The sequence below is a fragment of the Rutilus rutilus genome (assembly GCF_951802725.1).
Source record: "Rutilus rutilus genome assembly, chromosome: 3".
NCBI classification, from domain to species: Eukaryota; Metazoa; Chordata; class Actinopteri; order Cypriniformes; family Leuciscidae; genus Rutilus; species Rutilus rutilus.
In genome coordinates, this window is record NC_140211.1 from 42,771,730 (window position 1) to 42,843,818 (window position 72,089).

At 38.5% G+C, this 72,089-nt stretch overlaps 1 long non-coding RNA gene across 1 annotated transcript; it reads right to left on the bottom strand.

Moving 5' to 3' along the window:
• Positions 1-13,126: 13,126 nt before the first annotated feature.
• Positions 13,127-14,789, bottom strand: LOC311288138. Its single transcript, XR_014626889.1, has 4 exons — positions 14,609-14,789; positions 14,287-14,458; positions 14,045-14,193; positions 13,127-13,525 (listed from the first exon to the last, which is right to left on the bottom strand). It is a non-coding gene; the product is annotated as an uncharacterized lncRNA (long non-coding RNA).
• Positions 14,790-72,089: the final 57,300 nt, after the last annotated feature.

Consider the following 72,089-nt stretch of genomic DNA (forward strand, 5'->3'; position numbering starts at 1 on the left):
TTATCCTGTAGGCTATATAGCCTATTTAAGTAATTAAATTAATATGAAGGGGCGATTTGTCCAAGAATGGCTTAAATGAACAACTACTTGTCGACTAGAAAAAATTAGTCGGAGACAGCCCTTATTCCACATATTTTCGAACCAGCAGGCCATTCTGGATTGAGCGAGCCACCCTGCGGAATATTCAGAAATGCGCTCTCCGCTCACGAGCTCTGATCAGAACACACCCGAACCTCACTGTCTGCTGAACTTGCGCAGAAACATCAAAATAGACATAACCAGCTTTTTAAAATTGATTTTAAAACTAAACATTTAAACTATTTTAGTACAAATTATGAGCTTATTGACGATTTTTTTATAATTCTTGACAAAATTAGAATATATTACGTTTTTATTTTATTTTTAGTTTTGGGTGCGCCGAAAACTAACGCCGTGCCTGGCCCCCACGGAAGAACATTTTGAAAAATAACCCCTGAAATGGTGACTTCTGGTGAAAATTGTGAAAACTAATTGATACATTTAGATAAATATATTTCATACATATAGCATATTATAACACAACTTATTAGGCCTATATATTATAGAATAGCTATAGGCCTAATCAATATACAAGACTGAACCACATAGATGTTAAATATAAAGGCTATAATTTTTACATTTCCCGCTGTTGTCACTTGTCGTCATCATTGCTACAATACGTGACAAAATGACTGAAACGACCAATTAAAAGGGCATTCTCTGATGATGTTCCAAGATGTTAAAAACGCTATGCGCTGATCACAGACAAACATGGGGAGATAGTATCTACGTACCGCACCGTCTGTTTTTTTTTTTTCTTATCATAGCCTACAAATGTCTTCGTTCGTAGTCTGTCTGACATATATTAGAAGCTATAATGTGTCTGTCATGGATTTGCACTGAATTGATTCTCAAAAATACGGAACAAAGTGCGTTCCGTATCAGTTCAATACGGAACAAGACTTTAGTTTTATGTGTCAAATACAGGACGATTCCGTATTATATGGAACGGTTGGCAACCGCAAATCACCTGACAGTTAAACAAACAAATAATAACTACAGCGTTACAGTATCTAACGTACACTATTATGACAAAATGTTAGGCTAATGATCACAGAACTTGTTAACTTAATCTTAATATTGTTTTTTTACTTTATCACTCCTCGTACCTTTTAATTAGTGTGTTTGTATTGTACTTTATACAGCAAACTCATGAGAACTTCGGGTAAAGTTGTAGTCTATTAAATTAATGGAGCCATGCCCGTAAAGGGATACACCATGCAGTCCCTGCACGTCTTGTTGTCATGTAGGGTGGGGATGGAAAGATTCAATTTAGAGCTAATGTAATGCTATCTCTGTATTACGCATCGGATCATTCTCTTGGATAGTCAACGGTATGCGCTATCAAAACATAGACCTAACACATATCATGGACAATGTAGGCATCTAAGTTAAATTAGGGAACAAATAAGTGGCATTGTAGCCTACAGTTATCGACTGATTTCCCAATTGAAGCCTACTCACTGATAATTGCTTCCCTCATCTTCTTTTTCATGAATCACATGAAATATTATTCCTGGGTCTTTTGACGCTTACCTTCACTTTGCACTACATCAAAAGCGAGCGTTTACATAGAATTCCGCGCTGCGAAATGCTTTGGATTTGCAAACATTCTGTTATGTTATTGTTATGACAAAGGTGGCAGACCACAAAAATCGCGGCATTAGTCAGTTTAAAGTATTGCCATACAGAGAACCAAGCCATAGTGGCCTTGGAATGTGGGATTTTTAAAGGGCAATCACGGCCAGATCATTGGGCAACCAACGACGGCCAAAATAAAACCCCAGCAAATGTACAAAACATGTAGCGGAATGTTAGCTGCTACTTAAGCTTCGGTGCCGTGCGAAAGTTGTTTTCAAAAGTAACGTTAGGCTAACTATGGGCAATGTTTAGCTAACGCTAGCTGGTGGAGATGCACTCCCTCCCCCACAACAGATTAAGGTAGGCTAGTTTAAGACAATAACGCTAAAACAGCTAAAATTAGTAATGCATAATTTAACAAACTTCACTAAGTTGACCGAACCTACCTTGAAAACAAGGATTTTTCAGATTAGGCCTATCACTTGCTTGAAGTTGCTGCCGTTTACGTTTCCTGTGGTGTTTCCTGTGGAACTACCATACTGCAGGCGGGACTTCCTGTTTCATATATATATGCGGACCAATTCCGGACGTCATCACGACGTGCAAACTACTTCTGCTTTAGACCTAGGCTACTAAAGAATCACGTTGAAAAACAATGTTAATATTTAACATTAAAAAATGCATTCACGAAGCTAAGCATGTCAACGATTAATGCCTCAGTCAATCAAACATTTCCCTACATTCATTGTTCATGTCCATTTCCTTCACCTGTCTTAGACGTCCACATGGCGTCACAGTCTGCACCTTCAGGGAACCAAAATCTGACTTCCAAACATGACGTAGAAAAGACCTCATTTGGAGGTAACTTTGCAAACCTAGATCATGTCCATTTCCTGCACCTGTCTTAGACGTCCACATGGCGTCACAGTCTGCACCTTCAGGGAACCAAAATCTGACTTCCAAACATGACGTAGAAAAGACCTCATTTGGAGGTAACTTTGCAAACCTAGATCATGTCCATTTCCTGCACCTGTCTTAGACGTCCACATGGCGTCACAGTCTGCACCTTCAGGGAACCAAAATCTGACTTCCAAACATGACGTAGAAAAGACCTCATTTGGAGGTAACTTTGCAAACCTAGATCATGTCCATTTCCTTCACCTGTCTTAGACGTCCACATGGCGTCACAGTCTGCACCTTCAGGGAACCAAAATCTGACTTCCAAACATGACGTAGAAAAGACCTCATTTGGAGGTAACTTTGCAAACCTAGATCATGTCCATTTCCTTCACCTGTCTTAGACGTTCACATGGCGTCACAGTCTGCACCTTCAGGGAACCAAAATCTGACTTCCAAACATGACGTAGAAAAGACCTCATTTGGAGGTAACTTTGCAAACCTAGATCATGTCCATTTCCTGCACCTGTGTTAGACGTCCACATGGCGTCACAGTCTGCACCTTCAGGGAACCAAAATCTGACTTCCAAACATGACGTAGAAAAGACCTCATTTGAAGGTGACTTGCAAACCTAGATCATGTCCATTTCCTTCACCTGTCTTAGACGTCCACATGGCGTCACAGTCTGCACGTTCAGGGAAACAAAATCTGACTTCCAAACATGACGTAGAAAAGACCTCATTTGGAGGTAACTTTGCAAACCTAGATCATGTCCATTTCCTTCACCTGTCTTAGACGTTCACATGGCGTCACAGTCTGCACCTTCAGGGAACCAAAATCTGACTTCCAAACATGACGTAGAAAAGACCTCATTTGGAGGTAACTTTGCAAACCTAGATCATGTCCATTTCCTGCACCTGTGTTAGACGTCCACATGGCGTCACAGTCTGCACCTTCAGGGAACCAAAATCTGACTTCCAAACATGACGTAGAAAAGACCTCATTTGGAGGTAACTTTGCAAACCTAGATCATGTCCATTTCCTGCACCTGTCTTAGACGTCCACATGGCGTCACAGTCTGCACCTTCAGGGAACCAAAATCTGACTTCCAAACATGACGTAGAAAAGACCTCATTTGGAGGTAACTTTGCAAGCCTAGATCATGTCCATTTCCTGCACCTGTCTTAGACGTCCACATAACATCCAGAAAATTACCTATTCCGGCTTTCAAATATTGAACATTATATTGACGTCCAGGTGGGGTCATGGTTAGATGTCCAAATAGCAGACCTAGATTGCACGTTGCATAAAGGTCAAAAATTGGTCTTGGACCGACGGACGCAATATAGACATGATCTGCCTGTCCAATAGACGTATGATGTTTAGTGGGATCTCCCGTGCTGTTCTCAGGGAGTACTCAATAGATTAAAATCGCTGTTATTTTAGTGTATTACGTGCTGCTCTCACGGCAGGAGTACTCAATAGATTAAAATCGCATTTATTTTTAGTGTATTACGCGCTGCTCTCAGGGCAGGAGTACTCAGATTCAAATCGCTGTTATTTTAGTGTATTACGCGCTGCTCTTAGGGCAGGAGTACTCAATAGATTCAAATCGCTTTTATTTTTAGTTGTATTACGCGCTGCTCTCAGGGCAGGAGTACTCAATAGATTAAAATCGTTGTTATTTTTAGAGTATTACACACTGCTCTCAGGGCAGGAGTACTCAATATTCAAATCGCTGTTATTTTAATGTATTACGCGCTGCTCTTAGGGCAGGAGTCCTCAATATATTCAAATCGCTTTTATTTTTAGTGTATTACGCGCTGCTCTCAGGGCAGGAGTACTCAATAGATTCAAATTGCTGTTATTTTAGTGTATTACACGCTGCTCTCAGGGCAGGAGTACTCAATAGATTCAAATCGCTGTTATTTTTAGTGTATTACGTGCTGCTCTCAGGGCAGGAGTACTCAATAGATTCAAATCGCTGTTATTTTTTGTGTATTATGTGCTGCTCTCAGGGCAGGAGTACTCAATATTCAAATCGCTTTTATTTTCAGTGTATTACGCGCTGCTCTCAGGGCAGGAGTACTCAATAGATTCAAATCGCTGTTATTTTTAGTGTATTATGCGCTGCTCTTAGGGCAGGAGTACTCAATAGATTCACATCGCTTTTATTTTTAGTGTATTACGCGCTGGTCTCAGGGCAGGAGTATTTAATAGATTCACATCGCTTTTATTTTTAGTGTATTACGTGCTGCTCTCAGGGCAGGAGTACTCAATATTCAAATCGCTGCTATTTTAATGTATTACGCGCTGCTCTCAGGGCAGGAGTACTCAATAGATTCAAATCGCTGTTATTTTAGTGTATTACGCGCTGCTCTCAGGGCAGGAGTACTCAATAGATTCAAATCGCTTTTATTTTTAGTGTATTACGCGCTGCTCTCAGGGCAGGAGTACTCAATAGATTCAAATCGCTTTTATTTTTTTAGTGTATTACGCGCTGCTCTCAGGGCAGGAGTACTCAATAGATTCAAATCGCTGTTTTGTTGAGTGTATTACACGCTGCTCTCAGGGCAGGAGTACTCAATAGATTCAAATCGCTGTTATGTTTAGTGTATTACGCGCTGCTCTCAGGGCAGGAGTACTCAATAGATTCAAATCGCTGTTATGTTTAGTGTATTACGCGCTGCTCTCAGGGCAGGAGTACTCAATAGATTCAAATCGCTGTTATTTTAGTGTATTACGCGCTGCTCTCGGGGCAGGAGTACTCAATAGATTCAAACCGCTTATAATTTTAGTGTATTACGCGCTGCTCTCAGGGCAGGAGTACTCAATAGATTCAAACCGCTTATATTTTTAGTGTATTACGCGCTGCTCTCAGGGCAGGAGTACTCAATAGATTCAAATCGCTGTTATGTTTAGTGTATTACGCGCTGCTCTCAGGGCAGGAGTACTCAATAGATTCAAATCGCTGTTATTTTAGTGTATTACGCGCTGCTCTCGGGGCAGGAGTACTCAATAGATTCAAACCGCTTATAATTTTAGTGTATTATGCGCTGCTCTCAGGGCAGGAGTACTCAATAGATTCAAACCTCTTATATTTTTAGTGTATTACGCGCTGTTCTCAGGGCAGGAGTACTCAATAGATTCAAATCGCTGTTATTTTAGTGTATTACGCGCTGCTCTCAGGGCAGGAGTACTCAATAGATTCAAACCGCTTATATTTTTAGTGTATTACGCGCTGCTCTCAGGGCAGGAGTACTCAATAGATTCAAATTTTAGCCTTCCAGGCGCACCAAACTGACTTCAATATGCACTTAACTGTGATAAGCATGTGACAATATAACTGTGTCCTTAGTGCTGTTTTGAGGGCATTATAAATGTATTTACAGATATTTACAAGTAATTCTATTTGTTTACATTGGTACCACTTTACAATAAGGTTTCATTAATGTCCCTTGCACCAAGTTTACTCCACAAAAGAAATAGTCCTGGAAATATTTTAAAATGAAGATGTTCATTGTGCAATATCCAAAGCTGAAGCTTTCAGGTGAAATACATTTTACGTTTTGTTTTTTATGACTATCAGCTTACATTGAAACCAACATCTTTATGTAATTCATTTGCAGGAAGACCTACACTTCTGGAGAATTTAAGGAGGAACTGACGGGAAGCCCATTCAAGTTCAATGGCACCCGTCTAAAAGAAAAATAATAAAGCAAATAAAAAACTCTAAGAATAATGATATGAGCTAGTTAAAAGTACAACAGTTTAATGATAGGCTACATCTTTTTGTAGCTACATGTTTCTACATGTTTCTGTTTTATACATTTAATTCACTGGAAATGTTTTGTAATACTATAAAAAAGGAAAGTCATAATTATGCTTGAATTGATTCTTTTGTTGCAAAATTGGACCAAAAGACAGTTCAATAAAAATATAATTAGTAAACTAGTTATTTACAATCAATGTTTGTTCAGTCATTAAATGAAATCAAAATTCCATACTTTTGTAAGGATGGATTTCCTACAGGGGTTCAGGCTGCAAGACTGCCAAATGATTAAAGAAACGTTATCATTTAGATGGTGGAAAACTGTAGATTTCTTGTCTATTACCACCCACTGCTACTTATATCAACGACGGAAATAAGCGCAGTTACAACAGCTAAATATGTGGCAGAGTGCTGCTATAGAGTGACGATATTGTATTGCAATAGGTAGCACTTCAAAGTCAATAACTAATCAAAACTAGTTAGCACATTATATGTAATTGAAAGGGTCTAATGACACTATATATGGTTACACTTAAAGTTACAAAATAGATGTGATGATAAAAACTTATACCATTAATTGTACCCCCCATTTATCTAAAGCGTTACCTGAGAGATATAAAGAGAGGGAGAGGGTGTAGAAAGAGACAAAGAAAGCTAGCCAGAGAATAAAAGGGACAGAGAAACTGTTATAATCTTTGATGCCTTCCTTGACCATGTGTCTGTAACCCAAATGTGAGACGTTCAAATCGACTAATCAGATAATTACTGTTTCCCCCATTTTAAAAGGTGTGACAATTCGTAGACCCCCGAAGTACACACATTTTGACCTACAGGCCTTGAGCACTATCAGCACCTCTGCCTTTAGGAACTCCAAATGGTACCCTGGGGTAAGAAAGGGGAATTGAAACAGTAAAAAAAAAGAAGACATTTTCAAATATCTTTAATTATTTTCAATCTTACACTTTTCCACACAGACTTAAAATTCCAATCCTCTCTCTAGATTTTTCTAACCATATTAAACATAAATGATTCATACAACATTATATTTGGTATTCAGTACAATCAGTACAAAAGTTTTCTGGAAGTGATAAGCACTAACAGGATGAGAAGAAACCTAAAATGCTTTATAACCTGTGTCGTTTGATGTTGCATGACCACTAAGTTAAATGGTAGTCTGCTCCTTTATCTGTTGCTGGTAGAGGAGCAAATGCACATTAATTTAGTGATATTCAAAAGAGACTCGCTTATGATAAAGACAAACAATCTCTAAATGATCACTAAACTTTTGCCATGAATTCAATCTGCTTTTGATAAATGTATTTTTAGAAAATCTTAATTTTATATTTTAGAAAACAGAATGGTGGGAAAAGTATGGAAACAAAAATATTTGTCCAAACTTGGAAATTACTCAAATCAAATGCCAAAGTTTTCCAAATTGCGTAGGAACCCTGAAATTAAAAGTCTTTGTTTCTCTGCAATACTCAGTCAGTGGAAAAGTAAGTATTTGAACATAGATCCACATTGGGATCTTTTGCAATCACATTTATGCATCACAATGTCAACACTGAGATTGTGTGCTTGTATCAGGTGGAACCAAGCGCTCTCCATCTTTGCATCCAGGCCTTAATCATAGACTGGGTAGCATCAGGCATCTTCAGTGTTGGCTCCTTTGATTCATCCAGTTTCTGCCAGCTCATTCAGGTAACTGAAGAATGAGATAAAAGAACAAGTTAATAATAGACCGAAAAGAAATGGTCTACTTATGTAACAACGAAATGATTAAAAATAATCAAATACCCTTAAAAATGTGTAGGGCTATAGATTTACTAGACTATAAAACCAGCAAAAAAAAAAAAAAGAGTATTTTGTACACTGTATATTTTGGTATTGTGGGACAACTTTGCTTTAGTTTTACAAAAGTGATGCCCTGAAGAATGCACTGGGAGCTGACAGCCATGTTTACAGAATGTTTTTACAGAATTAACAATGATTACTTATAGAGAAAAGATAATTATTCTAGAACTGTATTGAAAATTATTGCAGCACATATTATCAATACTACTGTATTCGTGCAATACAGGAATATTACAGGACCTCATTTCTAGGAAAATGCAAAGCAATTAGAATCTCTTGAGTACTCCTCCCCCGACAGCAGCGCGTAATACACTAAACATAACAGCGATTTGAATCTATTGAGTAGGCTACTCCTGCTCTGAGAGCAGCGTGTAATACACTACAAATATAAGCGATTTTTACCTATTGAGTACTCCTGCCCTGAGAGCAGCGCGTAATACACTAAAATAACAGCGATTTGTACCTATTGAGTACTCCTGCCCTGAGAGCAGCGCGTAATACACTAAAAAATAAAAGCGATTTGTACCTATTGAGTACTCCTGCTCTGAGACCAGCGCGTAATGCACTAAAATAACAGCGATTTGAATCTATTGAGTACTCCTGCCCTGAGAGCAGCGCGTAATGCACTAAAAATAAAAGCGATTTGAATCTATTGAGTACTCCTGCCCTGAGAGCAGCGCGTAATACACTAAAAATAAAAGCGATTTGAATCTATTGAGTACTCCTGCCCTGAGAGCAGCGCGTAATACACTAAAAATAACAGCGATTTTAATCTATTGAGTACTCCTGCCCTGAGAGCAGTGCGTAATACTCTAAAAATAACAGCGATTTTAATCTATTGAGTACTCTTGCCCTGAGAGCAGCGCGTAATACACTAAAATAACAGCGATTTGTATCTATTTAGTACTCCTGCCCTGAGAGCAGCGCATAATACACTAAAAATAACAGCGATTTGAATCTATTGAGTACTCCTGCCCTGAGAGCAGCACGTAATACACTAAACATAACAGCGATTTGAATCTATTGAGTACTCCTGCCCTGAGAGCAGCGCGTAATACACTAAAATAACAGCGATTTGAATCTATTGAGTAATCCTGCCCTGAGAGCAGCGCGTAATACTCTAAAAATAACAGCGATTTTAATCTATTGAGAACTCCTGCCCTAAGAGCAGCGCGTAATACACTAAACATAACAGCGATTTGAATCTATTGAGTAATCCTGCCCTGAGAGCAGCGCGTAATACTCTAAAAATAACAGCGATTTTAATCTATTGAGAACTCCTGCCCTGAGAGCAGCGCGTAATACACTAAAATAACAGCGATTTGAATCTATTGAGTAATCCTGCCCTGAGAGCAGCGCGTAATACACATAACAGCGATTTGATTCTATTGAGTACTCCTGCCCTGAGAGCAGCGCGTAATACACTAAAAATATAAGCGATTTGAATCTATTGAGTACTCCTGCCCTGAGAGCAGCGCGTAATACACTAAAATAACAGCGATTTGAATCTATTGAGTACTCCTGCCCTGAGAGCAGCGCGTAATACACTAAAAATATAAGTGATTTGAATCTATTGAGTACTCCTGCCCTGAGAGCAGCGCGTAATACACTAAAAATATAAGCGATTTGAATCTATTGAGCACTCCTGCCCTGAGAGCAGCGCGTAATACACTAAAAATAAAAGCGATTTTAATCTATTGAGTACTCCTGCCCTGAGAACAGCACTAAGGCGGGAGATATCATTTTGACCGTTAAAATATAATTTCAACAAGCTCTGTTCACGCATATCAATTTAACAGACAGCGAGGTAGCATTGGAAATGTATGTTTTACACCAGTTAACCCATAGTTATCAGATTTGTTGTGGTCAACTGATGAAACAGTCGAATCAAAATGCACATAATACGATATTTAGACGATGATTTTTAGTTCTGTGCATTTTAATGTTCGCTAATTATCTCAGTAAACGTTAGAAGATGTTGAATTTTAACAAAATATAATAATAAATTCACTTACCTTGCAATAAATGCGTTCTCCCACGAACATCTGTCTTGTTTTCCGATTAATCCTCAATCCTTCCACACCTCAAGTTCAAACGTCTTGACCCCGCCCTTGCTTCAGTTTCATTGGTTGAAGCTGTAAACCAATCATTTTCCTTTCTGCCCTCAGAACATGTTTGAGTAAGTAAAACTCCCATCTGCTTTTTTTCCAGTAATGGAGTCTTGCGTGGTGAGCGTGCATACAGGCGGTGGAGTGCATTACTTACTGTTTTCTTTGAGACAACAGTACCTGCTATCTGCAGGTCTTTTTGAAGCTCTCCACAAGTGATCCTTGGCTCTTGGACAACTCTTCTGATTATTCTTTTCACTCCTCTATCAGAAATCTTGCGAGGAGCACTGGTCGAGGCAAATTTATGGTGAAATTATTGTCTTTCCACTTCCGTATTATGGCCACAAAAGTGCTCACTGGACCATTCAGAAGCTTAGAATGGTGCCTATAACCAATGCCATCATTATGTTTTGCAACAATTAGGTTGCGAAGGTCTTGAGACAGCTCTTCGCTTTTACCCATCATGAGATGTGTCTTGTGTGACACCTTGGCAATGAGACCTTTTTGTTGGCCATCATTTGGGACTGAACCAGCTGTTATTAATTTCCACTGACAGGGGGCTGGATTGCTTTTTAATTACTGTAAGTTTTCAGCAGTTGTCTTGGCTTTCCATGCCTTTTTGCGCCTCCCTTTCTTCATGTGTTCAATACTTTTTCCCTGTGTCATTTCACATTATTACACACAACTTAATTTCTGAACTTATTTTTGTTGGTTTCTTTGTATGTATGGCTTACTTGGGTTGTTACCAACATCTGGTGAAAATTTCATGTCAATAGCACCTTTGGAAATATATTTACTGAGAAAAATGATGACGTGTTCAATACTTATTTCCCCCGCTGTATATATATATAAAACAGAAAACACCTGGGGCCTCAGTCATTTATAACCGTTGCGTATGCACAAAACAGGCCCTGAAAGAGCAAACACCACTTCCGTAACCACACCATAAGTTGTGATTTATAAAAACAAACTTGACGGGAAAATTTGTGCACCTGCACGCAAACTCTGACCCATGTGTAAGAAAATTTTGGAGATGGAGCAGTTTGGCGACACCGATGGTGAGCTGGAGTTAAATAAATTTTTGGTCACTTTTAGACAGAACATTAAGAAAATTATACATATACAGAAAGATAATACAAATATAATTTCACTCACCAAGCCTCTCACATGAAGCAAACATCCATCCATTCTTAAATGTCCGCGCCACCGAGCGCATTGGGCCGTTTAGTGAAACTGACGCATATTTATCTAATGGCAGATGAAGGAAAACCGTAAATCTTCATTATGAGTCCTAATCATAAATACAATGCATGTTCACAATAACAGTTTAAATAAATAAAATAATGATTTAAACTACGTGTTACTTCTGATATAAGCATTACATTTCATGAAATCATTACTGAGAAGTTACAACGTTTTTTTTTTTATATTCAATAAATATAAATATTTGTAGTGGATTTGTAGTGCTTTTGAACACTTGCCCTGTGGCGTGTTGTGTTTTAATGTTTTAACTACAGAGAGAATTGCTCATGATAACAGCAGATTGTCTGAGAAAATATTTTCGTGCAAATAATGCACAACAAGGCCTATCTGTTTCCGTTAAAGGGGTCATATAATGCCATTTTTGTACAAGCTAATATGTTTCTTTATGGTCTAAATTAAAAGTTTGTAATATACTTTAATTAAAAATTCTCATTAGTATTGTAAGAAAACACTAATTTTACCTGGTCAAAAACAGCTCTGTTTTCAGCACGCCGTTTCAGTGCATGTGTCTTTAAATGATAATGAGCTTTGCTCACCCCGCCCCTCTGTTCTGTGGGGCGTTCTGAAACAACACACGTGGACCGTTGCCTTGACAACAGTTCAGGTTATATTTTGGAACAAGAATGGCAACGGGAGTTTCTGGTGTATCGTCTTTGCAACCATACCAATTTGAACCTGAGTCGGACTCTGAACAAGATGACGGCCCCGAAGAAGTTCGACCATTACGGCTCGGACGGGACGTTTCTGAATGGTTGGTTAACGTAATGTCATTTTGATCTATTTTTGTATGTACTGGCACGGTAGAATAGTGAGATACAAACGCTATGTGTTTAACTTAACTTATGTAACGTTATAAGTTAGTTCGTTAACAGATTGATGCTGAAAAACTTTTTTTTGTAAATGTTATGCGTAAATGTATTGTGGAACGTTATGTCTGTGTTGACTGTTTCTAGCTGTAGTTGAAAGATCCCTAATAATTTGTTGTAAAGTACGTTTTATTTTTTAAGAAAACATTCAAGTACATATACAGTATTGTAATTACATTGATATTCCTGTTTCAGGTGCCTTTGTGGATTATGTAGGCAAATGCCTACAGAGGCTGAAAATATATGCTGCAGGGAGATACCACAGGTACAGTACTTTTCATAAATTGTATTGCTATTATGCAACAATCTTATAAAAATGTTAGCTCAGTTAACATATTCATAATTCTTAGGTTTTACGAAGATTACAGCAGCTGGAAAATCCTCCTCAATGTATGGTTGATCATCCAGGCCTGGAACCCGTTTGTTTAAATCTGTTTTCGCTTCAGAATGCATTAAACATCTACCGAGCAGACTATGGGCCTTTAGGTTTAAGGGGAATGTCAGGGTAGGTTTTGTTTAGATTCATAAAGTTCACTATGGGTATCAACTGAAGTGTAATTTAATAATCGCATAACATACCATTCACCATGAAGTAACAAATAATCAATAAGACACAAAAATGATTGGACTAACATTTATTGACAGAAAAACTGATAGTTTTACTGAATTCCACTGAGGTATGTGATAAAGTAAGTAACAGCAAAAATAATGGACCAAAAACAAACATCAATAATTGAATGAAATTATAAAAAATTATTTGAAATTTTTTCATTTATTTTCTGAGCCGTTACAGGTTTTTGGCATACCGAAGTTTCGTCAGCTGGTGTTGGGGCATTCTGGGCTCGAGAATCAGGGTTGTGCTGCCCTCCTGTGTGGTTCAACGAATAAGGGCAGAGTTCCCAAACACTCAAGGACAATATGTAGGGTTCAGACCTGCCCTTGATTGAACCTGGACACGTAGCTGTCGATCACTGTCTGTTTGTCTGGTTTGTGAAACTGGGACGTGAGATCCGAGGTACGGAGATCTTTAGGATTTCGTCCATATAAGGAGATGAGTCCACAACCACATCCTCAAAGATCAGTTGTAACAAGTTGTCCACATAGTCTGTTATAAAAAAAAAAAAAAAAAAAAAAATAATTATATATATATATATATATATATGAAGAGTTCAGATGCAAAAGCCTCTAAGTGCCATCTGAAATTTTCTTCTAGAATGATCATTTTTATAAAGCTTGTATATTTAAGTTAAGTAATTTCACTTAAATGACAATTAATAGGTAATCTTCATTGCCATTTAAGTGAAATTACTGACCTTAAATATACGAGCTTGATAAAAATTATCATTCTAGAAGAAAATTTCAGATGGCACTTAGAGGCTTTTGCATCTGAACTCTTCATATATATATATATATATATATATATATATATATATATATAGTTGATATTTTCAGTTTACTCAGAAGTTTTGTTTCTCACTTAGTATAGTGAATACAAGGTTTTGTATATAATAGGCTACTGTCTATATAAAGTAAATAATTATAAAAAAAAATATGTTCATCTTCTGATATTACGTCTGTACAAACAATGACTATTTTGAATTTAAATAAAAGTTTGTACACTCACGGAAGGTTGGTTCTACTTTCACTGGCTTTGCAGAGCATTGTCCTTTCTTGTATTTTGGGAAAACCACTTTAAAAAGTGGCTCTCCAGCTGCTGTCGTGGCTTGGGGACGCTCAGCATTCTCATTAAAATGCAGGGCTGCCAGGTAGAGTCTATAGAGAATAAATAATGGTTAACCATTAGTTAGGGGACACTTGCATGATTGAAAATTTGTATACAGTCCTTTCACAATTATTTTGAGTAACCTGCATAGCATTCCCAGGAAAGAAAAGACAACATTCTTTGGCGCAAATCGCAGAATTACGCTGTGGAACGCCTCCAGGGATGAGGTCTGATGGTGAGGGCTCAGTTTTTCAACATCCTTCAGAATCCTCTTGTTTTTGAGGATTTTCTCTAATCGAGTGAAGGCAGTTGTTTCTGGTGTGAAAATAAAACTTGTTAAAATGTATATTTAAAAATAATTAAAAAATTAAATGAATGTACATAACTTACAAAATTATGTATATCTATATAATATGCAAATAGACACATGAGTTACATTGACACCAGCTAATAGTGTAAACACACCTGCTCTCAACCACTTGCTCTTGTCCGTTGTATTGCGCTGCGGATGTAAACACTGTGGGAAAACGGGATCATCATGTGTGTGTTTGTCTTGGATATGATTAAGAATTGATGTCCACTTTGCCACTCGCTCTGGTCCTGTTGAAGAAGAAGCTGCTGTCCAATATATGTGGTTTTTTATACTGCGATACCACTTCTGCACTTTTTCACAGTCTTTGTTCTGAGCCATCTTCAGCAGTTTCTTTGATACTCCTAATAATATAAACAAACAAACAAACAAACTTTAATTCAGCCATGCATAAAGATACAGTGTGTTTAGTGTACACAATATAATAAAATAGAATTTCTGGTCAAAGGTAGGCTTTTGTATCAATATTTTGTAAAACAATTCTAATGATCTGTTTAAAATATAACCAGTCTGTAAGACTATGACAGTCATTATGCACATAAACAACACATACCCATAAATAAGCTAATACCTTTTTCAATGTGCCATACATCATAATACTGTGTGATGTTGGCCTCCCGCAGGTATTTTTGTATTTGAGGGTGCCGGTCTGTAACAATGCTGTCAAATGTCACACTGTGTGCCCTTAAAAGATCAAGGCTCCTCCTCAGACCCTCTTTCTCCATGTTGTTGCTCCCACCAACTTCATTACTCTGATTACAAAATAATGAGCATACATGACAATTGTTGACAATGCCTGTGATGTTAGCGAATAGCTACACAGTAAAAAGATCATTGTGCATTTTGTCTGTACAATTACTTTATTACATTGCATAAGCATGTTAAACTCACCTGAACTAGTTGCAGATCAATAATAGTGCTGGTCCCTAGGTCCATCACCGAGTAGCTTCCAAACTTAGCTGAATGACCTTTACATAAAAAATTAATGTTCACTTTGTATTACATTCAGTATTTCTTATTATTACTTTCACAGTAATATGTAAACTGACACAGTTGTGCAGCCTTTAGTACCTGGTGAATCTGCCCTCATGTCTCCACCCAGAACAATGTTCTGTTGCTGTTTGAGCTGCTGCAACATCCCATCCTGTGCTGTCCTCCAGCTATGTACAATTGCACTTGCAGGCTGTATGTACCTCCGAGCATGCACTTGAAAGGTGGTGTAGTGAATCATTTTCAGATTCATTGCCTGGAATACCTAAGGTCAGAAAAGAAGATTCCTTCATTTAGCATAACTTCATCAACAGTATGAAAATTTAATTTTGTTACATGTTTATCTTTGTGATATTACTTGCAAATATAAATTATTGGCTACACAGTAAAATCCTCACCATCCTACCTTTTTAACTTTAAAGAAAGAGGCACCATTGGCATACACTGCAACAGAAAGCTGGAGGTTCCCTGCAGGAGTGCTTTGTATAATTGGTTGACTATTCCATTTTCTGAAGTAGTCACATTGTGGGCAGCGTTGTTCCACAGAGAGGAATGTTCCAAAAACTTTCCTCTGTACATTTGTAACCCGATGGCACACAGGGCACTGCTCAAAGAGCTGCATCAGGCAATTTTCATAGACTATGTAAGTAGCTGTCTTGTGAACCGGCTTTGAAGACTCAAATCTAATAGAATAATAACGAATTTTTAAAATTACAAAAATTACTAAAAATGTAATAATATAATTGAAATAATTGCAACATTTAACAAAAAACTTGTCACTTATGTCACATCTGTTGGCTCAGTCAAGGTTGTGACAGAGTCAGCTGGATCATATGTGGAATCCATAGGATCTTCCACTTTCAATGTTGAACTGGCTCCAGAAGGGTCCTCCTCTCCCTCCAGTACCTCCAAGCGAGATCTCTTATTTGGCCTCTTTATTGGTGTCGATGTTAGGAGTGGTATTGACTGGCTAACACCCATATCTGGGTAAAACATTGTTGTCTGTGTGCCTGTTACAAAATAGTTGTCATTTTCATACCGTTAATTAATATAAAGCAATAAATATTAATACAATAACACAAAAAATGAATATATGACTTAACACTATATAAGCAAACCTGTGCTTTTGTAGTGCGGACGTAAAGTTTTCATGGAGAGCTGGGTGCCAACTGTGCACAGTTTCTTTTGGCTGGCCACATCTTGAGTCACCTCCAATTCTTCAGATGTGCTTGCCTATACAAAAGCAAAAATCCTTCATGAAGTGCAAGCGATTTGCAAAGATTAATATACAGTTTAATAAAACGTTATGTAGTACAAGTAAACCAAGTGTAACTTAGTGTTACCACGTTAACTATAACACCTGTGTACACAGTTTCTATAACACATTAACCATAACGCGTTTTTCATTATTATACAGTATAGGATTATGAGTTGTTTTGAGAACGTCGTTACATAGAAACATGCCGTAATGTACCCTACGATGCAGTAATGAGTGTAAACATTAGCCACATTCATCATAAAGTGCAAGTGATTTGCAAATATTAATATACAGGTTAATAAAACGTTATACTTACTTCTTCTGGAATTGCAGCAGGCACACGAATAGTTGGTACAGAATCGTTTTTCAGTAGCAGCCTCTTAGCAAACCCAGCTTTAAACTGACACTCGTTTAAAAAGCAGTCTGGTGAGAAATGATTAGCGCAAACATAATAGCATTTAGATCGACCGGTGGGAATATTCCCTTCCAAAATAAAACTCAGCCACTGCGTCTTCAGCGGGTCGGATTTCGGAACAGTAAAACGACTGCTGTGCTCGTTATTGCAGCTAAGAACTGAACACCACAATCGCTTAGACGCCATTCTCCTCCAGCATATCAACAACGGCGGACTACTATGACGACAGCAGTCACAGCTCGCTCAGGGCGGGTCTTGTGTTGAAACACGGCTGTCAATCACAATCCCGGGAGGGGCTTACGATCTTATGACGTCACAATATCGAACGGCTTGATTTCATAGATGGTCAAACATATAAGGAGATTAAAACAAAACCACTGGATGGATTTTAATCATGATAGGATGGTTGTGTACAGGCACTGCCAACAGACATTTCAGTGCAATCAACTTGTAAAAGTGCATGTACCATTATATGACCCCTTTAAAAATATAAATCAATTAAAAATACTATTTGGCCAGTGGAAAAGATTGAGAAAAACTTTATCTGTAATGTATTTTACACTATTTGATTTATTTATTCAAAAACAAGTCAAGGATAGGCTACTAAATAAATTTTATCAATGTAATGTGACGGCACATCCGTATCTCATTTTCCTAATGTCTTGTACCGTTAAATGTGGTATCACGTCGATGAATATGCATATGCAAATGATATGCAGATGAGGATATGCATAGTAAAACTAGGCGTTGTAAGCTCCATATATGGTTATTTCGGGGAGGTGATGCATGTGCGCACAATATTTCGCTGACTGGGATTTATAAAGTGAATTTTGAATTTTGCCTGGCAAAATATTGTAACCTGCAAGCCAAAAGGGTGGCTCACTCCAGAGCCAAGGCGGATGTCTACAGATGGGTGAGGGTGTTAAAGAACTTTTGGTGGACAGAAAAGACTCTGGACATCTATAGACTGGCGAACCGGGTGACACCAGAGGCTTTTTCAGTGCTACCTACAGTATAGTCCAAACTGTGGATGGGCACACAAAGGATAGGCAGGAGCTGCTGAAGGAGCAACCTAACCCTAAGTCCATTAACGCCCGATATAAAGGAGCACTTCCAAAAACTCCTCAACAGTGACAGCACAACTGAAATAGACATTACCAAACAAGAGTTCCATCAGAGAAGACATGGGGGAAACTATAACAGAGTTTCAAGATGCCATCAGGAGCCTTAAGGCCGCCGGTCCAGATGGGATCCCAGCGGAGTTCTTAAAGGAAGGTGGATCAGAGCTACTGTACCGCACTCATGCCATACTCCTCAAGGTCTGGGAAAAATCGGAGCTCAGGGACGCTCTAATAGTGACCACAACAATAGAACCAACCAATAGAATTGAGAAGGCTGAATGTGGAAATTACAGGGGTATTAGGGAAATGGTTTTAAAACATTTTTTTTAAACATTGAAAAAAAATAGTAAATACATTTTTGGAAATAAAAACTAAGAAAAATAATTAAAATTCATTGCTAATACACTTAACGAGTCACTCTGACCTGTTCTCTTTTATTAAAGCTCTGAGACTGGCAATAAAGCTAAAGACGCATATTTTTCATCAACACTTGACACAGTAATGCTACCACTTACTATATTCTATTCTATTCTATTCTATTCTATTCTATTCTATTCTATTCATCATTTTTATTTATTGAAATACGTATACGGTTCTAGACTAACTGGGACTTGTCACAGCACTTACCCTATTGTTGGTTTGATTGCTTCTATTGTTCTCATTTGTAAGTCGCTTTGGATAAGCATCTGCTAAATGATTAAATGTTAATGTAAAAAAAAACTCTTGCACATTTGAGGTTGACTATTTGTATTATAGCAATGTTCAATCTTATTTATGGGTAATTTCATTGTTTTTACAAAATATCCTTCATAATACATTAAAAAGCTAAAAATGTAGTATCTCCAATTCACCTGACATGTATGTTTTTGGATTGAAGGGGAAACTAGAGCACCTAAGGGAAATGGCCCTGCAACCGCTTTGAGTCCTTGATGTGGACCACAACACATTCCCAATTGTAGACACAAAAGTGTCATGCCTTGTCTCCACATTCACCACAGTATTTGCATTTTAAAAGAAACACTCTCATCAAAGGATGATCCTTCATAGGTAGGGCAATTGAAAACATTACCCTCAGTTTATCCTCTTTAAACAGAGGATACAAAGAACTGCTGAAACCAGTTGATAATCAAAAACAATAATCAAGTTTTTTTTTTTCAACAATGTTTTTTTATTGATTTTCCAATAAAACAAACAATAACCAAATAACAAAGATTATATCACTAAAAGGAAAATAAGTTACAAAAACATTCCAAATATGTTGATCAAAGCAGCAGTAATTAAAATAAAACAAAACAGAACAAAAATATGTCACGCTCAGAATATTAATACATGCACCTTCTTATTTCTTAAGGAAATCAATTAAAGGTGCCCACATCTCTTCAAATTGTTGTGCTTTACCCCTTGTAATGTACATTAACTTCTCTAAAGTAACACACATTGCCATCTCCTTGATCCAAGAGTGTGCAGAGATGGTCCCCCTATAGATAGTCTATTGATAGTCTGCTGACTATAACTTACTTTACAAGTACTTATCTACTTACTCTCATCAGGGTAGTATCTGTAGATTGTCTATTAAATGTTTGTAGCAATCATTACACTGTATGTAACATGTAAACTGCTATTAAATATTCTGTCAGTAAAGTGTTACCAATGTGTTATCAATTTAGGTTGTAGATGTTCAACAGCATATTTGTAGACATGCAACAAATCCTCAACAGGTTCTCAATAGTACTTTAAATAGTCAGCATGTAGATATTAACCAATGTATCAACAGACTTTCAGTTAACATGCAGTTGTCTATAAGTAGCAACACAACATCATTTCAAATGAACCACAAGTATAAATCTGGTTAGGTATACTTGATCTTTTACTTTCGCAAGGATTTTCAGAAGTGCTCTACTAACTGTTTGTTGCATATACATTTTAGGTTGTAGATGTTCAACAGCATATTTGCAGACATGCAACAAATCCTCAACAGGTTCTCAGTACTTTAAAGTACAGCAAAGCCAGAGCTTTTAAGTAGTCAGCATGTAGCTATTAACCAATGTATCAACAGACTTTCAGTTAACATGCAGTTCCCTTTCGTCAGCAGGGAACTCCGACGCCTCGTCGGGGGAGTTCCCCTGACGAATTGGGATCACGCTAGGGAGACCAATTGCCTACGAGTGAATTAAAACGAGCCAATGAAAATTGGCATGCAGGATTTGCATTCCGCAGCCCGCCTACCAGCGCGGGTATAAGAAGGCGGAAGCAACGCATGCATAGTGCTTTTAGCTTCGGAGCCGACCGATTGTGTCCTCTCTGAGTGAATGAGTTTTAAGATTGTATCTATCTTACGCTCTACGAGTCTGCTGTTTCGGGAAGGGATATCTCTGTGTTGGTGAGACGGCGTTTCAGCGACCGTGCGATTTCCTGTCTGCCGGCTGCGTCTACACGCTGTTAATTCAAAAGCTGTTTTCACAGCTGGTAAACGGTTGAGTGCGCACAGCGGGCTTGCAGTTTCCCCGCTGTGTTGCCGCGTTGGGTCCCTGTGTGCTTCAGCACAATAAAGAGAGTACTTTCTTCCTGAAAGAGCAATACGAGTGAAGATTGCGTCCTTTTCAGGATGATGTTTCACTCGTGTGTTTCTGGATGCGATCGTTTCCTGTCCTCATTTGACAGCCGCGATCGCTGTTTCACATGCCTAATCAGTGTGTTGAAGCTGCGTTCGTGGGTGGTTCATGTTCTCTCATGAGTGCATGACCACGTCGGCACGTTGTTCGTCTCTCCTTTTTCGTAAGGGCTTGAGCCGCTCAGCGTGCCGTGTGCCGTCGAGCTGCCGGTTGACAGCGCGGGTTGTCATGGCAACCCAGCGCGCGTCATTCGGCGCTCAAGATGCACGGTCAAGATCAAGACTCGCGTGCCTCTATGAGGTGAGTCCCTTTGCTTATTCCCCGATCTAGTTTCTCTTCTGGTGCACCAGAAGAGGACTACTTTGGCTAATAACATTGGTGATCTGAGGGTTACAGTGAGCACGAACCACTCACTCCTCTAGCGCATCGCAAACATGCTGAGACTGTGTTCGTGGGTGGTTTATGCTTTCTTATGAGAGCATGACCACGTCGGCGCGTTGTTCGCCTTGCCTGAAGGCTTGAGTGGCCAGCCATTGTGTGTCATCGAGGCGATGGCCACGTTCACTGTCTTGCATGTCTGGTTGACGGCCACGATCACTGTTTCACATGCCTAATCAGTGTGTTGAGACTGCGTTCGTGGGTGGTTCATGTTCTCTCATGAGTGCATGACCACGTCGGCACGTTGTTCGTCTCCCCTTTTTCGTAAGGGCTTGAGCCGCTCAGCGTGCCGTGTGCCGTCGAGGCTTTCGGATGGGATTCTGGTCCTTCTCATGAGGGACCAAGCATTTGTGACCCGTCACGGAAACCAGGGACACAAGTCGGCAGCACAACTTTCGAGCAAAATGAGAAAGACGCGGTTTTTTTTCAAAATTGGTGATTTTCGTTTTTTTGCAGAATCTGTTAGTTGAGATCACGAAGAAGCCTCTCCATGTTTGAGATAGCAGTATTGGTGTATTTAAAAGCGTACATTTTGATGTTGAAATCGGCTTGTTTTTCGGAGATTCTAGCACGCAGTAGGGGCGTGTCATTGTCGGTGCGTATTTCCATACTGAATAAGCCGGCGTGGCTACTTATTATGCAGCGCTCTGGCCGGCTCTATCTGATTTCAAAATTCAATGAAGATGGACGCCAATAACATTACGATGTCCAGCAATCGATTTAAATAGTAGGTTACATGGGGTTTAATTTGTCGTTTAATGAGATGTAGCCTAATACATGTTGTCAGTGCCAATACATAGATCCGCCTATATAATTAACGTGTGTATGAATGGTACAGTTGTAGAGCTTTTGCCAGCCGTGTCAGAGGTTGAGAGTTCGAATCCGCCCTTGTATAGGTTTTTTTTTTTTTTTCTCGTATAGTTTTTTTTCTCTCATCAAAACGATTATGTTCATCAGTGGTTGTATATCAAGCAGGGACACGCAAACATTTGAATTATTTAGTTATTTCAACAGAACGAATAGAGAGTATTCGCAACGCAACGGATTGAAGCGCGCGTCGAGTGAAGACAATGCAGTGTGTGCGCGAGCCACACGAGTAAACACTGTATCTGCGCCACTGATCGCAGCGGCAACGAGCACTTTGATCACTTGATTAAAAAAAACACATTTCAGCGCTAGTATCTTATTTAAAAAACGAATGAAATGAATGCTCTGCCAGTTAACTGGAGATGTTTTATTTAGAGAATTTGTAGAATTGGTACATTCAGGGGGGAGGGGGAGACGGGGGAGCTTTACAGGGGGTATGACTTATCTAAATGAGATGTAAATGAGCCCTATTGTCATTCCCAGAAGGGCGAGAACTTGCCAATCTTTAGAAGCAGATTTCTACCATTTCAGTTTTTTTGAGTGCCTACCTTCAAATGGCCACAACTTCTCCAAATATTATCAGATTTCCATGTGTTACACATCGTTGGACAGCTTGAATACTACACTTTCAGAATATGTGAATAACTCAAAATGCCCCAGAACCGACTTGTGTCCCTACTTTCCGTGACTGGTCACATTTCATTCGGGGCCCCAGGGGAGGACAGATGTCGATCGCTACATTGGAGAGAGGGCTGTTATACTCTGAAAATGATGCTGAGTTCCTACTATAATGGTGTGTTCTCATGCTGAAGGTCCAGACTTGACAGCCACACTTTCCTGGGCTATTCTAAAGTGCCTGGATGGGTGTGAAATTTTTTGGCAGTATGGAAGCATTTTGGTGCCAAGATGGCAAGCCAAACATGCCTAAATCTGCAGAAGTTTTTCCTCTCTCACTACCCCTGCACATTCAGTGCACGTGGGTAGTTCTGACTCGGAGTGGAGCTGCGCTTTATGACTGACCGTGATTAGTCACAGCGCTGGCCTTCGGTCAGACGATGTCCACACTGGTGGTCCAGAAGCGCCCCAAAACCAGCCTGCTTGGAGTTCGTTTCCCCTCCAGCAAAAGGAAGGGAAATGACCCTGAGAGGAGCGACCCAGAGTATGTGACGTCTGCTCTTCGGGAGTGCGTGTCATCACCACTCCTTCCCCCGGAGGAGGGCCGGTTGGAGAATTTCGTTTCTGTTCCGCCGCTGGTCATCCAGTCAGTGGTACCCAAAGTTTGAGCAGTCACTCACGGGCCCCAGCGCTCAGATGACAGTGAGGGCTACGGCCTTGTCGCTCTCGTCTCTCGCTGGGCGAGGAGGAAACCAGGACTCGATGCCCGGGCCTCGCTCCTCGTTTCCCCTCACGGTCGAGACTGGCAGTAAAATAAGACCAGTCTCCTCCGTTCGAGAGGGTCAGAATGGCAGTGCGCGCCGCTCCCGAACGGCGCCACTCCCGCTCCCGAACGGCGCCACTCCCGCTCCCCTCTCCCCAGCTCGCAGACAGCAGTGGCGCCACCTCGGTCACGTCACTCCTGTCTGCCGGTGGGCGGGAAGGCTCAGAGACCAGCAGCCGCCCTTGGGCCTCGCTCCTCGTCTCCTCCCCTTCCCTCGCCAGGCGACAGCCCGCAGCAGAACACTCTCGGGTCTTCTCTGCCGTCTGTCCCCCGGTGGAAGCAGGTAGGTGTTGTCCAAGTACACACCCTGACCCCGCTCTCGGCTGCTGCAATGCCACCGGAGCCGTGTCCCTGCCTTCCACCTCGCTGCCCCTCCGCGGGTACGCCGGTGGTGCGGGTGGGCTCGTTGCGGCGGTTTCTCGGAACCTGGTTTGCGCTCCTGCAGCCGTCGCGCTGGCTCATCCGCACCATCCGGCTCGGCTATGCAATTCAGTTTGCACACCGGCCTCCCAAGTTCAGGGGCATCCACTTCACCCGTGTGCGTCCGGTGGATGCTCCTGTCTTGCGGAAAGAGATCGACGCCCTGCTGGCGAAGGACGCGATCGAGCCGGTCCCTCCAGCCGATATGAGGTCAGGGTTCTACAGCCCTTACTTCATTGTACCCAAGAAAGGGGGTGGGTTACGGCCAATCCTGGATCTGCGAGTATTGAATCGGGCCCTGCACAAGCTCCCGTTCAAGATGCTCACGCAGAAACGCATTTTCGAATGCATCCGTCCCCGGGATTGGTTTGCAGCAATCGACCTGAAGGACACGTACTTTGATGTCTCGATTCTCTCCTGACACAGACCATTTCTACGGTTTGCTTTCGAGGGTCGAGCATATCAGTACAAGGTCCTACCCTTCGGGCTGGCCCTGTCGCCCCGTGTCTTCACGAAAGTCGCGGAGGCGGCCATTGTTCCCATGAGAGAACAAGGCGTTTGCATTCTCAACTATCTCGACGACTGGCTCATTCTGTCACACTCGCGAGATGTGTTGTGCGATCACAGGGACATGGTGCTCCCGCACCTCAGTCAGTTGGGGCTTCAGGTCAACTGGGACAAGAGCAAACTCTGCCCCGTGCAGAAGATCTCTTATCTCGGTATGGAACTGGACTTGGTCGCCCAGACTGCGCGCCTCACGGAGGAACGCGTCCAGTCAGTGCTCAACTGCCTCAAGTCTTTTCAAGGCAAGTCAGCGGTCCCACTGAAACAGTTTCAGAGGCTCCTGGGGCATATGGCAGCCGCCATACTAACGCCGCTCGGTCTGTTGCATATGAGACCGCTCCAGCACTGGCTTCACGATCGAGTCTCGAGGTGGGCGTGGCAGAGCGGCACGTTCCGGGTCAAAGTCACCCCGCACTGTCGCCAATCCTTCACCCCTTGGTCGGATCCTGCGTTTCTACGGGCCGGAGTGCCCCTAGTCCAGGTTTCCAGGCATACTGTGGTGTACACAGATGCTTCTGCCAAGGGCTGGGGGGCCACGTACAAAGGGCATGCAGTCTCGGGTCTGTGGACGGGGCCCCAGCTGCATTGGCACATCAACTGCCTAGAGTTGCAAGCAGTACACTTAGCCTTGTGTCGCCTCAAGGGGCTTCTCAAACACAAGCACGTACTGGTCCGTACGGACAGCACTGCGACCGTTGCGTACATCAACCGACAAGGTGGTCTACGCTCCCGTCGTATGTCGCGACTCGCCTCCCACCTCCTCCTATGGAGTCAGAAGCATCTGAGGTCGCTTCGTGCCGTTCATGTCCCCGGGGAGCTCAATCATGTGGCCGACGAGCTTTCACGTCAGCCTCCCCTACCAGGAGAATGGCGACTCCATCCCCAGGTGGTCCAGCTGATTTGGCGAATTTTCGGAGCCGCGCAGGTAGACCTGTTTGCCTCTCCGGACACGACCCATTGCCAGTGGTATTACTCCCTGACCGAAGGAACTCTCGGCATGGATGCCCTGGCACTCAGCTGGCCCCGGGACTTACGCAAATATGCGTTTCCCCCAGTGAGCCTTCTTGCACAGACCCTGTGCAAGGTCAGGGAGGACGAGGAGCAGGTCCTTTTGGTGGCCCCGTATTGGCCAACCCGGACTTGGTTCCCAGAACTCATGCTCCTCGCGACAGCCCCTCTTTGGCCGATTCCTTTGAGGAAGGACCTACTTTCTCAGAGACGGGGCACTCTATGGCACCCGCGTCCAGACCTCTGAAAACTCCATGTCTGGTCCCTGGACGGGACGCGGAGGTTCTAGATGCCCTGCCACAGGCAGTGGTAGACACCATCTCTTCAGCTAGAGCCCCCTCTACGAGGCGCCTCTACGCTCTGAAGTGGAACCTGTTCATCGACTGGTGTTCTTCCCACGGGGAGAACCCACGAACTTGCCCGATCAGAATCGTGCTCTCCTTCCTACAAGAGGGGTTGGAGCGAAGGCTGTCTCCCTCCACCCTCAAAGTGTATGTTGCCGCAATAGCCGCACATCACGATGTAGTTGAAGGTAAGTCCGTGGGGAAGCACGACCTGGTCATCAGATTCCTTAAGGGTGCTAGGAGGCTAAATAAAAAAATAAAAAAAATAGAAAAGCCTCGCGATTTGCACCCTGTACCCTCTTGGGACTTAACTTTAGTGCTTAGAGCGCTCCAAAGTCCTCCCTTTGAGCCTTTGCCGACAGTAGAGCTTAATTTTCTGTCCATTAAGACAGCGCTCCTGTTAGCATTGACTTCCTTCAAGAGGGTAGGGGATCTGCAGGCATTTTTGCTCGATGAATCGTGCCTAGAGTTCGGGCCTGGCCTTTCTCATGTTATTTTGAGACCCCGGCTCGGATATGTGCCCAAGGTTCCTACCACTCCCTTCGTGGACCAGGTAGTGAACCTGCAAGCGCTGCCCCAGGAGGAGGCAGACCCAGCCCTAGCTTTCTCTGTCCCGTCCGGGCCCTCCGGGTTTATATAGACAGAACGCAAAGCTTCAGGACCTCAGATCAGCTCTTTGTTTGTTATGGAGGCCAGCAGAAGGGGAAGGCTGTCTCCAAGTAGAGGTTAGCCCACTGGCTATCACCAGGGCTTATGAGTCCCAGGGTGAGCCCTGTCCACCCAGGTTGCGGGCTCACTCCACTAGGAGTGTTGCCGCTTCCTGGGCTCTGGCATAAGGCGCCTCGCTAACAGACATTTGTAGAGCTGCGGGCTGGGCGACACCGAACACGTTCGCTAGGTTATAGCCTACGTGTGGAACCTGTTTCCTCCCGAGTACTTGCTACGGCCAGTAATTAGAGGGAATAGGTGTGTCGGCTTGCGACGCCATTCCGTGAGCGGATACGTGCGTCTTTGCTCCGTTGGTTACCCAATAAACGGCTAACCTCGTGAGTTCCTCCATCACCCCCTCCGGTGCCAGGCGTTGCGGACCGCCCGGCACCAGGTCTGCTACCTTCAGTAAGGAGTTGCTAGTAGACTGGGTGCCTTTTCCAGTGGTCCCTGCGGTGACCCATGATTGCCACGTGCAGTTCAGCCGTGTCTTCCCCTTGACAGACTCATTCTGTCGTCCCTGTTGAGTACGCTCCTCACTCCTCCGGACTGGGACTACCTTCAAGGACTGCCATATGTTTCACTACCCTACGTGGTTAGTACATGTGTGTATTTGAGGGCCTTCCTCTAGGCTGCCTCAGCTTCCGCAGCTCCCCCCCCCCCCCCCTCCCCCCTCCCCCCTCCCTATTATTTTCCTTGGGGTTGGGCACGCTTTCCCAGTGTTATCCAATATCCACTGATTGGGTCTTGCGGAACAGCAGTGTGATTCCCTAGCTAGCTCCCGCAAAATTTCTGGAAACTGCTGCAGGGCTGTAGCTTAGCTGGGCGCTGGAAGGGGCCAGCACCATGGCGTTTTGGTAGGGATCCCAATTCGTCAGGGGAACTCCCCCGACGAGGCGTCGGAGTTCCCTGCTGACGAAAGGGAACGTCTCGGTTACATATGGTAACCCTTGTTCCCTGAGTCCAGGGAACGGAGACGCCTCGTCCCGTCGCCATGTTGCTGTACCTTCGCGGAGGACTGGACACCGTTCGGCTCCTCAGCGAAAAGCACTATGCATGCGTTGCTTCCGCCTTCTTATACCCGCGCTGGTAGGCGGGCTGCGGAATGCAAATCCTGCATGCCAATTTTCATTGGCTCGTTTTAATTCACTCGTAGGCAATTGGTCTCCCTAGCGTGATCCCAATTCGTCAGGGGAACTCCCCCGACGAGGCGTCTCCGTTCCCTGGACTCACTTATCTATAAGTAGCAACACAACATCATTTCAAATGAACCTTAAGTATATATCTGGTTAGTTACACTTGATATTTTGCTTTCGCAAGGATTTTCAGAAGTGCTCTACTAACTGTTTGTTGCATATAAATTACCTTTCAGTAAACTGTCATTTTACTTTGAGGTAAATTCATATATTCATCTGTTGCCACATTTGGCCCATCAAAATGAAGTGAAAATCTAAGAAATGCTGTTGAATGACTCTTACAGGCCAGCATCACAGGTTAATGTCAGTTGATTTTCAGCAGACAATAGATAGTAAGTACCGACACTGATGAGTATTTGGTTTAAGAAAATAACGGTACCACAGTAAAATTACATATCTGCCAAATGGGAAATAAATACCAGAGTCATTAGTTTGTTCATTAAACTGCTTTTAATGAAATGGCGTAAAAAAAAGTAACGAGAGAGGACCAAACATGGATTCAAAAAAGATTCTGTTTTCAGTAAACTGCTTAGCCTAGAATGACAAAAAAAAGCTTTTGTAACAATTTTTTTTTTACCTACAGGTCACTGTAGGATCACTGCAAATAACATTTAACAAGGAAATATAAACATCCTCTTAGTGAACATAGCAAACCAAATTTTCTCTAACATTACTTATTTAGGCAAAAAGGCAAAAGTGAACCTTTTATTTTCATTGCTAGCACTTTTTTTTTTTTACGTCCCCCACAATGTGTTCTCTGCACTTCTCCGCGAACTCGGCTAGCTTCCCTGGGGTGAAGCTTATGCTGTTGAACTGGACCCTGTCTGCAAAGTACAGCTCCGCGATAGGGGCGAGCTGAGCCACTGCATTCCGAGAGACACCTTCTTTTCTGAAGGCTTTGGTCATGGTTGCTCCACGTCGCGTTAGCTTCAAAAGCCTTTTGTATCGACGTATAACATCACGCACATTGTTGGCTGAAAAACAATCAAAACAAACAAAAGTGAATACCTCAATGAGAGAGATCCCCCTAAAAAAAAAAAAATTGTTGAAAAGAGTTTAACCCATTTAACCCACTGTGAAAGAAATTTCATATTTAATATGTGTGTGACTATCATATGACAGTAAAAGAGCACACACAATAGTTATTCTAATATAGAATGGTAAAGAGTTCTGGTACGTTAGCCTCCACTCAAGGATAAAATATGAGGAACAAGTCTAAGAAGTCTAAGTTTACACGACAACAGTGTTTTGGGTGCCTGAAAACACAAACGTTTCGAAACGGGTTTCTAAGTGCAAGTTTTTGAAAACGGTCTCCGTGTAAACAACAAAAATGTGAATCACTGAAAATGATGACGTCATGTACATATGTATTACGTGTTCTGTCTGTAGTGTTTCATTGCCATCTAATGGCCTGGCAGCAGAATACAGCGTTTTTAATCGTTTTCGCTGATCTGTGTGAATGGGGATTGCTTTGACAATGGTGTTGTCTGTAAGCGGAAAACAAAACAAAAAAACATCCGCTTTAAGCATATCGTTGTCGTGTAAACATACCCTAGAATGCTCCATCATTGACCTAGAGAGATAACATTCTGGGAGTCAAGACTATAAAGGAGGAAGGATGCCCTCCCTTCACTGTCACACTCTGCAGCCACTCTGTGTGACTGTACGACTGCTGGCCTTTTATTGCAAGAAAATACACCTCATCAAAGACATATATATTTGTCTCTTATTCAGAATTGATTATTGTTTATTTGTAACAACACCACCTTCAAATAATTTGACATGGATATTTTTCTTAAGTTTGTTTGGTTTATTTTTCCAGATAAAGTTAAAAAGTATATTATCCATTTGTAAACATATTTTTAGGGGCACTAAGCTAAGAAAAAAGTACTCAGCTGTTGAGACCTGATTAAAATCCCTCCATGTATAGAAAGATGTTTGAATATTGTTCTGAGAGGTATAGGTTTTCTTCATGACTTGATAAATATTTGATTGAGTACTTGTCTCATGGATATTTTATACTGCCATTGTTTAATTAGTTCGTTTTAATATTTTTAGTCTTAGTCTAATTTGCTCATTAAATAAACTGTTTTGGAGTGTGACGTTGTTCTGACAGGACAACCAGTAGCCTTCCTCCAATCTGAATCAGTAGCCTTCATCCAATATGGACTAGCAACTAGATTAAAGACTCACAAGGTTTTTCACTCGGCACTGAAAATTTTGAGGAATTATTAATATCGGTCCCACTTTATATTAGGTGTCTTTAAAGGGATACTCCCATTTTTTGGGGGAAATAGGCTCATTTTACAGCTCCCCCAGAGTTGCACAGGTGAGTTTTACCGTTTTCGAATCCATTCAGCCGAACTCCGGGTCTGGCGGTACCACTTTTAGCATAGCTTAGCATAGGTCATTGAATCGGACATGACCATTAGCATCTCTCTCAAAAAATGACCAAAGAGTTTCGGTATTTTTCCTATTTAAAACTTGACTCTTCTGTAGTTACATCGTGTACTAAGACCGACGGAAAATGAAAAGTTGCGATTTTCTAGGCTGATATGGCTAGGAACTATACTCTCATTCCTGCGTAATAATCAAGAAACTTTGCTGCCGTACCATGGGTGAAGCAGGCGTAATGATGTGATGCAGAGCCTGAAAATAGTCCCCAGCTCAGTAACTTCCAACGTGACCGGGACTAATGGCGCTTTTCCACTGCATGGTACGGTACGGCTCGGTTCGGTACGGCACGCTTTGGCGCTTTTCCACTGCATGGTACGGTACGGCTCGGTTCGGTACGGCTCACTTATGGCGCATTTCCACTGCATGGTACGGTACGGTACGGCTCGCTTCGGCTCGCTTTAAATGGTACCACCTCTGTTGAGGTTCCAAGCATACCGTACTGATACTAAAATGTGACGTGAAAACACTGAAGATCACTGATTGGTCAGACAGAATCGTCACTACCAGTGTCATTGTATTTGCGACACAAGACCATGCACGAGACAAACCCGCTAGATTTAAATAGCCAGTAGACAACAGCCAACGCTGTAGTTTCTGAGGGCACACACACACATATGTGTGTATATATATATATATATATATATATTATTAATAAATGAGCAAATCTTGGCCACAAAATATTTAATATTCAATTATTTTAATGATCACAATTAAAGTTTTAATTTTATTAAATTGAACAGCGCAAAATTCAGCATTCAATCAAATATTCAAAAAGACTTAATAATAATGTTATTTCTCTCTATAGGCGCGTTTACTACGAATATGGCGATCGTCAACTTCATCTTTGCCAGACACTGACAGAAAACACTATTTTATAAATAAAAATCAGTGCACGCGTCCCCGGATTTACAAACGCACATCTTGCTTGTTGCACACACATTATGTCGAAATAACGAAATATTATGTTGAAATAACATTATTATTAAGTCTTTTTGAATATTTGATTGAATGCTGAATTTTGGCTTGTTCAATTTAATAAAATTAGGCCTATATATAGCCTATATATAGGCTATACTATTAATAAATGAGCAAAACTTGGCCACAAAATATTTAATATTCAATTAGGCTATTTTAATGATCACAATTAAAGTTTTAATTTTATTAAAACGCGTGCACTGATTTTTATTTATAAAATAGTGTTTTCTGTCTGTGCATGGCAAAGATGAAGTTGACGATCGCCATATTCGTAGTAAACGCGCCTATAGAGAGAAATGCACATAATGGATTACATAAGAGAGTAGCCTATTTCTTTTTGTTTTGAATTATTTCGTTTAAAGACATTTCAAGCTTTGTGTATTTGAGGATGAGATGCGCTCCAGTTAACGTACAATGCAAGTGACCGCTCGGGCACCTCAATGATTAAATTGTCTATTTTGCATCTTATTTAATCCAGGCAATTGTTTGATGAAAAAATTATTAAAATTAAGATACAATTTATACAAAACGAAATTCACTTTAAAGAAATGCTTTCTACAAAACAAAACTTAATGAAGTGGTCAAAATTATGTCTGACTCGCTCCATGTCTCTCTACTCGTGCTGTTCACTTTTCATAATCAACATAGGCAGATGGAAAAAAATAACATAACATTAACTAAATGCGCTTTTTTAATGGCAGTAGTAGGCTAAAACAGTACATTAGGCCTAGACTCTCTATTTGTAAAGATTGCTGCACATTCATTTAATTCTGAATTTTGCACACACAAGTTGAAAGGCATTTGTTCAAATCAAGTTCACGGATAATTGTGCGTGCATTTATTAATCATTATGATACTAAAATCATAACAAAGTAGGCTATGCTATGTACAAAAAATCAGATGAGCCCAGAATATGAACGCAACGTTTAATTACACGTTAAGAATTTTCCTTCCATATAGTAAACCATTATAAGAACGTTTAATTTAATTTAAAAACATCCACATGCCGAGAATCAAGAGCACCATCCACTGTGTTGTGCGTTTGAAATGTGGCGCGTTTACGATGATGTCATGGCAGTAGAGGTGGCAACTACGATCAGTCCCACCCAGTTTGAAGCGGTACTAACTGCAATGGAAAAGCAACCGAGCTAAAGCGAACCGAACCGTGCCGTACCGAGTCGAGTCGTACCACGCAGTGGAAAAGCGAAGCGAGCCGAACCGTTCCGCGCCGAGTCGAACCGTACCGAGCCGAACCGTGCCGTACCATGCAGTGGAAAAGCGCCATAAGTTTGTCTAACCTATTAGACCTATTTTCAGGCGCTAATCATATCATTACGCCTGCTGGACTCATGGTACTGCAGCAAAGTTTCTTGATTATTACGCAGGAATGAGAGTATAGTTCCTAGCCATATCAGCCTAGAAAATCGTCGGTCTTAGTACATGATGTAACTACATGTCAAGTTTTAAATAGGAAAAATACCGAAACTCTTTGGTCATTTTTTTGAGAGAGATGCTAATGGTCTTGTCCGATTCAATGATCTATGCTAAGCTAAGCCAAAAGTGATACTGCCAGACCCGGAGTTCGGTTGAATGGATTCGAAAACGGTAAAACTCAACTGTTTAACTCTGGGGGAGTTGTAAAATGAGCCTATTTCCAAAAAAAGTGGAGTATCCCTTTAACTAAGTACTTAAAAAATATTAATTGTTAGGCACAATGTACTTATTGTGTTTATGTTGCATTGTTAAACAGTTTTGCTGCTATTGAGGTGGGACACAGGTAATATATATAAAATGTATATATGAATATAATATATACTGTATGTGTATTGTCATATGCTATTTTGTTTGTTTAAAATGGTTATTACAGTACTTGTCAGTGTAATACTGTGTAACCTAGTGAGTTTAATCACTCTGAACATATTTGGAACAAAATTATTTGATGGTTTACTAAATTATTTAAATTACTGTCTTTTCGCACACAAATATATCATGACTAATGTAAATGACTCAAGTCCTGGAATGTATCACATCACTCATGCATCCTTTTTGAAGCTTGGAAGCTCCAGCCCCCCTTAATTTTAATTGCATGGAAATCAGCTTCCAGTAAGTGAAACAACTATCTCTATAAAAACTTTGCGTGAGCTGTGTTTACCTCGTTTTATCTTGTCATATTCATTCTTGTCCTTCCTCTTGTTCTTCTTATGTTTCTTGTTTTTGCTTTTCTTTGCTTTTCTTTTTTGACGAGTCCCTTCTGAACTTGAACTTGAAGAGGAGTCATCACAAGATTCTTCTGTGACTGATGATTCTACATCAGATGGTGTGTTCCCATCACTAGATAGGTCAACACCGCTAGTGTCTTCATGTGCCACTGATGTTTAAGGAATCAGATCATCTGAAGGAGGAAATATAACAAATATTGCATCAAAATCAATACAAATGCAATATGCATTTTCGAGCTCCTTTTGTATGCCATTGTATGATACATACAAGGAAATTCAGGTACACTATCTGAAACAATGCTCAAAATAAATTTTAAGAATACAAATATGGAAACCACACATCTAAAATATATAATCTATACAATCCAATGTATATATTAGTGTAAAGATTATACAATGAATGTTGAGCCGTTACTTTGCTGTGCTGAAAGCTCCACTACTTGCTGCCGAAGCTCACTGTTCAGGGCTTCCAACTCATTCACTTTATTTTGTAATACTTCCACCTTGTTCTGCCACATCAGTATTTCTTGTTTTATTGGCTTCATTGTATTCACTGGAGCTAAAACAACAACAAAAACACAGTGATAACACGTTTATGTAGTTTACAGAGTTAACAGCACTATAACGGAGGAGTATATAAATATATTAAGAGAAAACAGATTTCCTATACATTGAAGGCCACAAATAAAACTAAAGAAACCAGTGTAGCAAGTGTAAGAACTGCTATTTGCTAAATGATTACTGTTTGACAAATGACTTACCTTCACATTCATCCTCTAAACTTTCTACGTTGCGTTTTTTACGGGTGTTGTAATGTGACATCTAATAATAAAAAAATAAATACATTAATAAATCATGTCACATACAGTAGCATGCATCCAATCAATGTACCAATGTTCAGGGTAAGACCAGGCCAATTGCATAAACAGTCTTTATGGTAAGAACTAGTCTGACTAACTAGCAGTTAGCCAAGGGCTCTTACTTTGGTCTTAGATTTGACCCAAATTTTTATGCATTGACTTAAAATAGTTATAACAAGTCTTAAAAAAAATAGATGACTAACTTTTAATAACTAAGCAGTTTGTGCAACAGGCCCCAGTCTTCCTGACTAAATAAGTCAAAAACTAAATAAAATACCTTTTTCCACAGTTGTTAAGACGTCTGGAGCGTTACAGCGTTCAATCACACCGTGCGGGAGTTCAGTTCAAAAATGGCTTTTCTGCCGTTAAGGAAGATCCATTGGGCGGTAAAACATTTTAAGTAGTGTTCCTCAAGAGGGTGTTTGGCTGCAAAGAGAGTCGAATAATCTATTCGAGTCTGTTTTATATAACACTAAAATGTATAATCTTTTATAAACACACACAATTTTATTTTCATTTATCTGACACACAAATGAAAATCTGCCCCAGTAATCTTTAACCCTCTGGGCTTCTTCGGTCAAAAATGATTTTGCTTCATCGGAATGGGATGACACTTGGTGACTTTTGTTGTATTAGCTATGTGAACACACAAAAAAATCATGGACATGATTCGGATATGTTAAAGGGTCGTAAAAAAAATAGTCACACTTAGCTTCCTCCCGGTCAAAAATGACCGACATAGGAAATGAATGGGAAATACAAAAAAATACGAAAACTCAGAGAAACTTTTGGTGGTACAAACTACAAATCAGCCACTGTGCAGAAAAAAAGTGCACAGCAATGAAGCGGTGACACTCTAAAACATCAAGAGTGCAAATAAGACACACACACACACCCACACACACACACACCCACACACACAAACACACACACACAGAGAGAGAAATTAACTGGTAAGACTGAAACAGCAAATTTTGCTCCAAACTATATAAAAATTATATACTCATAATAACTCCAAAACTATAGCAAGGAGAGTCAAAAGGTAGGTATCGTTTGAAAGAACTCTTTTTAAATTTTTTGAAAATATAAATTACATTACATTTGGACATTGTCCTGCAGAGAAACTGCGGATAAAAGACAATATATATATATAATTTTTATTATGATTTTGCATATCTTTCTTATTTGTCATGGAATAACTCAGGAAGGAAATAAGGTAGGAGGAAAATTCTTTTTTAGTGAAGTCCCCCTACATGTTAGCTGCATCTGGATAAAAAATAAATAATATTTTTTGGACAAAGGAATCAAAAGTTACAGCATTTGTAAAAGAGATAGCCTTTTTGTACAGTCTTTGACACCCCCTCATGGGCAATTTTTTCTCCATGAAGAATATCTTGTCATAAAAGCAATAGATTATGTTAATTTTGGGCTCATTTTAATTGTAATAATATGCTGTAAAAAAATGAAGTGCCATTTTCAATGATCTGTGAATGTTTCATGAGCTGTATGATGTTTTTGACACATTGCAGTACATTATTTTATAGATTATGAAAAAAAAGAAATTATATTTATCAGCAAATAACTCAGCAATACTTACGAGTTTTTCAAAGTGGATACATTCACTGTAAAGTTCAGACTCTAAGCTTTCAAATGACATCAACTTTGTGTTAAGAAGAGTATGGAAGATTTTGTGTCATTAATATTATATCCCGAAAACTTACCAAACCTATTAATTAATTGTAATATTGCTGGTATGCTAGTTGACAATTTGGACAAGAAAAGTATCACATCATCTGCGTATAGCGATATTCTATTTTCTTGGTCTCCAATAGTAATTCCTGACAGATTCGCTTCATTTCGAATAGATATGGCTAGCGGCTCAATGGCCAGAACAAACAATAATGGTGACAGAGGGCAGCCCTGACGGGTTGATCTTTCTAGGGTTATTTGGCTTGATAAATTGTTATTAGTCCTTACACATGCCACAGGGCCAGTGTATAGTAGCTGTATCCATTTTAAAAACTTTCCCCCAATTCCATATCTCGGCAATACATTGAACAAATAGGGCCACTCTATTCTATCAAATGCTTGTCTTGCATCTAAAGACAATAGTGCATGGTCTCTGGCATTATTATTACAGTGAATTATATTAAGGACTCGTCTAATGTTATGAAAGCCCTGACGGCTCCTTACAAATCCATTCTGATCATTATGCACTAAAAAAGGGACGTATGGGTCTAGTCTTTTAGCAAGAACTTTACATAATATTTTTGTGTCCACTCCCATGAGACTAATTGGCCTATACGAGAGCAATCAGTTGATGCTTTACCAGGTTTTAAAATAAGAGTTATTGTAGCAAGTCTTAAAGTTGGAGGTAGGTTACCAATATCAAATGATTCATTAAACATATTCAAAAGCGGAGTTAACAACTGCTTCTGGAAAGTTTTGTAAAATTCTATAGGCAAGCCGTCAGGCCCAGGAACTTTACCTGAATTTACACTTTTTATGGCTTGTAATAATTCTTGTTCAGTTATATCATTATCCAATTCCTTCCTGACCTCCTCAGTGAGTACTTGAAATTGAAGATGGTCAAGAAAAGCATCTCGATCAGCAAAGTCGGCAGAAGATTCTGATCCATACAATGATTGATAAAAATCTTTGAATGCATTATTAATATCTTGTGGATCATTCGTGATCCCACCTGATTGTGTGGTTATGGCTCTTTCAGATTCTATTTTTTTTATTCTCCATGCTAACAATTTACCGGCCTTTTCCAACGATCATAAAAAGCTTGGTTTAACCACAGTAGACTTTTTGCTGCCTTATCACTTGTAAGCTTGTTGTATTGCGCTCTTAGAACTAGTAATTGTTTTTGTTTGCTGTAATCCTCATGCTTATTTATGTCTATTTCTAATGATTTTATTTGTTTCTCTAATTTAACCATTTCTGACTTTTGTTCCTTGCTTCTAGTGCTTGTGAAACTGATCATTTCCCCTCTAATGTATGCTTTAAACGCTTCCCATCTAATTGATGCATTAGTTTGATCAGTATTAATTTCAAAATAAATGTCAATCTTCTTTTCAACATATTTAACAAACTCTGGATTTTGGAGCCACCATACCTGCAGACGCCAGTTAGTGGGAGATATTTTTAGCTTGTCAAAAAATATAGATAAGGAAATGGGTGAATGGTCACTTATAACTATACAATCATACCAACAATTTTTGATTTTTGATACCAATTCTTGAGATACTAAAAAATAATCAATACGTGATCTAGATTTATGTATCCCTGAATAACAGGAGTATTCCAATTTACCTGGGTTAAGTTTCCTCCATATCTCTGTCAAATTCAAGTCAGTCATACAGTGAGGAAAATAAGTATTTGAACACCCTGCTATTTTGCAAGTTCTCCCACTTGGAAATCATGGAGGGGTCTGAAATTGTCATCGGAGGTGCATGTCCACTGTGAGAGACATAATCTATAAAAAAAAAATCCAGAAATCACAATATATGATTTTTTAACTATTTATTTGTATGATACAGCTGCAAATAAGTATTTGAACACCTGTCTATCAGCTAGAATTCTGACCCTCAAAGACCTGTTAGTCTGCCTTTAAAATGTCCACCTCCACGCCATTTATTATCCTAAATTAGATGCACCTGTTTGAGGTCGTTAGCTGCATAAAGACACCTGTCCACCCCATACAATCAGTAAGAATCCAACTACTAACATGGCCAAGACCAAAGAGCTGTCCAAAGACACTAGAGACAAAATTGTACACCTCCACAAGGCTGGAAAGGGCTACGGGGAAATTGCCAAGCAGCTTGGTGAAAAAAGGTCCACTGTTGGAGCAATCATTAGAAAATGGAAGAAGCTAAACATGACTGTCAATCTCCCTCGGACTGGGGCTCCATGCAAGATCTCACCTCATGGGGTCTCAATGATCCTAAGAAAGGTGAGAAATCAGCCCAGAACTACACGGGAGGAGCTGGTCAATGACCTGAAAAGAGCTGGGACCACCGTTTCCAAGGTTACTGTTGCTAATACACTAAGACGTCATGGTTTGAAATCATGCATGGCACGGAAGGTTCCCCTGCTTAAACCAGCACATGTCAAGGCCCGTCTTAAGTTTGCCAATGGCCATTTGGATGATCCAGAGGAGTCATGGGAGAAAGTCATGTGGTCAGATGAGACCAAAATAGAACTTTTTGGTCATAATTCCACTAAACGTGTTTGGAGGAAGAAGAATGATGAGTACCATCCCAAGAACACCATCCCTACTGTGAAGCATGGGGGTGATAGCATCATGCTTTGGGGGTGTTTTTCTGCACATGGGACAGGCCGACTGCACTGTATTAAGGAGAGGATGACCGGGGCCATGTATTGCAAGATTTTGGTGAACAACCTCCTTCCCCCAGTTAGAGCATTGAAGATGGGTCGACACTGGGTCTTCCAACATGACAATGACCCGAAGCACACAGCCAGGATAACCAAGGAGTGGCTCTGTAAGAAGCATATCAAGGTTCTGGCGTGGCCTAGCCAGTCTCCAGACCTAAACCCAATAGACAATCTTTGGAGGGAGCTCAACCTCCCTGTTTCTCAGCGACAGCCCAGAAACCTGACTGATCTAGAGAAGATCTGTGTGGAGGAGTGGGCCAAAATCCCTCCTGCAGTGTGTGCAAACCTGGTGAAAAACTACAGGAAACGTTTGACCTCTGTAATTGCAAACAAAGGCTACTGTACCAAATATTAACATTGATTTTCTCAGGTGTTCAAATACTTATTTGCAGCTGTATCATACAAATAAATAGTTAAAAAATCATACATTGTGATTTCTGATTTTTTTTTTAGATTATGTCTCTCACAGTGGACATGCACCTACGATGACAATTTCAGACCCCTCCATGATTTCTAAGTGGGAGAACTTGCAAAATAGCAGGGTGTTCAAATACTTATTTTCCTCACTGTATATAAAAATATACTAGGTATGTGACGGTGAGAATATTTTACCACCGGTTAACTGACGTGTGACACCGCTGGGGGCTTTTTAATCGCTAACTTAAAAACGAAAGTAAAATATGTTCGTCCGCACGGACATTGATAATGGTGCGGAGCAGAGCGAGCGTTTTCAATAAATTCCTATGGAAGGAGGAATGACCTAAAAAACGTTGACTCTGTTCTGCTCATTCCTCGCTGAGGACGCGCACCATTATGAATGCCTGTGCAGCCGTGAGCATTTTAGTTTCATTTTCGGGGCGGATTGCTTGAATGTATTTTAAAAAAGCACAATGTTGTGTTTTATTGCTACTGTACAAAAATATAAGTTAACACTTTGCAGTTTGAATGATGTTCTGAACAAAATGACAGAGTATGTTTTTATATGTCCACTGTTCAATCGCGCCCCCCCCCCCCCCACCACGCACACACACACACATTCCAGCATTGCAATCTTGACATCGCAGCCCGTTCATTATAGCCTTAATAAAATATAATAATAAAATAGTCAACCTAACATATAAAATTTACAATGCTCTGTTTAAATAGTCAGTACTACAATTCGTACCATTAAATTCGTAAGCACCGCTCCACTGTGATGTTTCCAAGCACATTTTTGCGTGTGAATAGGATGATTTTTTCCGTCGATATTGGAAAGTGAGTGAAGTACAAAGCCTATGATAAAGGATAGTTTAGCATCCAAATACCTCGCAAATGTTGAAACATTTTGATTCTAATGAGAGAGTTGTGTGAGCCCAACACTGCTTACTTTCGTTTGAATTTTTCAGCTTGTTTATAGTTCTTTTTTTATTCTTGTTCCGTTCTCAACATCATTAAATTTAAAGAATTTGTTGTAGAATATTTTGACTGTATCATAAAATCAGATTAATTCACTCGTTTAAGTGTTTCCCAAGTTATTTTTTCATTTAAGTTTTTTCATTGTTCTAATCAGGTCAGGCAAGTAAAATTATCTGTGTCTTGTCCCTTACATTTTTATATAATATATATACACTACTGTTCAAAAGTTTGGGGTCAGTAAGATTTTTAATGTTTTTAAGCGAAGTTTCTTCTGCTCACCAAGACTGCATTTATTTGATTAAAAATACAAACAAAAACAGTAATATTGTAAAATAGTATTCCAATTTAAAACAGCTGCTTTCTATTTTAATATATTTTAAACTGTTATTTATTCCTGTGATCAAAGCTGAGTTTTCAGCATCATTACTCCAGTCGTCACTGTCACATGATCCTTCAGAAATTATTCTAATATGATGATTGATGCTCAAGAAACATTCATTATTATTTTAAATGTCGAAAACAGTTGTAATAATAATAATAATTCATTACATTTATATAGCGCTTTTCTAGGTACTCAAAGCGCTTTACATGAAAGGGGGAATCTCCTCAACCACCACCAAAGTGCAGCATCCACTTGGATGATGCGACGGCAGCCATATTGTTGTGTACAGTCTTTGATGAATAGAAAGTTCAAAAGAACAGCATTTATCTGAAATCTAAAGCTTTTGTAACATTAAACACTACCGTTCAGAAGTTTGGGGTCAGTAATAATTTAAATTTAAATTTTGGGGGAAAGAAATAAAATAAATCAATACTTTTATTCATCGAGAATGAGTTAAACTGATCAAAAGTTACAGTACATACATTTATAATGTTAAAAAAAAATTATATTTGAAATAAATGCTGTTCTTTTGAACTTTACATTCATCAACGCATTTTGAAAAAAAATCTGTACACAACTGTTTTCAACATTGAAAATAATAATTAATATTTATTGACCATCAATCATCATATTAGAATGATTTCTGAAGGATCATGTGACACTGAAGACAGGAGTAATGATGCTGAAAACTCAGCTTTGATCACATAAATTAATTACAGTGTAAAATATTTTAAAATAGAAAACAGCTGTTTTAAATTGGAATAATATTTCACAATATTACTGTTTTTGTTTGTATTTTCATTCAAATAAATGCAGCCTTGGTGAGCAGAAGAGACTTCTCCTAAAAACATTAAAAATCTTCCTGACCCCAAACTTTTGAACGGTATATATATATATATATATATATATATATATATATATATACACATATATAAATACATATATATATATATGTATATGTTTGTATATATATATATATATATATATATATAAATATATATATATATATATATATATATAAATATAGCTGCGAGCAGCGATGGAGGGCCAAAGCCGGCGGTACCGCCACCCCGGTGCCTACACTAAGGCACCAGGGTGGCGGTGCCACCGGCTTGGGCCCGCAATCGCTGCTCGCAGCTATATTTAGGGCCCAAGCCCTGAAAGGGCGAAGGCCCTATTGTTTTCGGTAGGATTATTAGGGCCCAAGCCCTGAAAGGGCGAAGGCCCTATTGTTTCCGGTAGGATTATTAGGGCCCAAGCCCTGAAAGGGCGAAGGCCCTATTGTTTTCGGTAGGATTATTATTATTATTAGGGCCCAAGCCCTGAAGGGGCGAAGGCCCTATTGTTTTCGTTAGGATTATTAGGGCCCAAGCCCTGAAAGGGCGAAGGCCCTATTGTTTTCGTTAGGATTATTAGGGCCCAAGCCCTGAAAGGGCGAAGGCCCTATTGTTTCCGGTAGGATTATTTATTAGGGCCCAAGCCCTGAAAGGGCGAAGGCCCTATTGTTTCCGGTAGGATTATTTATTATTATTAGGGCCCAAGCCCTGAAAGGGCGAAGGCCCTATTGTTTCCGGTAGGATTATTTATTAGGGCCCAAGCCCTGAAAGGGCGAAGGCCCTATTGTTTTCGGTAGGATTATTATTATTAGGGCCCAAGCCCTGAAGGGGCGAAGGCCCTATTGTTTTCGTTAGGATTATTAGGGCCCAAGCCCTGAAAGGGCGAAGGCCCTATTGTTTTCGTTAGGATTATTATTATTATTATTATTATTATTATTATTGTTCAAGGGTTCGGGGGCTTTTGGGGCCTTTAACGTGCTCAAAAACTCATGAAACTTTGCACACAGGTCAGAAGCTGCGGCCATTAGGGCCGGGCTGAAGATGGTACCTGGGCGTGGCAGGGGGGCTCGACAGCGCCCCCTTGTATGGGGTCCGAGTGCGGTCCGAAAACTTGGTCCATATACCAAACACTCTTGCATGAATTAATATGAAACTCGGTACACATATAGATCTTATTGGGCTGAACAACTTTCGTGCTCTAAGTTTTACGCCAGCCCAACAGGAAGTCGGCTATTAAGGGTTGTTTGGAAAACGCATGCTGTGGAATTTGATGTACTCCTCCTAGGAAATTCATCCATTCGCCTCAAAACTCGGTGTGCATGAAGTCAAGACATTGAGGATGCTAAATTGCGGACGGATTTTTGATATCTCGAACGGTTTGGCCAAGGCGAGGAAACGAATTTATGGCGAATAATGGGACACAGGAAGTGTATTATAACTTCTGCATACATTGACTGATCTTGATAAAACTTCAGCAGTGTGTTCGTGGTAAGAGGCCGATCACATTGATGTGACTATTGTGAGTCAAAGTTATAGCGCCACCAACTGGCAGCAGGAAGTGTGTCACTTTCAAAATGCTTTGAAATCACCCTCTTATTTTTACCCGATTTGCTTCAAACTTTATGTGTATAATGTTAACACACGGCAGATGTAGACCTGTGAAAGGATTTTTGATATCTTTAATACTGTTGCCATGGCAACGCTTCAAACTTTAATATTCTTTTTTGATGCTTTTGAGACTCTTAACATACTTGAAATTGGATGAAACTCGACAGACACATCACATTTATTAGCCCGTAGACATGTGCAAAGTTTCAGAAACGGGCGTGGTGAGGGGCTCAGTAGCGCCACCTTTAGTCATAAATGGGGCGGTTAGTTTTATCAACAGCAACAAAACTTGGTATGTGTATTGTTCTCATCAAGACGGACAACTTTCTAATTGACATTAACCATCTCCGACCAACAGGAAGAGAGATATTTTGGTTTGAATGTGGATTTTCTGAAGAATTTTCTCTCCCTCTCTCTGTGTCTGTGTGTGTGTGAGGGGAGGGGGGGGGGATTTGACTATTGCTTTTATATTGTTAATCAAGGTTTCAGGGGCTTTTGGGGTCCTTAACGTGCTCAAAAACTCTTGAAACTTTGCACACAGGTCAGAACCCACGGCCATCAGGGCCGGGCTGAAGCTGGTACCCGGGCGTGGCTGGGGGGCTCAACAGCGCCCCCTTGAACGGGGTTCTAAAACTTGGTCCATATATCAAACACGCTTGCATGAATTAATATGAAACTCGGTACACATATAGATCTCATCGTGCCGAACAACTTTCCCCTGGTCAAGTTTTACGCCAGCCCAACAGGAAGTCGGCTATTATGGGTTGTTTGGAAAACGCTTGCTGTGGAATGTGAAATACTCCTCCTAGAAAATTCACCGTGTCCCCTCCAAACTCGGTGTGCATGTAGTCAAGACTTTGAGGATGCTAAATTGCGGACGGATTTTTGATATCTCGAACGGTTTGGCCGTGGCGGGGAATCGAATTTATGGCGAGAAAAGAGAAACACGAAGTGGAATAACTGCTGCATACATTAACTGATCTTGATGAAACTTCACCAGTGTGTTCGTGGTAAGAGGCCGATCAGATGGATGTGGCTATTGTGATTCAAAGTTATAGCGCCACCAACTGGCAGCAGGAAGTGTGTCACTTTCAACATGCTTTTGACAAAAGTGGGGGGGTTAGTTTTAACTACAGTAAAAAAAACTCAGTTCATATATTGATCTCATCGACCCGGACAACTTTCTAATTTAAAGTCATTAGCTCCGACCATCAGGAAGTCAGATATTTTGGTCTGAATGTGGATTTTTTTGCAAAATCAGCCTCTGAATTTTTAGACACCTTTATCTAAGTGGTTTATTTTATTCCCACCAAACTTTTTCAACATGATAAAAATATATTAATGATGCTAAATTGTGAACGGATAATAAATATCTCAAACGGTTTTGCTATGGCGAGGGATTAAAGTATTGTCTAAAAAGTAAACAGTAAAAGGCTCATATATTCTAAAAATGTAATTATACACCATTTATTACTATATAAAAGTATACAAATATCAGAACTTAACTCATTTTATTCTTTTTTTTTTTCAATTTAAGAATGAAGTTTAAGTTTAAAAACTGCCAGAATGGTTGTTTAGTCTAAACAATAAATAAATAAAGTCAAACATAGTGCTATACTGCCCTCTTGTGTTCAAAATCAGGTAGGCCTATTATATCTATATAAAAATATACTAGGTATGTGACGGTGAGAATATTTTACCACCGGTTAACTGACGTGTGACACCGCTGGGGGCTTTTTAATCGCTAACTTAAAAACGAAAGTAAAATATGTTCGTCCGCACGGACATTGATAATGGTGCGGAGCAGAGCAGAGCGAGCTTTTTCAATAAATTCCTATGGAAGGAGCAATGACCTAAAAAACGTTGACTCTGTTCTGCTCGTTCCTCGCTGAGGACGCGCACCATTATGAATGCCTGTGCAGCCGTGAGCATTTTAGTTTCATTTTCGGGGCGGATTGCTTGAATGTATTTTAAAAAAGCACAATGTTGTGTTTTATTGCTACTGTACAAAAATATAAGTTAACACTTTGCAGTTTGAATGATATTCTGAACAAAATGACAGAGTATGTTTTTATGTGTCCACTGTTCAATCGCGCCCTCGTTTTAGTGATTCCCAAGTTATTTTTTCATTTAAGTTTTTTCATTGTTCTAATCAGGTCAGGCAAGTAAAATTATCTGTGTCTTATCCCTTACATTTTTATATAATATATATACACTACTGTTCAAAAATTTGGGGTCAGTAAGATTTTTAAGCGAAGTTTCTTCTGCTCACCAAGGCTGCATTTATTTGATTAAAAATACAAACAAAAACAGTAATATTGTAAAATAGTATTCCATTTTAAAACAGCTGCTTTCTATTTTAATATATTTTAAACTGTTATTTATTCCTGTGATCAAAGCTGAGTTTTCAGCATCATTACTCCAGTCGTCACTGTCACATGATCCTTCAGAAATTATTCTAATATGATGATTGATGCTCAAGAAACATTCATTATTATTTTAAATGTCGAAAACAGTTGTGTACAGTCTTTGATGAATAGAAAGTTCAAAAGAACAGCATTTATCTGAAATCTAAAGCTTTTGTAACATTAAACACTACCCTTCAGAAGTTTGGGGTCAGTAATAATTTAAATTTTAATTTTGGGGGAAAGAAATAAAATAAATCAATACTTTTATTCATCGAGAATGAGTTAAACTGATCAAAAGTTACAGTACAGACATTTATAATGTTAAAAAAAATTATATTTGAAATAAATGCTGTTCTTTTGAACTTTACATTCATCAACGCATTTTGAAAAAAAATCTGTACACAACTGTTTTCAACATTGAAAATAATAATTAATATTTATTGACCATCAATCATCATATTAGAATGGTTTCTGAAGGATCATGTGACACTGAAGACGGGAGTAATGATGCTGAAAACTCAGCTTTGATCACATAAATTAATTACAGTGTAAAATATTTTAAAATAGAAAACAGCTGTTTTAAATTGGAATAATATTTCACAATATTACTGTTTTTGTTTGTATTTTTAATCAAATAAATGCAGCCTTGGTGAGCAGAAGAGACTTCTCCTAAAAACATTAAAAATCTTCCTGACCCCAAACTTTTGAACGGTATATATATATATATATATATATATATATATATACATAAGTATATATGTTTGTAAAATAAATATATATATATATATATATATATATATATATATATATATATATATATATATATATATATAAATATAGCTGCGAGCAGCGATGGAGGGCCAAAGCCGGCGGTACCGCCACCCCGGTGCCTTTAGGTAACTAAAGCCACCAGGGTTGCGGTGCCACCGGCTTGGGCCCGTAATCGCTGCTCGCAGCTATATTTATTATTATTATTGTTCTTCAAGGGTTCGGGGGCTTTTGGGGCCTTTAACGTGCTCAAAAACTCATGAAACTTTGCACGCAGGTCAGAACCTGCGGCCATTAGGGCCGGGCTGAAGCTGGTACCCGGGCGTGGCAGGGGGGCTCAACAGCGCCCCCTAGAACACAATCTTAAATCTTGGACACATACAAGAACGTATTAGTATGAAACTCGGTACACATATAGATCTCATCGGGCCGAACAACTTTCGCACTCTACGTTATTAGCTCTGCCCAACAGGAAGTCAGCTATTATGGGTTGTTTGAAAAATGCATGCTGTGGAATTTAATGTACTCCTCCTAGGGAATTGATCCGATCCACACCAAACTCGGTCAGCATGAAGTCAAGACATTGAGGATGCTAAATTGCGGACGGATTTTTGATATCTCGAACGGTTTGGCCGTGGCGATGAAACGAAATTATAGCGAGAAAAGATAAACAGGAAGTGTGTTATAACTTCTGCATACATTAACTGATCTTGATGAAACTTCCACAGTGTGTTCGTTGTAAGAGGCCGATCACATGGATGTGACTATTGTGAGTCAAAGTTATAGCGCCACCAACTGGCAGCAGGAAGTGTGTCACTTTCAAAATGCTTTGAAATCACCCTCTTATTTTTACCCGATTTGCTTCAAACTTTATGTGTATAATGTAGACACTTGGCAGATGTAGAACTGTGAAAGGTTTATTGATATCTTAAATACTGTTGCCGTGGCAACGCATCAAACTTTAATATTCTTTCCAGATGCTTTTGAGACTCTAAACATACTTGAAATTGGATGAAACTCGACAGACACATCACATTTATTAGCCGGTAGACATGTGCAAAGTTTCAGAAACGGGCGTGGTGAGGGGCTCAGTAGCGCCACCTTTAGTCAAAAATGGGGGCTTAGTTTTAAGTAGAGTCACAAAAATCGTTATGTATATTGTTCTCATCAAGCCGGACAACTTTCTAATTTATAGTCATAAGCTGTGACCAACAGGAAGTGAGATATTTTGGTTTGAATGTGATTTTTTGTAGAATTCTCTCCCTCTCTCTCTCTGCCTCTGCGTCTCTGTGTGTGTGAGGGGTGGGGGGATTTTTCTTTTGAGTGAGATTTGTTTAAAATTCCTGTTTTTCAAGGTTTCAGGGGCTTTTGGGGCCTTTAACGTGCTCGAAAACTCTTGAAACTTTGCACACAGGTCAGAACCCGCGGCCATCAGGGCCGGGCTGAAGCTGGTACCCGGGCGTGGCAGGGGGGCTCAACAGCGCCCCCTGGAACGGGATCCGAACACTTGTCCATAAATCAAACACACTTGGATGTAATGATATGAAACTCGGTACACATATAGATCACATCGGGCTGAACAACTTTCGTGCTCTAAGTTTTACGCCAGCCCAACAGGAAGTCGGCAATTATGGGTTGTTTGGAGAACGCTTGCTGTGGAATGCGAAGTACTCCTCCTAGAGAATTCATCCAATCCCCACCAAACTCGGTGTGCATGAAGTCAGGACATTGAGGATTCTAAATTGCGGACGGATTTTTGATATCTCGAACGGTTTGGCCGTGGCGAGGAAACGAATTTATGGCGAGAAAAGAGAAACACGAAGTGGTATAACTTCTGCATACATTAACGGATCTTGATGAAACTTCACCAGTGTGTTCGTGGTAAGAGGCCGATCAGATGGATGTAACTATTGTGAGTCAAAGTTATAGCGCCACCAACTGGCAGCAGGAAGTGTGTCACTTTCAAAATGCTTTTGACAAAAGTGGGGGGGTTAGTTTTACCCACAGTTTTAAAAATCAGTACGTACATTGGTCTCATCGAGCCGGACAACTTTCTAATATACAGTTATTAGCTCTGAACAACAGGAAGTCAGATATTTTGGTTTGAATGTGGATTTATTTGCAAATTCAGCCTCTGAATTTTTACCCACTCCTGCTAAGTGGTTTATTTATTCACATCAAACTTTTTCAACATGATTAAAATACATTAAAGATGCTAAATTGTGAACGGATATTAAATATTTCAAACGGTTTTGACATGGCGAGGGATTAAAATAATGTCAAAAAAGGAATCAGAAAACATCTCATATATTCTTAAAATTTAATTATACACCATTTATTTTTATATAAAATTATACAAATATTAGAACTAAACCTATTTTATTCTGTTTTTGCAATTCAAAAAGTATGAAAAAGTTAAAAACAGGCTATTTAGTGCTATTTGTTTCAACAAAAAAGCAAACATAGGGCTATACTGCCCTCTTGTGTCCAAAAGGATATCAAAATAGTATATAAAACGTTTTACTAGGTAGGCCTATTGTATTTAAATATAAATTTATTAGGTATATGACTGTGAGGATATTTTCCCATCGGTTAAGCGACGTGTGACACGAGCGGGTGCTTTTAAATCGCTAATATAAAAGTGAAAGTAAAAAAACGGACGTCCGCACGGACATTGATAATGGTGCACGTTGGAAAGAATGATACTTTTAAACATAACACTAAACCGCCGTTAGGTGTCGCCAGGCGACCATCTTAATGAGCGAGTCATTGATTCATTCGTTCAAACGATTCATTCCAATGACTGAGTCATTCATGATTGAGACAGATGTTTATGGATTGACCATTGAATCTTTGAGTCAAGCGATTCGTTTCAAAATGCTGAATCATTCAGTAATGAGAAAACAAGTTGCTGTGATCTTTGTTTAACTATTTTTGCTGCTGAAACAGAACAAAAACAGTCAATATTGCATCTAAAATGTAAGTGACTTAATTGTAACTGTTTATTAACCTGTTGTATGAAATCAATGTCACAGTTTCAATCGTGATTGTATTCAGGAAATAGTTGCCTACTCGTCAAGTGAGGTTGCTTAACTCTATCATATGTTATAAAATATATAAAAACTCCATATTTGTAATTTTTATAGTCAATATGTTGTTAACTGGGTTGCTTTTTTGTGTGCTGCGCTCATTTGTTTACAATTCTCCTGGAGAAGCAGCATGAGCCTCAGCAGTGCAACCTTGTTACCATTGATCAGTAATACATTTATTATTAACTGCTGATTGCAACTTAAAATGAATGTAATGAAATTAGAATAATCTCTCGTTTTAGTGATTCCCAAGTTATTTTTTTGTTATTGACGTTCTAATCAGGCTATACTTTGGTCGGGCAAGTAAAATTCTCTTTCAGGTAGGCCTATTGAATTTATATATAAATATATTAGGGATGTGACTGTGATAAAATTTTCCCACCGGTTAATCGACATGTAACACCGCTGAGGGCTTTTAAATCGCTAACTATAGTATACTATATACTAGTAAAATACAGACGTCCGCACAGACATTGATAATGGTGCGGAGTAGAGCGAGCATTTTCAATGTATTCCTATGGATGTAGGAATTAACTAAAACATTTTATTTATGTTTTTGTGTCCACTGTTCAACCGCAACCGCGTCACACACACATTCCAGAATTGCAATCTTGACATTCATTATAGCCCTAATACAATATAATAATAAAAATAGTCAACCTAACATAAACGAATTACACTGCTCTGTTTAAATAGTCAGTAGTACAATCTGTACCATTCACAGTAAGCAGAGCTCCACTGTGATGTTTCCAAGAACATTTTTGCGCGTGTGAAGAGGATGATTTTTTCCATCGATATTGGAACACGAGTGAAGTACAAAGCCTATAATAAAGAATAGTTTAGCATCCAAATACATCGCAAAAATTGAAACATTTTGATTCTAATGAGAGGGTTACGTGAGACCAACACTGCTTACTTTCGTTTTTATTTTTACATTAAATTTAAAGGATTTGTTGTGGAATATTTTGAGTGTATCATAAAATCAGAATAAGGTAAGACAAGTAATATTTTCTGTCTTATATATATATATATATATATATATATATATATATATATATATATATATAGATATATATAGATATAGATAGATAGATATTTATATACACACACACACATATATATATATATATATATATATATGTGTGTGTGTGTGTGTATGTATATATATATATATATATATATATATATATATATATATATATAGCTGCGAGCAGCGATGGAGGGCCAAAGCCGGTGGCACCGCCATCCCCGGTGCCTTTAGGTAACTAAAGGCACCGGGGTTGCGGTGCCACCGGCTTGGGCCCGTAATCGCTGCTCGCAGCTATATTTATTATTATTATTATTATTATTATTATTATTTTGTCAACCTTTCGGGCACTTTTGGGGCCCTTAACATGCTCGAAAACTCTTGAAACTTTGCACACAGGTCAGAACCCGCGGCCATCAGGGCCGGGCTGAAGCTGGTACCCGGGCGTGACAGGGGGGCTCGACAGCGCCCCCTGGAACGGGATCCGAACACGTGTCCATAAATCAAACACGCTTGCATGTAATAATATGAAACTCGGTACACATGTAGATCTCATCGGGCCGAACAACTTTCGTGCTCTAAGTTTTACGCCAGCCCAACAGGAAGTCGGCTATTATGGGTTGTTTGGAAACGCATGGTCTGGTATTTGAAACACTTCTCCTAGGGAATTCACCCGATCGCCACTAAACTCGGTGGGAATGAAGTCAAGACATTGAGGATGCTAAATTGCGGACGGATTTTTGATATCTCAAACGGTTTGGCCGTGGCGAGGAAACGAATTTATGGCGAATAATGGAAACAGGAAGTGTGTTATAACTTCTGCATACATTAACTGATCTTGATGAAACTTCAGCAGTGTGTTCGTTGTAAGAGGCCGATCACATGGATGTGACTATTGTGAGTCAAAGTTATAGCGCCACCAACTGGCAGCAGGAATATGTCACTTTCAAAATGCTTTGAAATCACCCTCTTATTTTTACCCGATTTGCTTCAAACTTTATGTGTATAATGTAAACACACGGCAGATGTAGACCTGTGAAAGGATTTTTGATATCTTTAATACTGTTGCCGTGGCAACGCTTCAAACTTTAATATTCTTTTTTGATGCTTTTGAAACTCTTAACATACTTGAAATTGGATGAAACTCGACAGACACATCACATTTATTAGCCAGTAGACATGTGCAAAGTTTCAGAAACGGGCGTGGTGAGGGGCTCAGTAGCGCCACCTTTAGTCATAAGTGGGGGGGTTAGTTTTATCAACAGCAACAAAACTTGGTATGTGTATTGTTCTCATCAAGACGGACAACTTTCTAATTGACATTAACTACCTCCGACCAACAGGAAGAGAGATATTTTGGTTTGAATGTGGATTTTCTGAAGAATTTTCTCTCCCTCTCTCTGTGTCTCTGTGTGTGAGAGGGGAGGGGGGAATTTGACTATTGCTTTTATATTGTTAATCAAGGTTTCAGGGGCTTTTGGGGTCCTTAACGTGCTCAAAAACTCTTGAAACTTTGCACACAAGTCAGAACCTCCTGCCATCAGGGACAGGCTGAAGCTGGTACCCGGGCGTGGCAGGGGGGCTCAACAGCGCCCCCTTGAACGGGGTCCCAAAACTTGGTCCATAGATCAAACACGCTTGCATGAATTAATATGAAACTCGGTACACATATAGATCTCATCGGGCCGAACAACTTTCCCCCGGTCAAGTTTTACGCCAGCCCAACAGGAAGTCGGCTATTATTGGTTGTTTGGAAAACGCTTCCTGTGGAATGCGAAGTACTCCTCCTAGAAAATTCACCGTGTCCCCTCCAAACTCGGTGTGCATGTAGTCAAGACTTTGAGGATGCTAAATTGCGGACGGATTTTTGATATCTCGAACGGTTTGGCCGTGGCGAGGAATCGAATTTATGGCGAGAAAAGAGAAACACGAAGTGGAATAACTTCTGCATACATTAACTGATCTTGATGAAACTTCAGCAGTGTGTTCGTGGTAAGAGGCCGATCAGATGGATGTAACTATTGTGATTCAAAGTTATAGCGCCACCAATTGGCAGCAGGAAGTGTGTCACTTTCAACATGCTTTTGACAAAAGTGGGGGGGTTAGTTTTAACTCCAGTAAAAAAAACTCAGTTCATATATTGATCTCATCGACCCGGATAACTTTCTAATTTAAAGTCATTAGCTCTGACCATCATGAAGTCAGATATTTTGGTCTGAATGTGGATTTTTTTGCAAAATCAGCCTCTGAATTTTTAGCCACCTTTATCTAAGTGGTTATTTTATTCCCACCAAACTTTTTCAACATGATAAAAATATATTAATGATGCTAAATTGTGAACGGATAATAAATATCTCAAACGGTTTTGCTATGGCGAGGGATTAAAGTAATGTCAAAAAAGTAAACACTAAAAGGCTCATATATTCTAAAAATGTAATTATACACCATTTATTACTACATAAAAGTATACAAATATCAGAACTTAACTCATTTTATTCTTTTTTTTTTCAATTTAAGAATGAAGTTTAAGTTTAAAAACTGCCAGAATGGTTGTTTAGTCTAAACAATAAATAAATAAAGTCAAACATAGTGCTATACTGCCCTCTTGTGTTCAAAATCAGGTAGGCCTATTATATCTATATAAAAATATACTAGGTATGTGACGGTGAGAATATTTTACCACTGGTTAACTGACGTGTGACATTGCTGGGGGCTTTTTAATCGCTAACTTAAAAACGAAAGTAAAATATGTTCGTCCGCACGGACATTGATAATGGTGCGGAGCAGAGCGAGCGTTTTCAATAAATTCCTATGGAAGGAGGAATGACCTAAGAAACGTTGACTCTGTTCTGCTCGTTCCTCGCTGAGGACGCGCACCATTATGAATGCCTGTGCAGCCGTGAGCATTTTAGTTTCATTTTTGGGGCGGATTGCTTGAATGTATTTAAAAAAAGCACAATGTTGTGTTTTATTGCTACTGTACAAAAATATAAGTTAACACTTTGCAGTTTGAATGATGTTCTGAACAAAATGACAGAGTATGTTTTTATGTGTCCACTGTTCAATCGCGCCCTCGTTTTAGTGATTCCCAAGTTATTTTTTCATTTAAGTTTTTTCATTGTTCTAATCAGGTCAGGCAAGTAAAATTATCTGTGTCTTATCCCTTACATTTTTATATAATATATATACACTACTGTTCAAAAATTTGGGGTCAGTAAGATTTTTAAGCGAAGTTTCTTCTGCTCACCAAGGCTGCATTTATTTGATTAAAAATACAAACAAAAACAGTAATATTGTAAAATAGTATTCCAATTTAAAACAGCTGCTTTCTATTTTAATATATTTTAAACTGTTATTTATTCCTGTGATCAAAGCTGAGTTTTCAGCATCATTACTCCAGTCGTCACTGTCACATGATCCTTCAGAAATTATTCTAATATGATGATTGATGCTCAAGAAACATTCATTATTATTTTAAATGTCGAAAACAGTTGTGTACAGTCTTTGATGAATAGAAAGTTCAAAAGAACAGCATTTATCTGAAATCTAAAGCTTTTGTAACATTAAACACTACCGTTCAGAAGTTTGGGGTCAGTAATAATTTAAATTTTAATTTTGGGGGAAAGAAATAAAATAAATCAATACTTTTATTCATCGAGAATGAGTTAAACTGATCAAAAGTTACAGTACAGACATTTATAATGTTAAAAAAAATTATATTTGAAATAAATGCTGTTCTTTTGAACTTTACATTCATCAACGCATTTTGAAAAAAAATCTGTACACAACTGTTTTCAACATTGAAAATAATAATTAATATTTATTGACCATCAATCATCATATTAGAATGGTTTCTGAAGGATCATGTGACACTGAAGACGGGAGTAATGATGCTGAAAACTCAGCTTTGATCACATAAATTAATTACAGTGTAAAATATTTTAAAATAGAAAACAGCTGTTTTAAATTGGAATAATATTTCACAATATTACTGTTTTTGTTTGTATTTTTAATCAAATAAATGCAGCCTTGGTGAGCAGAAGAGACTTCTCCTAAAAACATTAAAAATCTTCCTGACCCCAAACTTTTGAACGGTATATATATATATATATATATATATATATATATATATATATATATATACATATATATATATATATATATATATATATATATATATATATATATATATATGTTTGTATATATATATATATATATATATATATATATAAATATAGCTGCGAGCAGCGATGGAGGGCCAAAGCCGGCGGTACCGCCACCCCGGTGCCTTTAGGTAACTAAAGGCACCGGGGTTGCGGTGCCACCGGCTTGGGCCCGTAATCGCTGCTCGCAGCTATATTTATTATTATTATTATTATTATTATTATTATTATTATTATTTTGTCAACCTTTCGGGCACTTTTGGGGCTCTTAACATGCTCGAAAACTCTTGCAATTTTTCACACACGTCAGAACCCGCGGCCATCAGGTCCCGACTGAAGCTGGTACCCGGGCGTGGCAGGGGGGCTCGACAGCGCCCCCTGGAACGGGATCCGAACACGTGTCCATAAATCAAACACGCTTGCATGTAATATTATGAAACTCGGTACACATATAGATCTCATCGGGCCGAACAACTTTCGTGCTCTAAGTTTTACGCCAGCCAAACAGGAAGTTGGCTATTTAGCGTTGTTTGGAAACGCATGCTGTGGAATTTAATGTACTCCTCCTAGGGAATTCATCGATTCGCCTCCAAACTCGGTGTGCATGAAGTCAAGACATTGAGGATGCTAAATTGCGGACGGATTTTTGATATCTCGAACGGTTTGGCCGTGGCGAGGAAACAAATTTATGGCGAAAAAATGAAACAGGAATATATGTTATAACTTCTGCATACATTAACTGATCTTGATGAAACTTCAGCAGTGTGTTCGTGGTAAGAGGCCGATCACATGGATGTGACTATTGTGAGTCAAAGTTATAGCGCCACCAACTGGCAGCAGGAATATGTCACTTTCAAAATGCTTTGAAATCAGTGTCTTATTTTTACCCGATTTGCTTCAAACTTTATGTGTACAATGTAGACACACGGCAGATGTAAACCTGTGAAAGGATTATTGATATCTTAGATACTGTTGCCGTGGCAACGCATCAAACTTTAATATTCTTTTTTGATGCTTTTGAGACTCTTAACATACTTGAAATTGCATGAAACTCAACAGACACATCACATTTATTAGCCAGTAGACATGTGCAAAGTTTCAGAAACGGGCGTGGTGGAATGGCTCAGTAGCGCCACCTTTAGTCAAAAATGGGGGCTTAGTTTTTCCTAGAATCACAAAACTTGGTATGTGTATTGTTCTCATCAAGACGGACAACTTTCTAATTTACATGAACCATCTCCGACCAACAGGAAGAGAGATATTTTGGTTTGAATGTGGATTTTCTGAAGAATTTTCTCTCCCTCTCTCTGTGTCTCTGTGTGTGAGAGGGGAGGGGGGAATTTGACTATTGCTTTTATATTGTTAATCAAGGTTTCAGGGGCTTTTGGGGTCCTTAACGTGCTCAAAAACTCTTGAAACTTTGCACACAAGTCAGAACCCCCTGCCATCAGGGCCGGGCTGAAGCTGGTACCCGGGCGTGGCAGGGGGGCTCAACAGCGCCCCCTTGAACGGGGTTCTAAAACTTGATCCATATATCAAACACGCTCGCATGAATTAATATGAAACTCGGTACACATATAGATCTCATCGGGCCGAACAACTTTACCCCGGTCAAGTTTTACGCCAGCCCAACAGGAAGTCGGCTATTATGGGTTGTTTGGAAAACGCTTGCTGTGGAATGTGAAATACTCCTCCTAGAAAATTCACAGTGTCCCCTTAAAACTCGGTGGGCATGTAGTCAAGACTTTGAGGATGCTAAATTGCGGACGGATTTTTGATATCTCGAACGGTTTGGCTGTGGCGAGGAATCGAATTTATGGCGAGAAAAGAGAAACACGGAAGTGGAATAACTTCTGCATACATTAACTGATCTTGATGAAACTTCAGCAGTGTGTTCGTGGTAAGAGGCCGATCAGATGGATGTAGCTATTGTGAGTCAAAGTTATAGCGCCACCAACTGGCAGCAGGAAGTGTGTCACTTTCAACATGCTTTTGACAAAAGTGGGGGGGTTACTTTTAACTACAGTAAAGAAAAAATAGTTTGTATATTGTTCTCATCAAGCCGGACAACTTTCTAATTTACATTCAATAGCTCTGGCCATCAGGAAGTCAGATATTTTGGTCTGAATGTGAATTTTTTTGCAAAATCAGCCTCTGAATTTTTAGCCACTCCTCTTAAACTATTTATTTTATTCGTACCAAACTTTTTCAACATGATGAAACTACATTAAATATGCTAAATTGTGAATGGATAATAAATATCTCAAACGGTTTTGCTATGGCGAGGGATTAAAGTAAAAATCTTCTAAAAATGTAATTATATACCATTTATTTCTATATAAAAGTATACAAATATCACAACTAAACCCATTTTATTCTGTTTTTGCAATTCAAGAAGAATGAAAAAGTTAAAAACAGGCTATTTAGTGCTATTTGGTTCAACAAAAAAGCAAACATAGGGCTATACTGCACTCTTGTGTCCAAAAGGACATCAAAATAGTATATAAAACTTTTTACCAGGTAGGCCAATATTGTATTTAAATATACATTTATTAGGTATGTGTCTGAGGATATTTTCCCACCGGTTAATCGACGTGTGACACGAGTGGGTGCTTTTAAATCGCTAATATAATAGTGAAAGAAAAATAATGATAATGTTGCACACACAAATCACACACATGTGGGAAAGAATGATGCTTTTAAACAACACTAAACCGCCATTAGGTGTCGCCAGGCATCCATCTTAATAAGCGAGTCATTGATTCGTTCGTTCAAACGATTCGTTCGAATGAGTCGATCATGATTAAGACAGATATTTATGGATTGATCATTCAATCTTTGAGTCAACCGATTCGTTAAAAATGCTGAATCGTTCAGTTATGAGAAAACACGTGATGCGTGATGGTTCTGCCGTGATCTTTGTTTAACTATTTTCGCTGCTGAAACAGAACAAAAACAGTCAACATTGCATCTAAAATGTAAGTGACTTAATTGTAACTGTTTATTAACCTGTTGTATGAAATCTAGGGGTGGGAGAAAAAATTGATTCTTAGATGCATCGCGATGCGGACGTGGACGATTCTGAATCGATTCACAAATGTCAAAAAATCGATTCTCTAAAAAAATATTTTTCTAATAACGTAATATTGACGGAAGGCAAAAGGCGGAACTCTAAGCGGACGTGCGTGCAGTCTGTGGCGCGCACATAATAGAGAAGTTTCTTCTGCTCACCAAGGCTGCATTTATTTGATTAAAAATACAAACAAAAACAGTAATATTGTAAAATAGTATTCCAATTTAAAACAGCTGCTTTCTATTTTAATATATTTTAAACTGTTATTTATTCCTGTGATCAAAGCTGAGTTTTCAGCATCATTACTCCAGTCGTCACTGTCACATGATCCTTCAGAAATTATTCTAATATGATGATTGATACTCAAGAAACATTCATTATTATTTTAAATGTCGAAAACAGTTGTGTACAGTCTTTGATGAATAGAAAGTTCAAAAGAACAGCATTTATCTGAAATCTAAAGCTTTTGTAACGTTAAACACTACCGCTCAAAAGTTTGTGGTTAGTAATAATTAAAATTTTATTTTTGGGGGAAAGAAATAAAATAAATCAGTACTTTTATTTATGAAGGATGAGTTAAACTGATCAACAGTTACAGTAAAGACATTTATAATGTTAAAAATATATATATTTGAAATATATGCTGTTCTTTTGAACTTTACATTCATCAAAGCATTTTGAAAAAAAATAAATCTGTACACAACTGTTTTCAACATTGAAAATAATAATGAATATTTATTGAGCATCAATCATCATAGTATGATTTCTGAAGGATCATGTGACACTGAAGACTGGAGTAATGATGCTGAAAACTCAACTTTGATCAGAGAAATGAATTACTATGTAAAATATTTTAAAATTGAAAACAGCTGTTTTAAATTGGAATAATATTTCACAATATTACTGTTTTTGTTTGTATTTTTAATAAATAAATGCAGCCTTGGTGAGCAGAAGAGACTTCTCCTAAAAACATTAAAAATCTTACTGACCCCAAACTTTTGAACAATAATATATATATATATATATATATATATATATATATATATATATATATATATATATATATATATATATAATATAGCTGCGAGCAGCGATGGAGGGCCAAAGCCGGCGGTACCGCCACCCCGGTGCCTTTAGGTAACTAAAGGCACCGGGGTTGCGGTGCCACCGGCTTGGGCCCGTAATCGCTGCTCGCAGCTATATTTAGGGCCCGAGCACCGATGGTGAGAGGACCCTATTGTTTTTGCTCTGTTTATTATTATTCTTCTTCTTCTTCTCTTAAGTGAATCGCTTTTTAGAGGGTCTAAACATGCTCGAAAACTCATGAAACTTTGCACACGCTTCAGAAGTGGTGAAAATTTACGTGTGATATGGTTTTCAAAATTGGGTGGGGCAAATTCGGTAAATTATTGCCCCCACATTTTGCCCCGGCTCTACGTTTCACGCACAGGTATGAAATTTGGTACATACATGTAATGACCCAATACCTACAAAAAAGTCTATTGGAGCATAGCCCTAAACACAACAGGAAGTGAGCTATTTTGAACTTCCTCCTAGATTTTGGGTGTTTTTCATAATTTCCTGATGTTGTACTTTAACGAACTCCTCCTACAGATTTGATCTGATCCTCTTCAAATTTGGTGAGTGTAATCTTAAGGCCTTTGCGACGTTAAATTGCGAAGATCTTGAGTTTTCGTCGAAGGGTGTGCCCTCGGCGGCCTGACAAACATTCACCCAATTTCGGCCTTTTGGTGATTTATGCATGATCAGATAAGTTCTCTGTCAATATTGCTTGCAGTTCCGATGTTGCTAGGCAACCACAAACAGCCTGCAGTAACTCAGGAATAAGATGTCCAATCTGCCCCAAACTTCACATGTTTGATAAGAGTCCCGTCCTGAACACATGACCATGCTCATATTTGGTTATAGCAATAGCGCCACCTGCTGGTAGCAGGAAGTGTGGCAAATACAAAACGTGCTCGAAAAATCATGAAACTTTGCACACGCTTCAGAAGTGGTGAAAATTTACGTGTGATGTGGTTTTCAAAATTGGGTGGGGCAAAATGGCTTAGTTATTGTCCCTACATTTTGCCCCGGCTCTACGTTTCACGTACAGGTATGAAATTTGGTACATACATGTAATGACCCAATACCTACAAAAAAGTATCTAGGAGCATAGCCCTAAACACAACAGGAAGTCAGCTATTTTGAGCTTCCTCTCCTAGCACCACCTCCTGGCAACAGGAAGTAGGAAGTGACGTGTTCAACACTGTGATTCAATCCCAGCAAATATGTCATGAAGTACCAAAGACTTGTATACAATTTATAGATTTCATAAATCTAATGAAAATTATGTTACTTTTTATGTAGATGCTACAAAAAACAAGGGCACTGTAGGGAATCGAACCCCATCCCAGTAAACCAGGAGTACCATTACCAGTGTCTTTTGCTTTTTGAAACTACATTGATGGAAACTACATTGATGGAAACTACATTGATGGAAAAGCAAAACCTGCATTGGCAACAACATAAGAGTGGTAGCACTGCGCGACTTGAACATTGGTGTAGGAGTGAATTTATAAACCAAATTCAGAAAATTGAAGGCCACAGTTCAGGATCAATAGTAAAGTTTAATTAACAGTTAAAAATGATAAATTGTATGCTTTCAATGTATGCACGAAAGGATTAATAAATGTGTAAAGAATTCAGAAACACAAGATTAACTCAAATTTGTGGAAGAACCTAATTTATATTATATAATATTTTCATCTCATGATACACACATGAAATAGCACAATCTTAATTCTATTTTTTTCTACGTAGTTGTTTCATATTTTCTACTTTCTACTACGTTGTCTACGTTTTTTTCTATGTGAAACAGCAATTGTTGGCTGTCTTTGACCTTTGAATTGAGTCATTATTTGTTAATGTTTTAAAATAAGTCATTTATATGCTGTCTGTTTATCATTTTAACAGATATAACATGTAAGATCTAATCAACTCTTTTTCCCCAATGGAGTATAAAATTAACGTTTGAATTTTTGTTACAGCAAAATTAGAGTGAGAACAGCAGTATTATATTTTTATATTTTGTTTAGCTAATGTTTATTACTATGCCGTGAGTGCAGTTTTGAATTGTTTAGCTAATGTGTATAACTAGTTTTGAATAAGTGTTAAAGGGATACTCAACTTTAAAATGAAAATTCTGTCATCATATACTCACCCTCATGTTGTTTCAAACCTGTATGAATTTCTTTCTTCTGCTGAACAGAAAGGAAGATATTTAGAAGAATGTCAGTAACCAGACAGTTTCTGGTCCCATTGACTTCCATAGTAGGAAAAAAATATACTATGGAAGTCAATGGGACCAGGAACTGTCTGGTTACTGTCTGGTTCCCATTGACTTCCATAGTATATGTTTTTCCTACTATAAAAGTCAATGAGACTAGAAACTGTCTGGTTACTGACATTCTTCTAAATATCTTCCTTTCTGTTCAGCAGAAGAAAGAAATTCATACAGGTTTGAAACAACATGAGGGCGAGTATATGATGACAGAATTTTCATTTTACAATGAAAAATTTTACATAGCCTATTTACAAACATGAATAAATGTTCAAAATGTAGCCTAAATGTTGTTGCAATGCAGGAAAAGAAACCATTTTGAAATTAAATTGTATTATAAAAGGTACAGTTGTAGTGCATGGATCCAAGTTCTCTTCGATTCCTTAATCAAACGAATCTGTTTAATATGTTACACTTACACTTCTACCTTGCAGTGGACACACACTGCATTACAGCTATATTTGGCTTAGCAGAGATAAAGTATCCACAGGGATGTGAATTCTCTCTCCACCTCCTTCACCAAACAAAGCTGAACAGTAAAACCTACAAATGGTCAAATTTCCACTCATCATTGTTAAAAGTAGATGTAAAAGAACATAAAATACCCTCATGATCACTGAATTAATATGTTACACTTACACTTCTACCTTGCAGTGAACACACACTGCATTACAGCTATATTTGGCTTAGCAGAGATAAAGTATCCACAGGGATGTGAATTCTCTCTCCACCTCCTTCACCAAACAAAGCTGAACAGTAAAACCTACAAATGGTCAAATTCCCACTCATCATTGTTAAAAGTAGATGTAAAAGAACATAAAATACCCTCATGATCACTGAAATATATTGGAAGCACTATTGCTTCTACATCATAATGTTTTGTTTTCACATACACATGATCAATTAATGTGCCTTTTTCTGTTGTGTTTTGTGTTACGTGTTGAACAAACCCTCTGTCTGTCATAAGCTTGCAGATTGTTGAAGATGTTAAAATGTTATCATTGAAATCTCCCATGACAACAGTTGTATTATTTATTGGTTCTAGAAAATCGAGTAATTTGCCTAGATTTCCTTTAAACAAAGACATTGGATATGATGGTGGTCGATAAATAACTGCTATTAATATATTGTGTGTAGTGTAGTTACAAACTAAACACTCTAAATTGACATTTGGTACTTGGACAAGATTATGTGCCAAATTGTCTGAGGTATATATGCCAACACCACCATGTTGTTGAGCTTGTATTTCAATTAATGTTGGGTTACTGCTACTGTAAGATAAACTTCGTGGGTGACTTTGAAAACTATATCCATTAATTTTTACAGTTTCAAATGAGATATTGTCAGGTAACCATGTTTCAGTAACAGCGATGCAGTTAGGCTGCAAATGCTGAGTACACAAAACCAAATCAGCTAAATGTAGGTGTAAACTTTGCACATTCATCAAAAACACACTGAATGCTAGTGTATTGACTTTGTGCTTTGGAATCTTATTAATAAAAAATGTAGGCATGCTTTGAATTGCATCCTTAATGCTGTCTTTACAATACATAGCTTTTTCTTCAAAATCCTGAATAATCAACCCTGACAAACTTCTAACACGACTTAATGCCACATATGCCTGTCCAGGAGCAAATATTTTTTTAAGGGACACTACAGCTTCATCAACAGTAATTCCTTGTACTTTATGTACTGTACAAGCCCAAGCAAGTTTTAGTGGAAATTGTCGTCGCAATCCACCTTTATTACTAACCCTTTCCTCTTCTGGTTTAATACCTGTAGAACCCATTGCAACTGCTGAAGCATATGTAGAACATTTTCTCCTTTGTGCACCAACCTGATTATCATCAAATTTGACATACACTGTTTCAGGGAACTTCTTATCATTGTTAGAATAAACTATGTGTGTTACTGTGCCATATGCCCCATTAACCAGACCATCCACTACATCTACATTTTTGCACAACATTGCACGAGCACCTTTCCCTATAAGCAGCGTCTCAGCCAAACATGTATTATATGTTTTGGCATGATGACCACTTTTCATTTCAAGTTTGCCTGATTTGTTATTAATTATAAAATCCTGAGCATCTATCTCAAAATGTTCTGGACAAGTTTTAATAAGCTGCTGAACATTATGCTCACTTACCTGTTTGTTTGTGGGAAATATGTGTAAAGCTGAGCTAACCTCACCGGTTTCACATTTTTTCAATATATCAATGTCACTTTTTAACATTGGGGTCACTTTTGTGCGTATTCTTATTCGGTTTAATAACTCTGCAAAAGTGTTATCTTTTTGTCTAACTATTGTTTTCAATTCCACAACTGAAAACAGAGTAGACCACAGGTTAATACCTATGTCGTCAACATACAGTGGTTTCCCTTTTACTGGAGGTAATTGAAAAAAATCTCCAACAGCAATTATACTTACATTTCCAAAGGGAGAAAAGTCACCAGTTTGTTTTATCTGTCTGAGTCTACCGTGAATATATGCTAATAGATTGTGATCAACCATTGATATTTCATCAATTATCAAAATCTGCAGATCACTATATTTAGCACGCAAACAGTTGAGCTTGTCTTCACCCAAAGGTATGTATGGCAAACGAACATCTATCCCAATGTTAAGTGTTTTATGAATTGTTAATGTGTGCAAATTATATGCGGCAATCCCTGTAGGAGCAGCTAACAAAACACAAATATTGTCAGGATGACGACACACTGTTGATAATGACCTCATTGCTTCATACTGAATAGCTTTTATTAAATGGCTTTTTCCTGTCCCTGCACCACCAGTAATAAATACATGTAATGGATCTGGGTTTTTCCCTATTACCTTATCTAAGCACCATTGTCGAATCTGATAAAAAATAGATAACTGTGTATCATTCAATGATCGAATTAAGGCCAGACCATCACTTCTGCACATTATATTATTTTTCTTTTCCAAATGTGCAACTTTTTGATTACTTGATGCTAAATCTGGAATATTTTCTACATGTTCTTCCACTAGCTGTTTTTTGTCTTTCATTTCCTCCACACACAGTAAACGTTCTAACTCTAGTTCTGGGCACAGCTCACACCACCCATCTTCTATTACACCATCACTATCAATTGTATTCTGGATATTATCCAATTCATCTGCATCCATTTCAAACTTTTTTCTATTTAAATCAATAACTGATTTTACTGAATGTCTAGATCCATCACTAAATGTCACATGACCAGTCTTGTAAAACTGTTCAAATGTTTCAAAGTTTGGAGGTTTCAGCTGCATATCTACACGGTATGGCAGAAACAACTGCATAATGCTTTGATAAAATGGTTCTGGATTTGTTTCCTCAGAAAAGCGCACATAACGAACAACTGCAGGTTGTGTTCGTGTTCTTTTGGTGATAAAACCACAACCATTGTTTAATTTAAGCGGAGTCTTGGATTTTTCATTTTTACTTAAAACACGATATTCTGATGCAAATGTTGCCATGCATATATCATTCAAGTCATTTGGTCTATTCTTATAACGATCTACAGTACTAGTCATCCACATGTCCTCTGTGGTAAGGTCATGTAATGCTGCCTTTTTCCTCAACACATTTAAAGGAAGACTCATTTTTACTACATTATCTCCTGTTGGCACAAACACAACTTTCCTTGAACACTCCTTCAGATGCATATTTGTTAATCTATACACAGATTCTTGGGCACACACGTCTCTGTTATGTAAGTAAACACTGCCTAGATTTTTTAGTGCATCTTTTGCACTAACATTTCCCTCTTTGCGTGCTTCTCTTTGTGCATTTCCTAACAGCAAGCCCATCTCCCTTTCCGACTTTGATATATAAGAAATTATATAGACCACACAAGCATATGCATCAACAACATACTGGATATCTAAATTTGCATTCCAACATTTTAACAGTGGCTTGCTATATTGATTGATCCAAACCTCATTAACCTGTCTTTTTAATACAACATGTGTATTTCGATTGAAGGATTTATATGCGGTCTCAAAAGTTGCTTGATTTATACCTAAATGTTTAAACAAATGTTCCACACTATCATATTTGCTATTCTCGTCTGAAAGAGCCTTCTTAATTGCTGACAAAATCTCACCTGCCTGTTCTCTTTTCATTTTAATATCTGTCTGACCTTGATTTTCACATGCACATTTTGTTAAATTATCAGTCTTATCTACCTGACACTTACACTTTTTTTTTGCATCACTTTTACCACGACATATAAATGTTCGAGCAGATGCTGGCCTGGGAAAGTTAAAACGACAAACAGTGTTTTTCTTTTTACACGTTTTGGAATGTCGCTTTGAATGCTGCTGCACAGATGTCACAATGTCCAATAATGTATCATCCTGTGATGGTAATTCACATGTTACGTATTTATCGATAAACTGAATTACCTCTTCATCTGTGTTTTTATCAATCACTGGGGCATTCTCAATCCAAAACAGGCAATGTACATGAGGTGAACCACGCTGCTGAAATTCCACACGATAAAAGTAATCCTTAATTTTACCTATTGGATGGGCTGAAGACATAAGTACCTCCCTTAAAAAACAATGCCACCGAAAATCAAACATTCTCGCCGCAGTGACAGAATTGCGACGCAAAAGCTCACACCTGTCTGCCCATTGTAGTTCTTCAACCGTCTGTGTTCTTCCTTCCTGTTTCAAAATACTAAACAGAAGATTTTTCCATCGCATATCAGCGGAAGAAAATGAACAAAACCAAGTAGGGACACCAAGTTGACGAACACAAGCTAGGAGGTCACGTTGTGCTGTCTGCCAAAAAGCTGGGGTACCTCGAATAGGTTTAAGGAAACGATACCCATCATCAAATTCCAACAGTTTCTTCAAAGATTCCTCGTTGTTCAATACATAATCATCAACTTTTTTAGACACACAACCTCCTTTTCCTTTACGCAATGCAATCGATACATTTGAAACAACTTGTTCAATTTCAGACATGTACTGAGCAAAAAATATATATTCTACATTTTGTGCAAACCTTCCATCAGCGTGTAAAATTCGGTTGTTAAAATACCTAGACAATGTCAAACGGTTGTCTCGACATTCATGATATGTATTACATCCCAGTGGGAATAACACTGGAAAGCATTTGGCTTCATTTCCAAGATCAGACATCACTCTTACAGGATTATTTCCTTCTGCTGGTGCCACATTCAATATATCATCAACATACTGATCAAGAGCTTCCTGACCAATGTCAACAGGCATGAGACATGTGTCCTGGAACATGCAATGTTGCTGTCTGTCATGCAAAAGATCATCTTCACCAACATTTACGGATGTTTCACCACTCTCAGCATCTGCATCACTTTCCTTTCCTAAAACTTCATTATTTTCCCTACAGAACTCATTTAGCCAAACTTCATTAAACTCTACATCTTTATAATGCACATTTATCTGTTTTAAACATTTTAATGCTTGTCTTATGTGCATAGTGTCAACAAACTGATATTTATAATGACCTTTATAAGTTAACTTACGCTTCAATTTTACAGGCAACAAAGAACCTTCCATACTTGAAAGGGGCAACAAATTAGAAGTCTGCACAATATTTGCAGGAACACATGTTACAGGTCCATGTACTCCATTTTGCCCCCCTTTAGGTAATGCTAACATTTTCATAAATGGTATATGTAAAGCAATCAGATGTTGTTCTAAGCTATTCAAACATGCCAATTCTGGTGGAATGGGACAAACTCTCAAACTATTTGTCGCACATTCAGGTGGAATTACACCTTTATTAAGCTTATAATGGCATGTGTAACAAATCCACAGCTTGCCTCTAGGTGTATCCAGCCACTGACATGGCATTACACAGTTCTTATCACATTTGTGCAAATATTCTTCAGTTATACATTTATCTGAAATCAAAGCTATTCCTTTTCTGTTATAATATTCTCTATTACAATTTAAAACCTGATGTTGAAACAGCAATCGATGGCAAACACAACACACAAAATCAGGCCCATATTTTACTAAATCCAAAAAGTGCTGCATAACAAAATCAAACTGTTCTGCTTTCACTTTAATTTGTTGCCTTTTAAATTTCATACTTGCTTTAACACGTTGCTTATGCTCAGGGTTTCCATGATACTTTCTTGTACTAATGGCCTTTACATTTAGCCTGTGCAACTGATTTAACCTATATTTATTTTTGCTTGTGTCCTTTAATTTGTCCTTATGCAACAAATTTTCCTGATACTTTCTTTTGCTCATGTGCTTTTTCATTTCCTTATACACCACATCTTTGTGATACTTCTTTTTACAAACATTCTTTTTCTTTTCCTTATACACCACATCTTTGTGATACTTAATTTTACCTACATTCTTTTTCTTTTCCTTATACACCACATCTTTGTGATACTTAATTTTACCCACATTCTTTTTATTTTCCTTATACAAGACATCTTTGTGATACTTATATTTGCTCATGTCCTTTTTCTTTTCCTTATACAACCCATTAACCTGATATTGAATGTTTTTTTGGAAGGCACATTTCCTTTTATTATACTTAGAAAAACAAGAATTGCTATTTGAAATACAAATATTTGCAGTAATGTCTGCCTGTCTTATTGAATTCTCTCTACACATGTACGGTGTCTTAGGCAAATTACCAACTTTGCACAAATCAAAGCAAACCTTCTTATCAACCTGTTGGACACATATTACAGGCTCAAAATGATTATTCTCACATTGTTTTAGATAAATTCCTTCACTTCTCACCACTGTACCCATGCAAATGTACTTGACCCATTTTCCACTATTGCATATAAATAAATCCACTCCTAAAGCATTTGCTGTACTTTGAAATTCTATGTTTGAAGCACAATATCCAACATATTTCATTCTGGACTTGGAAATATATTCTGACATTGAAGCAAAATTCTTTCCTACTAACTTCATATGTTCTTCACTGTGATTTTCCATATACTTGACAACAGCTAGTCTTATCTTCCGGTGACTGTTTTGAGAACCACTAATCACTTGAGCTACTGCTCTGAAAAAACTATTACCATCCTTTACAACTTGATCCGTCTTACAAACAACACCTAAAGACCCATAAACAGTGGGTGCCTGTATATTTTCTCTTTCAAAATTCAAATTAAAAGTATTACATAATGTTTGTGCAACTTCTGTAGATAGAGGACTATATGTGAATGTCATTTTATCTTCATTTTCCACAACTTCAATATCTGAATCACTCAAAACTTCAACATCTGAATCAACTACCATTCCCGCTGCACAACATGTGTCATTTTGCTTTGTTTTTAATAAACTATGATGCTGTTCAGTCCCAAACTGCATTTGCATTTGAATAATCTGTTTCTCGTTTTCCAAAGCTAGAACATTGTTTTCATTCTTAATGTGTGATCTAATATTGTACCCTTCAATATAAGACGCACTGGTTTTGCAGTAGCCATAACAAGTCAGTTGTTCAGGCTTATTAACACAAACTACAGTCTCATAATGATTTCCGTGGCAATTTTCTAAATAAATGCTATGGTTTGACAAACGTTTACCATTGCAACTGTATTTTAACCAACGACCATCATAAAATGTAAATATATCGATTCCTAAATAATCTGCTGTTGCCTGTATTTCAACCTCCGTAGCCCAGCTATTAAGATATCGCATTTTAGACTTCTTAATGTACTCTGACACTGAAGAATACTCTCTTCTCAAAATGTTTTGATATTTTTCACCATTCTCTTCAAGCTGTTGCACAACAGCTAGTCGTATTTTTCTATGATTTTTTTGTGTACCACTCACAGCCCGAGAGATGGCTCGGAAGAAACAGTTCCCATCAGGCTCTATACTGTCATTTTTACATGGAACTCCTAAAAAGCCAACATGTGTAAATACTGGAACAATAGATTTGTCAAAATCCACCTTTAAATGGCTGCACAAAGTTTGACATGCATGTTTACAAATAGGACTAAACATGTTTTTATTTATTACACTATCACTAACAAATTCAACATCTGAATTAGCTTCAATAACATCATATATTTTCCTTTTCTTTGAACTATAATTACTTACTGAAATTTTACACTTGGTATTTGTATCATTATTTACTGGTACATCTTTTGCAGAATCCAAATCAAATTCAATGTCAGATTTCTTGTCAGACTCTTTACAATTCTCTGTCAGTCTTAAACACTTTTTACGTTTGGCATTTTTGATTTTTGGTGCATTTTGCTGTGAAATGGAACCATTGTCCAAAACCAAGTCATTGGTCACAAAAGTCAAAGTTTTTTTTTCACAAGACCCATCCTGAGTTTGCAATACATTTTGTGAAGGGTTGAAACCAAAGTCATCAGTTGGTTTACATGTCACAGCTGAAATTATTGCCAATTGCCTAGATTGCACAGTTGTGACACTTACACAGACACCAGCTATTTCAAAAGGTTTGTGCTTCTCACTGAGCCCTCTAGCTAAATGGCAAATGTGATTAAACAATTCTTTAGGAGAAGAAAAATATACAGCAACACTTCTTCCATTTTCATTAACCATGCCAAGAGCATTTCGTGCATGAGAGTCAATAACTGCATACTGTCCATTTTGAGCAATGATTGCACATGTACTGCCACACATTGTCAAAAGACATGTGTCGTACTGCGCCAACATTTTTTCCAGTCCAAATGTAAGACTGGTGTATACACCACTCTTAATAAATTCACCTTCAACCACATCAACATCACCACTGACAAAGTCACCATATTGAAACACAAAATTTTCTTCATCAATAACTGACTCTTTTGGCAAATCAGCAACACACAACAGATTAGACGGGTGGCTAATCCTATTAGTGTCTCGCAAATCTGTGTACAACTCATCACCTAAAACTACAACTCGATCAAGATCTTTGGTCTGCCATGAGAAGACACTATAAACTGTATGCTTTGCTAAGCTTACTAAAGCTATTGCCATACACTGAAGTCCTCCATATTTAAACTGCTTATAACCCTGGTGAAATGATCCTCTTACACTGTTTTCAACTCTCACAGAAATGCTTTCCTCAAGCTCAGCTGCAACTTCCGTTTCACTATTGACCCTTTCAAACCTGACAGAACTAGAATTATCAACCTTGGCAACACCTTCAGTGTCAACGTAACAATCTGTAAACACTGTACCACTCTGCAGGTCAGGATCTTCTTGGCTTGCCTTCACAGAAATGCTGCTAATGGCATACCACTGTGAATCTAAAGATTTCTTTAGATTACTGATATGAATCATCAGATCATTAAGGCATGTGTTGAAAACAACAACAGACGTACCAATATCCGATGCCAACCCAAACATATCACGGGTGCCAAAATCAACCACCACAAAATAATCTTTGTGATGAATGACCACACTAACTGCACTATGAAGATTTAGCAGACACATTCCATCTCTCAACAAATATTCTTGCAGCTTTTCATACATTACTGACTCCTCTTCTAACAATCCAAAATCTCTGTACACTGGCAGACCAATTTCTACATTCCAGTTCCTGCCAAACACATTGTGCTGTTCAATCAACTTACACAACTCCCGTTTGCCATCTCTTTTCTGGCTTGCCTTTACAAATGTGGCTAACTTACTCCCTTCCACACATATGTCATTAACATCTGTCTGTACCCATGTACACACAGGAGCAATCACATGTTTGATTGCAGCCACAACACTACATGCAATTGAGTCGTTCACATCGCAATTCAATGGTGCAGCCCTGACATCAGTCCCAGCTACAACAGAGAGCTGCAATTCTTCACAACATATACACGCATTAGAATTGCTCATACTTTTGACGATTCTTGGTGTGCGCCGCATACGAAAGCCCTTCTTCCTCGGCATCTACAATAAATAAAAAAACACACAAGTAATTTATATGCAGTTAAAATGTTTTATAAAATATGAGAAATTATAAAGGAGTTATAAAAAACACTTTACATTTAAATTGTGGTACAACGTGCATTTAAAAAAAGAAAAAATTTAAACAAATAAATTGATTTATGTTCACTCTTATTTTCAGGGAGTGTTATTTAACTTTTAATTATTTATTTATTTTATTTTATTTTTTTGCTTATGAATTCTTGAATATTGCCTTTTTCAAAATTTCCAAGACAAATTTTGTTGTTGTCCTATTAAAACTCTTGAAATTTGTTACCAATTCAAGATACGTGATGATTATCTCTCATAATGCATTCACGTTTATTTATTTATAAAGCACGTTGTACTATACATATTGTTTCAAAACAGCTATACAGTGGAGAAACAATTTGCAATACTCCATTATAATACCCAAGTGAAAAACTTTTATGTTATTAAAGTTATGCAATTATAATTGTGTGGGTATATTATGGATATAATTATGATTGAGGGATGTAAGTTACTAAGAAATGTGAGCGTCTGTGAATGGTAGTCAAAAAATCTGTCATTTTACAAATAAAAGCACTTCAAAATTAAAGCTGTTTCTAATGACTTAACACAAGATAAACCCAACAAAATTCTGCCTATGAATTAATATTTTTATAAGGAAAATAATTGATTTGTTTTTCACCAAATAAAAAACGTGTGAAGAAAACAAACTCACTTTTAAAGGGTTAAAATGCTGAAATTAAATATGGACCAATGTTGTTAAAAAACTAACAGTGGATTTGTCAAAGAGAAAATCACACTAAAACAATTAAACCTCAATGTCGATAAAAATAACATTATTTAATCATCGAAACTCACCGTGTGTAGTGTTTGTGACAAATTGTCGTTGTTGTTGTCGTTGTTCCTCTTGTTTTCTTGAAATATCAGAATAAGGCTTGAAATATCAGAATAAGTATCTCGAGTTGTGTATCTCTGTATTTGCTGAAAGCAAAAGGTTTTTAGTTTACAGTATTTGGTTTTAACCCAGCAAGAAGCATCTTTTAAAAAATTTAATTTTAAAAGATGCTCCTTGTTAAATTCAGACAAATTAAGTAATGTTTGGCCTGTAGTTGATATTTATGCACATATTTCACTTGAATTATAAGCTACAAATTATATTAATTTAATAATTATTTACAAGTAAAAAAAAAAGAAGATGTAAAACCATATAACACTATTAGCCTACATGTGTATTGAACATTTAATTTATATTGAAATATCCGAAATAAAACCAATCAAATCACACT